This window comes from Heterodontus francisci, chromosome 45 (assembly GCF_036365525.1).
Source record: "Heterodontus francisci isolate sHetFra1 chromosome 45, sHetFra1.hap1, whole genome shotgun sequence".
NCBI classification, from domain to species: Eukaryota; Metazoa; Chordata; class Chondrichthyes; order Heterodontiformes; family Heterodontidae; genus Heterodontus; species Heterodontus francisci.
This window is the reverse complement of record NC_090415.1, coordinates 10,077,254-10,149,342: the sequence shown is the minus strand read 5'-3', so window position 1 is coordinate 10,149,342 and position 72,089 is coordinate 10,077,254. Positions and strand designations below refer to the sequence as shown.

General features: G+C 43.8%; 2 protein-coding genes and 1 long non-coding RNA gene across 3 annotated transcripts; 2 read left to right on the top strand and 1 right to left on the bottom strand.

Moving 5' to 3' along the window:
* Window positions 1-13,331: 13,331 nt before the first annotated feature.
* Window positions 13,332-14,123, top strand: LOC137356352 (histone H2A-like). Its single transcript, XM_068022234.1, has one exon. It carries the CDS (start codon window positions 13,332-13,334, stop codon window positions 13,770-13,772), a length of 441 nt encoding a protein of 146 aa, XP_067878335.1. The 3' UTR covers window positions 13,773-14,123.
* Window positions 14,124-15,534: 1,411 nt separating this feature from the next.
* On the bottom strand, window positions 15,535-36,870 carry LOC137356499 (uncharacterized). The gene is made up of 4 exons (XR_010971091.1): window positions 36,672-36,870; window positions 34,929-35,014; window positions 22,827-22,893; window positions 15,535-15,829 (listed from the first exon to the last, which is right to left on the bottom strand). It is a non-coding gene; the product is annotated as an uncharacterized lncRNA (long non-coding RNA).
* A 3,460-nt stretch (window positions 36,871-40,330) lies between these two features.
* LOC137356498 (histone H1-like) lies at window positions 40,331-59,642 on the top strand. The gene is made up of 2 exons (XM_068022386.1): window positions 40,331-41,031; window positions 59,491-59,642. The coding sequence occupies exons 1-2, from the start codon at window positions 40,370-40,372 to the stop codon at window positions 59,531-59,533; spliced, it is 705 nt and encodes a 234-aa protein (XP_067878487.1). The 5' UTR covers window positions 40,331-40,369; the 3' UTR covers window positions 59,534-59,642.
* Window positions 59,643-72,089: the final 12,447 nt, after the last annotated feature.

Sequence of the window (72,089 nt, the reverse complement as noted above, 5' to 3'; positions counted from 1 at the left end):
AATAGTGCAAAAAAAGGAGACTGTTAAAGTTTACCTGTTAAACTGAGCTGTGGGTAAAGATGGAACCCACAAACTTGGACTCACAGACCAGAAAGTGACAGGGACAGAGTACAAGCTACACAGAGATATATCTGAAGCTGAAAGATACACAATAGGATGTTTCTGACATAAAATAAACTGACAGGTGCAGATATATCTACACTCACAATCATAAACAGAGAGATAGAGACAGATTGCAGTTTATGGATTGAGATATATAGAGTGAAACTTACGCTTGCATACCAGAAACTGAATGATACAGCAAAACAGACAAGAAAACAAACCTCACCTACCAGATGAGAAGTAAACCATAAATACATACTAGAAACAGAGAAGCATGAAGCAAATCCCACATACACACTCCAGAACCTGACAGGTAAAAATCAATACTGCAAGACACAAAGGATAAAAGGTTCAAACACACACTCACATTTCAGTGGCAGACAGATACAGAGTAAAACCCATACTCCCATAGCAGAAACTGACAAACACGAAGTGAAAACTACACACATACCAGAAACTGACAGGTACAGAACAGAATACATATTTAAATACCAGAAAATAAAACCAATATTCACACACCACAGAATGACAGGTACAGTGCAAACCCCACATCATACTCCAAAAACTAACAGATACAGACTAAATCAATACTCCCGTACCAGAAACAGTCAGGTACAATGACGATCATTGGACGATATTTACTTTGTCGGGCAGGGAATTAATAAGTGACAGAATGATCAAAATGGCTGGTCAACGTTCTTGTTTGAGAACTCAAAGTTAACTTGGGCTGAAATTTGAACAGTTGGTATTGAAATCACTGCAGTAAATCGACTCTTTCAGAGAGGCTGTCAGTGGATCTTAAAAGAGCCTTTGTGCTTTATTTCTGTACATTGTGTGGATCCAGAAGGATCTGTTGGGCATGGTCACCTCCTTTGTCACTGGGCAGCAGCAGCCCCATCGCGGTAGAGATGTGCATACAAAAACCCTCGGTCCCAAATAATTGTAGGCTGGAGCCATTTCCTGGCTGAAAGTGAGTTGTGCAATGAGCGAATCATTCATTTGTAACTATTTTAATTAGAGGGAAATAACAGAGTGTTGTGGAGGCACATTCAATTGAGGCCTTCAAAAGAGAATTGGATAATTATATGAAGAGTAATGCAAAATTACCAAGCTATGGTGAAAAGGCAGGGGGGTGGGAGTAGGTGAGCTGTTCTTGCAGAAACCTGGCCTGGATACAATGGGCCGAATACCCTCTTTCTGTGATGTAACCATTCAATGATTCTATCCTTCGATGATAACATAAACATAGTAATGAAAGCAAAGTGCTGGAAATACCCATAATTTGTAATACCCAGGGCTGACAGGATCTGTGGAGAGAGGTCTGTGACCTTTACTCACAGTATTTCCAGCACATTCTGTTTTTATTTCATATTTCTGGCATCCACAGTATTTTGTTTTGATTAACATAAACTAAAAGGTTCAGAATAATATGCTTGCAAAGCATTTGATTAATCAAAAAGCTGTGGTGTTTAGTTGCTTTATAAATGAAGCCTGAGGGGCCTGTTTCAAAAAGCAATCTTGTTATAGTGGGAGGGGTGGAGGGAATATCTCCCCTCTACAGCTTCCAACCTCATAGTCCCGCAACCCTGGACAGCCTGCTTCTATCTCCTTCCCAAAATCCACAAACAGGACTGTCCCGGCAGACCCATTGTTTCAGCCTGTTCCTGCCCCACTGAACTTATTTCTTCCTACCTTGACTCTATCTGTTTTCCCCTGGTCCAGTCTCTTCCCACCTACATCCATGACTCTTCTGATGCCCTACATCATTTTGACAATTTGCAGTTTCCTTTCCCCAACCACCTCCTCCACTATGGATGTCAAATCTCTCTACACCTCCATCCTCCACTAGGATGGTTTGAGGGCTCTCTCTTTCCTTGAACAGAGGCGCAAGTAGTCTCCATCCACTGCCACCCTCCTCCACCTGGCTGAACTTATTCTCACATTGAACAACTTCTCCTTCAACTTCACTCACTTCCTTCAAGTAAAAGGTGTTGCTCTGGGTACCCACATGGGTCCTAGTTATGCCTGACTTTTTTGTGGGATATGTCGAACATTCCTTTTTCCAGTCCTACTCAGGCCCCATCTCCCAACTCTTTTTCCAGTACATTGATGACTGTATCGGTGCTGTTTCCTCCCTCCACCCTGAACTGGAAAACTTTATCAATTTTGTTTCTAATTTCCACTCTTCTCTCACCTTTACTTGCTCCATTTCCGACAACTTTCCTTTTTTTCCTCGACTTCTCTGCCTCCATCTGTGGGGATAGGCTGTCTACTAATATTCATTATAAGCCCGCTGACTCCCACAGCCAGCTCGACTACACTTCTTTACACCTTGCCTCCTGTAAGGACTCCATTCCATTCTCCCAGTTTTTCTGTCTCCAACGCATCTACTCTGATGATGCAACCTTCCACGACAGCGCTTCTGATATGTATTCCTTTTCCCTCAACCAGAGATTCCCCCCTCCCCCCCCCCACCCCACCCCCAACTGTGGTTGACAGGACCCTCAACCGTGTCCGGCCCATTTCCCGCACCTCTACCCTCACCCCTTCCCCTCCCTCCCAGAACACAAACAGGGTTCCTCTTGTCCTCACTTTCCACCCCACCAGCCTCCACATCTAAAGGATCATCCTCTGCCATTTCCACCACCTCCAGCGTGATGCCACTACCAAATGCATCTTCCTCTCCCCTCCCCTGTCAGCATTCCAAAGGGATCATTCCCTTCTCGACACCCTGGTCCACTCCTCCATTATCCCCACCACCTCATTCCCTTCCCATGGCACCTTCCCATGAAATCACAGGGGGTGTAATACCTGCACATTTACCTCCTCTCTCCTCACTAGCCAAGGCCCCAAACATTCCTTTCAGGTGAAACAGCGATTTAATTGACCTTCTTTCAATTAATATACTGTATTCCCTGCTCACAATGTGGTCTCCTCTACATTGGGGAGACCAAACACAGACTGGGTGACCACTTTGTGGAACACCTCTGCTCAGCTGGGAAGCAGGACCCTGAGCTTCCAGTTGCTTGCCATTTCAACGCACTCCCCTGCTCTCATGCTCACATTTCTGTCCTGGGATTGCTGCAGTGTTCCAGTGAACATCAACACAAGCTCGAGGAACAGCACCTGATTTACTGATTAGGCATGCTACTGCCTGCTGGACTGAACATTGAATTCAATCATTTCAGAGCATGACATGCCCCCCATTTTTATTTTTTATTTGTTTATTTTATTTCAGTTTGTTTAGTTTGTTGCTACTGTGCCTACCCACTTTTTTTTCATGTTTGTACTTTGGGCTAGAGCTGTTCATTTTTCTGACAATTAACACCCTCTCTGCACTAATGCTTTGTCTTTCACCACACCATTAACATGCCATTTTCCTTTGCTCCTTGACCTTCTGGTCAGTTGTTCTCTCTGACCTTGTCATGTCAATACCTTCTCTTTTGTAATCTCTTGCCCCACCCCATCTTAATTTGCTTAAAACCTATTATATTTCTAATATTTGCCAGTTCTGTTGAAGGGTCACTGACCTGAGATGTTAACTCTGCTTCTCTCTCCCTAGATGCTGCCAGACCTGCAGATTATTGCCAGCATTTCTTTTTTTTAATATCTTCTCTTAAATGTGGAGACCAAAACTGCACACAGTATTCCAGTTGTGGTCTCACCAAAGCCGTGTACAATTTTAGTAAGACTTCTTTCATTCCTGTACTGCAATCCCCTTGCAATAACGGCCAACATGCCATTTGCCTTCCTAATACCCTGCTGCACCTTTATGTTATCTTTGTGCCTTCCTTGTATGAGTACTCCGAAGTGTCTCTGAACATCAACACTTTACATTTTCACACCTTTTCAAAAATATTCTGCTTTACTATTTTTATGACCAAAGTGAACAACTTCACTCTTCTCTACATTATACTCTATTTGCCAGCGCGTTGCCCACTCACAACGTGTTTATATCTCTTTGCATCACTCTACATACTCCCTGCAGCTTACCTTTCCACCGAGCTTTGTATCATCAGCAAACTTAGATACATTACTCTCTCTCTCTCTTCATTCAAGTCATTAATATAGAGTGTAAATAGCTGAAGTCCCAGCACTGATCCTTGAGACACCCCACTAGTCACTGCCTGCCAACTTGAAAATGCCCCGTTTATGCCCACTCTCTGCTTCCTGTCCTCTTTCCACACTAATACATGACCCCCTAGCCCTTATCTTGCCTATTAATCTTTTATGTGGCACCTTATTGAATGCCTTTTGAAAATCCTGGTATACTATATCTACTGGTTCCCCTTTATCTACCCTACTAATTACGTCCTCAAAAAACTCTAATAAATTTGTCAAGCAGCATCTCCTTTTATTAAAATCATGTTGACTTGTTCTAATGCAACTTCTCCAAGTGCAATTTTAAGCTTCGTTAATAATAGTTTCCAGGATCTTCCCAGTGACTGATGTTCAGCTAATTGGCCTGTATGATGGAACCATAGAAACATTACGGCACAGAAGGAGGCCATTCAGCCCATCGTGTCCATGCCGGCCGAAAAAAACTAGCCCCCCCATCTAATCCCGCTTTCCATTACCTGCTCCCTAACTTAGTGGGTTACAGCACCTCAGATGCATGTACAAACAACGAGGATGGGATTCAAACCCACATGTGCAGAGTGCAATGGACTAACAGTCCGTCGCCTTAACCACTTGGTCACCTCATCCTGCTGTAGCCCTCAGTTTTCTCTGTCCTGGGCTTGCTGAGGTGTTCCAGTGAACATCAACGCAAGCTCGAGGACCAGCACCTCATTTACCAATTAGGCATGCTACAGCCTGCTGGACTGAACATTGAGTTCAATAATTTCGGAGCATGACGGGGCCCCCCATTTTATTTTAATTTATTTATTTTTTGATGTGTTTATTTTGTTCTGGTTTGTTTCTACTATGCCTACCCACTGTTTTTTTTTTCATGTTTGTGCTTGGGTCCAAGGCTATTAATTTTTCTGTCAATAAACACCCTCTCTGTACTAACACTTTGTCTTTCACCACACCATTAATATACCGTTTGCCTTTGTTCCATGACCTTCTGCTCAGTTATTCCATGAACTTGTCCTATCGACATGATAAATGTCAAGGAAACTTTTTTAAACAGTGGCTGTTGATTTCCGTTGTACAGTTAGTCCAATGGGAGCTGGAAATAGAAAACTGACCTGCACAAATATCCCTGCTCTATCGGCTAGTCCCATTTAGAAAGCAGTGCAAAAGTTGGATTGTTTCTGGACCTCACTAAATTGTTAGAAAAGCGCCAAAAGAAACAGCTGGTCGGCAGAAGCTGGGTGCTGCAATGGTCTACTGCCTTCCCATTAGTTTGGGTACCTCCTTCTAACAACCTTAGTTGGCATCATGGACCATGAAGAGGCCAAGCGAAAACACACAGGAGGAAAAATCCTAGGATTCTTTTTCTAAAATTTGTAACCAGCCTAAAATAAACCATTGAAACAAAAAGAAAAATGGATTCAGACACTGACATTTTACATTGTTGGTTAATATTTGCATTTGTTCGGAATGATGATTGACTGAAAAAATACATTCATCTCATTTCTATTTGCACTTCGCCTGATCTTTGATTTTCTTCCTTCCTGTAGGAAAATACTTGAAGGCACCAGAATGAATGTGGTAATTCCTCAGCACAAGGAGAAGCTCCTTGTCCAGAGACAAGTGGTAAGCTCCTTCTAACACACAGTAGGTACAGTATTACTGCCACAGTGCAGAGACACAGACAGGCCATGAGTTCCACAGTCACAGAGATCAGAAGTAGTCAGACTCACACTGAGCACAAGTTCCAGAGGCACATTCTCAATCCAGCAGTCAAAGAAACCAGCAGGGATAGAAGTTCTTTCCAATTCACCCAACTTAGTACTGCTGAAAGTTTGGCACATCAATCTCAGCTCAAAATCACACCCACTTTCAGAAAGGCACTGTATCAATCTCGCAAGAGTGCAGCTTTAGCTACAAATTAATTAACAGATGGAACAGCTCATTGAAAGGTACAGAATGAATCCTAAGAATTTAGCCCAGACTGCGGACTGAGTGGCAGATTACAATGCAGTACAAAGATCTCATGCAATGTCAAAAGGAAAGTTACAGCATTAAGTCAATTAGTGCATACTGCAGTACACATTAAGTGCCAATCCAATAATCTCACTAAGAGCCAGAATGAAAGATGCACTGTCAATTCCATTAATACAAACTGAATGACTCTGATCTTACTGACCAGACCATTTATCAGTTTGAAATATATATGATCATTCACAGATGTTTTAGATTTAGATTAGATTAGAGATACAGCACTGAAACAGGCCCTTCGGCCCACCGAGTCTGTGCCGACCAGCAACCACCCATTTATACTAATCCTACACTAATCCCATATTCCTACCAAACATCCCCATCTGTCCCTATATTTCCCTACCACCTACCTATACTAGTGACAATTTATAATGGCCAATTTACCTACCAACCTGCATGTCTTTTGGCAGGAAACCGGAGCACCCGGAGAAAACCCACGCAGACACAGGGAGAACTTGCAAACTCCACACAGGCAGTGCCCAGAATCGAACCCGGGTCCCTGGAGCTGTGAGGCTGCAGTGCTAACCACTGCGCCACTGTGCCGCCCTGTGTTTAAAGTTACAGACGAAATACTGGTCCAAAACACTCTCTCAACTTAATAAAATACAGTTAAAAGCTGAAGTGATCCATATTTTACATGAAAAGTGAGGGAAGCAAATAATGATAAAGTACGGTGTGAAACAAATAGATCTCAATAACATAACTGAGATACATATTATGTACAGAAACAGAAAAATCCTGCACTCATATACAGCAAAAGTGTCCCAAACATACTCTCAGTACCACACAGTGTCAGTAGCTGCGATATATGGAATTAATCCCACACTAACTGACTGACCCAGAGAGGTGGACACATAAAGAAAGAATTTCAAACACACATTCAGTATCAGAGACTACCATATACAATATTAGCCCTGCAAGTGCGCACACAGACTGTACCAGAGTCTGATAGATATCGTGACAGCCACACTCACATACCAAAACAAACACTGACAAATACCGAATGAATCACATGCTTGCAGTCAGTATCACAAACTGATGAAATGAGAATTAACCCCACACTTGCATTTAGTGTGAGAGACTGATAGCTAAATAAAGGATATCCACACTCACATAGTACCATAGACTGACATGCAGTGTAGAGGATTGAAAAATTAAAGGTGATAACACAATACAATGCCTGAGACTGACAGGCACAATAGAAATCTAATTATTTAACTCTGGCAGATATCGATTTTGTCTCACTCTCACAGAAAGAATTGAAGACCGAAAGATATTTATTGAGACCCAAGCTTGCACATGGTATCAGAAACTGACTGACCTGATAATTAAAATTACACACATACACAGTACCACAGACTGACATATAGAGAATGAATTATACAATCAAATTCTGACTCTAAGAGTGATGCTTGCACAATGAATCTCACAGTCACATTTAGTTCCAGAGACTGACAGATACGCAATGTTATACACATTCACACGGGTAGCAAACTGATACAGAATGAACCCCACGTTCACATACAATTCTCATGACTGACTTACAGAATTAATTATACAGCAGTCAAAGAAATCTCACTTCAAAATCACCCCCACTATCAGATTGAAAAGCACTATTTCAATCTCACAAGAGTGCAGCTTTAGCTAAAACTTTACTGACAGATGAAACAGCTAGTTGAAAGGTACAAAATGAATCCTAAGAACTTAGCCCTGACTGCAGACTGAGTGGCAGATTACAATGCAGTACAAAGTTCTCATACAGTGTCAGAAGGAAAGTTACAGTATTAAATCAATTAGTGCATACTGTAATACACAACTGTAACCTGGAATTCTCTTCCTAATAGCACTGTTGGTGTACCTAGACCGCAAGAAGTGCAGTGGTTCAAGAGGGCAGCTCACCACCACCTTTTCAAGGGCAATTGGGGATGTGCAATAAGTTCTGGCATAGCCAGCGATGTCCATATCCTCCGAACGAATGAAAAAACCTCCTTCATTATTCCTTAAAATTAATCGCATACATTCTCTCTTTGACCTCTCAAGGATATCATCCCTCTCTAGTGTTAAAATTATTTATTTAGAGTCAAAGAGTAGTTACAACACAGAAGGAGGTAATTTGACCCGTCGTGTCCATGCTAGCTCACTGCAAGCGCAACTTACCTCGACCTTTTACCTGTAGCTCTGCATTTTTTTTTCTCTTCAAAGAATTATCTGGTTCTATTCTGAAGCCCACGATTGAACCTGCCTCCACTGCACTCTCAGGCAGTGTATTCCAAATCTGAACCATTCGCTGTGTAACAAAAACATTTTTCCTCATGTCACTGTTGCTTATTTGCCAATTATCATAAATCAGTGTCCTCTGCTTCTGGATACTTCAGCGATGGCTGATTTCCCCCTCTATCAACATCCTGGGGGTTACCATTGACCATAAACTGAAGTGGACCAGCCACTTAAATACAGTGGCTATAATAACAGGTCAGAGGCTAGGAACTCTGCAGCACGTAACTCAGTTCTTGTCTCCCCAATGCCAGTCCACCATCCACAAGGCAAAAGTCAGGAGTGTGATGGAATACTCTCCACTTGCCTGGATGGGTGCAGCTCCAACAACACTCAAGAAGCTCGACGCCATCCAGGACCAAAGCAGCCCACTTAACTGGTACTCCATCCACCACCTTCAACATTCACTCCCTCCACTACCGGTGCACAGTGGCAGCAGTGTGTACCATCTACAAGATGCTCTGCAGCAACTCACCAAGACTCCTTCGACAGCACCTTCCAAACCCACGACCTCTACACTTAGAAGGACAAGGGCAGCAGATGCATGGGAGCACCATTACCTGCAAGTTCCCCTCCAAGCTACACACAATCCTCACGTGGAACTACAGCACTGTTGGTGTACTGGCCCCACGTGGACTGCAGTGGTTCAAGAAAGCAGCTCACCACCATCTACTCAACGGCAATCAGGGATGGGCAATAAATGCTGACCCACGTCCCATGAATGAATTAAAAAAGTGCCAATGGGAACAGTTCCTCCATATCTACTCTACTCAGCCCCTCATGATTTTGAAAACCTCAATCAAATCTTCTCTTAATATTCTCTGCTCTGGGTCTGGGTCCATTAAAATGGCGTGAGATTACATGAATCACAAGTTAGTATGCAACAACTGATTAAGAAGACAAATAGAATCTTGACAGTTATTGCAAGGGAAATCGAATATAAAAGTAGGGACGCTTTACTGCAGCTGTACAGGACCTTGGTGAGACCACATCTGGAGTCCTGAGTGCAGTTTTGGTCTCCTTATTTGAAAGAAAATGATATATTGTGTTTGAAGCAGTTCAGAGAAGGTTAACTCGACTAGTTATGGGGATGCATGACTTATCTTATGAAGAAAGGTTGAACAGGTTGAGTCTATACTCGTTGGATTTTAGAAGAATTAGAGGTGATCTTATTGAAACATAAATGATCCTGAGGGGACTTGACAGAGTGGATACCAGCAAGATGTTTCCTCTTGTGGGGGAGACTAGAATGAGGGGACGCAATTTAAGAATAAGAGGTCTTCCTTTTAGGACAGATATGAGTCATTTGTCTGTGGAATTCTCTTCCCCAGGAAGCAATTTATTGAAGACTGAGTTGGATCGATATTTTATAGACAAGGGAGCCAAGGGTTATGGGGCGCAGACAGGAAAGTGGAGTTGAGACCACAGCCAGATTAGCCATGATCTTATTGAATGGCGGAGCAGGCTTGAAGAGCTGAATAGCCTACTCCTGTATCTAAGTACTATGTTCCTATGTTCCCCAACCTATCCACACAACTGAAGTTCCTCATCCCTGGAACCATTCTCGTGAATCTTCTGCACCCTCTCTAATGCAATAATATCCTTCTGAATGTGTGGCACCCAGAACTGGACACAATACCCCAGTTGAGGCCGAAACAGTATTTTATACAGGTTTAACATAACCTTCATGTTTTTTATACACTAAGTCCCTATTTGTAAATCTTGGAATCTCATATGCTTTCTTAACTGCTTTCTCAACCTACCTTACAGACTTCAACGATTTGAGCACATTGCATGAATACTTTCCCCTCCCCCACTTTCCGGTTTTGCTTTCCAGAATGCCTTGTAGCCAATAATATTATGTTCCCATTCCTCCCCTTCTTTCTGCCAGGTTTCTATTTTAGCTGTATGGCGACATATAACTGCAGCTCATCGAACCTATTTACCTTGCTACCCTCATTTAAACACATATAACAAAAATCCATCTGAGACAGTCTCCCATTTGCCCCTGTCTGCTCCCTCCTATTTCTGAACTATTCAGAACTGCTAAGTTCTGATGATGGATAAAAATGCATAGGTGGTCTGAGGTACGGAATATAAGAGCAGGGGGGTTATGTCGGAACTGTATGAATAATTAGTTAGGCCACAACTTGGGTACTGTGTGCAGTTCTGGTCACCTCATTACAGAAAGGATGTAAATGCACCAGAGAGGATACTGAGGAAATTTACGAAGATGTGGCTGGGACTGGAAAATTGCAGCTACAAGGAAAGATTGGATAGGTTGGAGTTATTCTCCTTGGAACACAGGAGGCAGAGGGCAGATTTGATTGAGATGTACAAAGTTGTGAGGGGCCTGGACAGAGTGGATGGGAAGGGCCAATTTCTTAGCAGAGAGGTTAACGACTAGGTAGAATAGATTTAAAGTGGATATAGAAAAAGTAGAGCGGAGATGAGGAAAAGCTGTTCTCTCCCAAAGGGTGGTGGTGGGTCTGGAACTCACTGCCTGCAACAGTATTAGAGAAGGAGCGAGTAACCAGGGTACAACATAAGCTGAGCATGTGGGATCAGTGATCTGTCTCCATTGTGGGTAAGAACCTGGTCATCAGGTGCAAGGCGTTCATGTTGTTGCTGTACGTGGTGCAGGTCTGGCCCATACCCCACTCCTGCACTGTGGCAGTCACCCGAGCCATTTTCCGCTTCATCTGGGGATTCAAAATGGACCGGGTCCGGAGGGACACGATGTTCAAACCTCTGGATAAGAGCGGGATAAATGTACCCTATATCACCCTCATCCTGATGACTACCTTCGTATGCGGCTGCATCAAGCTGTGTGTAGACCTCCAGTACGCAAACTCCAAGTGTCACTACGTGCTGAGGTTTTCTCTGTCCCCAGTGTTGCGAAGGATGGGCCTGGTCACATTGCCATGGAACACTCCATCCAGTTGGACTGTGCCGTACCACCTATCCTTCATGGAAAAATTTCTGTGGAAAAACACCATTGACCACCAATCCATCAAGCAGTAGTCTGCACGGAATGTCCTCAAGGCCCTACGGGAAAAGGAGATGGTGGATCCTGTCAAATGGTTCCCCGAGTTGACTGCCAATGTCATTTGACGGAATGCCTCATCACCAGACCTTTCAAACAAGCACCAAGATGTAGCTTGGCTAGTGGTGAGAAGAGCCCCTCCCCGTAAAGATTATTCCTGCATGCGCAACGTCTAACTCCTTCTGCACAATGCCCTCGAAGTGGCTGTGGTGGGGAAGAGACGGTTGCCCACCTCCTTCTGGAATGTGTCTTTGCAAAGCTGGTGTGGAAAGAGATTTAGATTAGAGATACAGCACTGAAACAGGTCATTCGGCCCACCGAGTCAGTGCCGACCATCAACCACCCATTTATACTAATCCTACACTAATCCCATATTCCTACCAAACATCCCCACCTGTCCCTATATTTCCCTACCACCTACCTATACTAGTGACAATTTATAATGGCCAATTTACCTACCAACCTGCAAGTCTTTTGGCTTGTGGGAGGAAACCGGAGAAAACCCGCGCAGACACAGCGAGAACTTGCAAACTCCACACAGGCAGTACCCAGAATCGAACCCGGGTCCCTGGAGCTGTGAGGCTGCAGTGCTAACCACTGTGCCGCCCCAGATGCAGTGGTTTTAGTCGAGGTTCATCCCAAGCAGCTCTGTAACACAGGAGTCTGTGCTCTACGGGCTGTTCCCAGGGACGCACACTGAGATAAACATCAACTGCTGCTGGAAGACGATCAATTCGGTGAAAGACACCCTTTGGTCTGCCCGAAACTTGCTGGTCTTCCAGTGCAAAGTGTTGTCCAGGACTGATTGTTGCAGACTGGCACATTCCAAGGTCCAAGTCTACGTGCTGAGGGATGCACTAAAGATTGGGGCAGCCGCAGCAAAGGCTCAATGGGGAAAGACCACAGTGTAAGGACCCCCCACCAAGCTGAACTGAGGGGCTGGATCCATGGAAAACCCCTCAAACTGTATCGGGAAAATTTTTGTTTGCTGTAAAATGTATATGGCATGAAAAATGAAATGGAAGGGTTGTGAGGCAACACACTCCTGTATTGTAGGAAACTGACCTCCTTTGCACTGTTTGTACTTTTTTGACTTGGCGCTGTTTGGAACTGTTTTGCAATGTATTTTTTTACAGATTTTTATGAACAAAGTATATTTTGGAAATTTTAAAAAAAGTAACGGTATTCGAGGTAGAAACCCTCAACTCATTTAAAAAGTGTCTGGATATGTAGCTCAAGTGCGGTCTGCAGGGCTCCTGGGCGCCAAATGACATCTTTCTGTGCTGTAAACTTTATATGAAACGGTCCGGGTAAAGAGGGAATGGCGGGGGCCACAAAGCTGGAGACAGAGTCGCAGAATTGTTACAGACCCAAAAAAGGCCATTCGGCCCATCCTGCCTCCACCCGCTGTCCGAATGGGCACCTCACCTAGGGGTGCCGGTGAAGTGGGCAGATGGCGGCAGAAAATCCCAGTTACGCGAGGATAATGAAGAGCAGAGGCTGGGGAGGTCCCAACTGCTACGAGAGATTGCGGCTGTGAGGAGCACGAAATCGAATTGGTTGTCCAACGTAACCAACCAGAAAGATACACCGCATCAGGAAATGACATCCTGGTTGATCAGCCAATCAGGAACATGGCCTTCTCCCATCCTTCATTAGCATAGGGCTGCTCTCACCTCCTCGGCGTCTCCTGATTGGTCAAATAAGCAGCTCTCTGGATTGGTAGAAATGAGATTCAGTGCCGAGTGACCAATCAGCAGTGCCCCCAACACCATTCCTCCCGAAGGTATAAGAAGGAGGAATGTGGGCGGAGCACATCATTCTTCGTGAAAGTGTTTGTGAGATTGTGGCAATGTCTGGAAGAGGGAAGACCGGTGGTAAAGCTCGGGCCAAACCCAAGTCTCGCTCCTCCCGAGCTGGATTGCAGTTCCCGGTGGGCCGTGTTCACCGCCACCTCAGAAAGGGAAACTATGCCGCACGGGTGGGTGGCGGAGCCCCGGTTTATCTGGCTGCTGTGCTCGAGTATCTGACAGCTGAAATCCTCGAGCTGGCCGGCAACGCGGCCCGGGACAACAAGAAGAGCCGTATCATCCCCAGACACCTGCAACTGGCCGTCCGCAACGACGAGGAGCTAAACAAGCTGCTGGGAGGGGTGACCATCGCTCAGGGCGGGGTGCTGCCTAATATCCAGGCCGTGCTGCTGCCCAAGAAAACCAGCGCTCCGAGCACGAAGGGCAAGTGAAGCGGCCTGACTTGAATCTGTGAACCCAAAGGCTCTTTTCAGAGCCACCCACTTAATCTGTGAAAGGGCTGCTTCTGACCTGAGGGTTGTTAACTTCATGCTAGCAGTGTGGCTTGATATTAAGCAGATTGGAGGCGGGCGATTTAGCCGGTTTCTTGGTGTCCTATATCATTAGAATTCTGACTGCGCGGGCCCATCGTGTCCGCACTGACTCTCCGAATGAGGAATTCACCTTGTAACATTTCCCCGCCTTCTTCCCGTAACCTGCACATTTTTTTAATACTGCTGTCTAATTCCCTTTTGCATGCATTGATTGAGTCTGCCTCTACCAAACTCTCAGGCAGTGCATTCCAGACCGTAACCACTCCCTGCATGAAAAAAAAAGGTACGGCTCATGTCGCTTTTCCTTCTCGCCAATTATCTTAATTCTATGCCCTCTCGTTCTCGATGCTTTCACGAGTGGGAAGGTTTTCTCCCTATCTACTCTGTCCAAACCCCTCATAATTTTGAATACTTCTATCAAGTCTCGGCCTTCTCTGAGGAACACATTCCCACCTTCTCCAATCTATCTTAATAACTGAAGTCCCTCATGCACGTGAATCATTCTCGTGAATCTTTTCTGTACTCTCTCCAATGCCCTCACATCTTTCCTAAATTGTGGCGCCCAGAACTGGTTGCAATACTCCAGCTGAGGCCGAATTAGTGTCTTATACAAGTTCCACATAACCTCCTTGCTCTTGTACTCTGTACTCCTATTGATAAAGCCTAGGGTCCTGTATGCTTTATTAACCACTCTCTCAACCTGTCCTGCAGCCTTCAATGACTTATGTATATGTACACCCATGCCCCTTTTGCACCCCTTTAGAATTGTACCCGTTTATAGTCTCTCCATGTTCTTTCCATCAAATTGTTTTTGTTTAAAACTGCCACCGCTAAAGAGACTGGAAATTATCAATGTTCTAAAAATGAGCTCCACACACCAGTATATCTGCTCCAAAATGTATAACATCACCATCCCCAACATCCACCATTGCCAAAAAGTGGTAGGGAGATTAGACATCAGTGTCTTTCAACTTTCCAAAGAGCACCAAGACGTAGCTTGGCTGGAGGTGAGAAGGGCCCTCCCTGTCAGATCCTTCCTGCACACTCGGAATCTCTCCGCCTCCACACGCTGCCCTCGAGGTGGCTGTGGTGAGGAAGAGACTGTTGCCCACCTCCTTCTGGAATGTGCCTTTGCAAAACAGGTCTGGAAACAGGCAGCATTCTTTTTTTGTCGAGGTTCGTCCCGAGCAGCTCTGTAACACAGGACTCTGCTCTATGGGTAATTGATGGGGACGCACACTGAGATAAGCATCACCTGCTACTGGAGGACCATGAATTCAGTGAAAGACGCTCTCTGGTCTGCCCAAAACTTGCTGGTCTTCCAGAGCAAAGAGTTGTCCACAACCGAGTGTTGCAGACTGGGAACATTCCAAGGTCTAGGACTATGTGCTGAGGGACACACTAAAGCTTGGGGCAGCTGCCGCAAAGGCTCAATGAGGACAGGCCACTGTGTAAGGTCCTCCCGCTATTGTACACCGAGGGTCTGGAACCCATGTAAAACCCTTCGGGCTGGATGCACCAACAATGATTTTTGCTGTGCAATGCATTACATATGGAATGACAAGAGTTGTGAGGCATCATGTTCTGTATCGAAGGAATCTGATCTCTATTGCACTTTCTGAAATATCAAATTTGAACTGTTTTGATATTTATTTGCATTTTTTTATGAATAAACTATATTTTTGGAAAAAGAAAAGAGATTATAAATCAGTGTCTTTCTCTTTCCAGAAAAGATACAGGGGAGAGTAAACATCTGAAAATTATGAGACATTTATGCGGTGCGGTTGGTCACACAAAATCGTAGCTCTTTCCCTCGCTGATTTAGTGGCTCTTAAAAGAGCCGTTCTTGCGTTTCTTGCTGAGGCAGCTTTTAGGCACTCAAGGAATGTCGCCGCCCCCACCTCCCCAAGCTGTGATTGGATGCAGTCTGTCCCTCTGTCAGTTCGAATGGAGCTCTGAGGGTTTAAAAGGATGGCTGGGGTGAGGTAGTGCTAACTAAACTGTAACTGTATCAACTTCAATAAAAGCCTGCCAATTTCACATTAGCAAATAACGGCAATTAATATAAACCCAATTATAAAATCTCACTCTTTATCAATTCCCTTTCTGCCATATGTCCCAATCTCTATTTTACATCCCGATTTGAATTCCAGTTAATTCTCTAATCAGGGATATATCCTCGGTCATCATTTCCTGGAAGCTTACAGCACTGCATGGAGGACCATCTCCATCCTGTTGGCAATTGCCACCTTAATCAAGTCCCAGTCATGGAATCATGGAACCACTGAAGCTTAGGGGTGCTATTTGTCCCTTCGTGTCACTGCTAGCTTTTTGAACGAGCATTTGTTCATATTCTACATCCCTGCCTTTAACATAAGAACATAAGAAATTAGTAGGAGTAGGCCATCTGGCCCCTCGAATCTGCACCGCCATTTAATAAGATCATGGCTGATTTGATTGTGGCCTTAACTCCACTTTCCTGCCTGCGCCTCTAATGGAGAATTCCCTTTAGTCCATAACCTTGTAGGTTTCCCATCTATATGTTTCTCTTCACTCTTTTAGAAAATTATTTATGGAATCAGCTGCTACCAACTTTTGTAATACAGTATTGCACATTGTAACATGAGATACAATTTCTCCTCACCTCCCTTCTCTATGTTTTCAAAGATTTAGAATCAATGACATCCAGTTATGGACCCACTCTCCAGAATAAATCATTTCCCCTACCTACTCTACCAAAATCCTATCATCTTAAAACCTCTATGAGGTCGCTTTGTAACCTTCTCTGCTCCAACATTCCTAACTTTTCCAACCTCTCCTCATAACTGAAGTCCCTCATCGCTTTTAAACTCCACATATACATCTACTATTGCCTTTTTAAGCCCATGCATATTTCCAGACTTCTGGTGCTCAGAATTGTCTACACTACTCCAGCTGAGGCCTAACCAGTGATTTGTAAATTTTGAGTATTAATTATTTGCTTTTATATCCCTTTTTTCTCTATTTATAAACCAAGTAATGCATTTGTTCTTTGAACCAACTCATCTCTTGCCTATAACTTTTCAGGCTTTAGGTTAATAGACACTAAGGTCTCTCTGTTCACCTACACTTTTGAACATCGTGTCACTAATAACATATTGTCTTTCCATATCTGTTGAAGGGAGGCTGTAGCGTAGTCACAGAGTCAGAGAGTTATACAGCACAGAAGCAGGCCCACAACTATTCTAATCCCATATTCCTGCACTTGGCCCGTAGCCCTAGTGTTTGTGTTTGCTCTGGGCTTGAATCCCACCATGGCAGATGGTGAAATTTGAACTCAATTAATAAATCTGGAATTAAAAACTAGTCGAATAGCTACTATTGTCGATTGTTGTAAAAACCCATCTGGTTCACTAATGTCCTTCAGGGAAGGAAGTCTGCCATCCTCACTTGGTTTGGTCTACATGTGACTGCAGAAGCACAACAATGGCCTCTGAAATAGCCCAGTAAACCAATCAGTTCAAGGGCAGTTAGGGATGGGCAACAAATGAACATCCCATGAACGAATAAAAAAACTGTCCTCCCAAACTGCATCATTTTCACACTTCCCAGCATTAAACTCCATCTGCTATGCTTCTGGCCATTTTCCATCTGGTTTATGTCATTCTACAGACTGCAATATACTATTTTACTTGCACTAGTTTCCAAGTTTCATATCACTTGAAAACGTTCTAAAGTTCCTCCTCACACCCTTATCTAGTCCCTTCATAAAAGTTGTAAAGACTAATTCAAAGTGTCATTGGGCAGTTAATTTCTGGATCCCACTCTGACCTCTGTCTGAGGCCTTAAATGAACGAAGCTCTCATCGCAGGTATTGAACGTGAGTGTGAGACTCGTTCTGAGTTTCACTTTATGTGTGCACTTTAAGTGAGTGTGTGATTTATTTTATGTATGCCAGTCTCTGGTAACTTACGTCCCTGAAATTAATTATGTATCTATAACCCTCTGATACTGTATCTGAGTTTGGCATGTATGCTGCAATTGTCAGTCTCTGGTGTTGTGTGTGAGCTTGGAATTAACTCTGTATCTGTCAGTCTCTGGTATTATATGTGAGCATTGCATTCATTGTCCATCTATTGGCCTGTGGTATGGTATGTGAATTTGTGACTGATTGTACATCTTTCACTCTCTAATATTGTGTTTGAGTGTATGTTTAATTCAAATTGTGTCAGCCTTAGAGTATTTCTCAGTATCTTCTATGGTGCTGGTATTTTGTTTGATTCTGAGACTAATATTGTTGCTGTCAGACATCGGCACCATATATAAGGCCCAAAAACATTCTGAACCTTTCACTCTGATACTCTATGTGAACTAGGATTTCATTCTGAATCTGACACTCACTGGTACTGTACGTAAGCGTGAGATAAATTCAGTATCTGTATATGAATGGAAATCATTCTGTATTACTTGGTCTCTGGTGATTTATGTCAAAGTGGGATTTATTCATTTTCATTCAGATTCTCGGAGTGTTTGTGAATGTGGGATTCATTCTGTTTCCCAATCTTTGGGGTGTGTTTTAATTCTCAATAACAGTTTATGGGATGGTGTGCAATTTAAAGATTCATTCTTAATGTGCTCGAGTCATAGAGTCACAGAATTATACAGCACAGAAAGAGGCCCTTCGGCCCATCATGTCTGTGCCGGCTATCAAGCATCTACCTATTCTAATCCCATTTTCCAGCACATGGCCCATAGCCTTGTATGTTATGGCGTTTCAAGAGCTCATCTAAATACTTGTTAAATGTAGTGAGGGTTCCTGCCTCTGCCACCTCTTCAGGTAGTGTGTTCCAGATTTCAGCCACCCTCTGTCATATATATTAATGAGTTGGATGTGAGTGTAAGGGGCATGATTAGTAAGTTTGCAGATGACACCAAAATTGGTGATATAGTGGACAGTGAAAAAGGTTGTCTCAGGTTACAACAGGATATGGATCAACTGGGAAAGTGGGTAAGGGAGTGGCAAATGGAATTTAATGCAGACAAGTGTGAAGTGATGCATTTTGTGAAGTTAAACCAGGGCAGGACATAGAACATAGAACATTACAGCGCAGTACAGGCCCTTCGGCCCTCGATGAATGGCAGGGTCCTGGGGACTGTTGTTGAGCAGAGAGATCTTGGGGTGCAGGTACATAGTTCCCTGAAAGTTGCAACACAGGTAGACAGGGTGGTGAAGAAGGTGTATGGCATGCTTGCCTTCCTCAGCCAAGGCATTGAGTACAAGAGTTGGCACGTCATGTTACAGTTGGACATAACGTTGGTTAGGCCACATTTGGAGTACTATGTGCAGTTCTGGTTGAAACACTACAGGAAAGATGTGATTAAGCTAGAGAGGGTGCAGAAAAGATTCACAAGGATGTTGCCTGGTTTGGAGGGCTCGAGTTATAAAGAGAGATTGGATAGGCTGGGTCTATTTTCCCTGGAGCAAAGGAGGCTGAGAGGGGACATAATAGAGGTATATAAAATTATGAGAGGCATAGATAGGGTAATTAGACAGAGTCTGTTTCCCATGGTATGGGTGACTTAAACTGGAGGGCATAGATTTAAGATGAGAGGGAAGAGGTTTAAAGGGGATCAAAGGGGTAAATTTTTCACACAAAGAATAGTGGGTAACTGGAATGAGCTGCCTGAGGAGGTGGTGGAGGCAGGAACAGTAGCGACATTTAAGAGGCATCTGGACAGCTAGTTGAATGAGCAAAGCATAGAGGGATATGGAATTAATACAGGCAGGTGGGATTAGTATAGATAGGCATTATGGTCAGCATGGACGCAGTGGGCCAAAGGGCCTGTTTCTATGCTGTATGACTCTATGACTCTGGGTGAAAAAAATTTCCTCAAATCCCCTCTAAACCTCCTGCACCTTACCTGAAATCTTTGCCCCCTGGCTATTGACCCCTCCGTTAAGGGACAATGTGTCTTCCTATCTAACCTATCAATGCCCCGCCAAATTGTGTATACTTCAATCTTTTCTCCCCTCCGCCTTCTCTGCTCTAAGGAAAACAACTCCAGCCTTTTCAGTCTCTCTTCATAGCTGAAATGCTCCAGCCCAGGCAACAACCTGGTGAATCTCCTCTGCACCCACTCCAGTGCAATCACATCCTTCCTCCAGTGTGGTGACCAGAACTGTACACAGTACTCCAGCTGTGGCCTAACCAGCGTTTTATACAGCTCCATCATAACCTCCCTGTTCTTATATTCTATGCCTTGGCTAATAAAGGCAAGTATCCCACATACCTTCCTAACCACCTTATCTACCTGTGCTGCTGCCTTCAGTGATCTGTGGACAAGTACACCAAGGTCCCTCTGACCCACTGTACTTCCTAAGGTCCTACCATCCATTGAACATTCCCTTGCCTTGTTACTCCTCCCAAAATGCCTCACCTCACACTTCTCCGGACTAAATTCCATTTTCCACAACTCAGCCCATCTTACCAGCCTATCTATATTGTCCTGTAATCGAAGGCTTTCCTCCTCACTATTTACAACAGCACCAATGTTCATGTCATCTGCGAACTTACTGATCATACCTCCTATATTCACGTCTAAATCATGAATGTAAATTGAATTGCTAATGTTGTTCTCTTGTTTAGGAAGGGTAGCAGGGATAATCCAGGTAATTATAGACCAGTGAGCCTGACGTCAGTGGTAGGGAAGCTGCTGGAGAAGATACTGAGGGATAGGATCTATTCCCATTTGAAAGAAAATGGGCTTATCAGTGATAGGCAACATGGTTTTGTGCAGGGAAGGTCATGTCTTACCAACTTAATAGAATTCTTTGAGGAAGTAACAACGTTGATTGATGAGGGAAGGGCTGTAGATGTCATATACATGGACTTCAGTAAGGTGTTTGATAAGGTTCACCATGGTAGGCTGATGGAGAAAGTGAAGTCGCATGGGATCCAGGGTGTACTAGCTAGATGGATAAAGAACTGGCTGGGCAACAGGAGACAGAGAGTAGCAGTGGAAGGGAGTTTCTCAAAATGGAGATGTGTGACCAGTGGTGTTCCACAGGGATCCGTGCTGGAACCACTGTTGTTTGTGATATACATTAATGATTTGGAGGAAAGTATAGGTGGTCTGATTAGCAAGTTTGCAGACGACACTAAGATTGGTGGAGTAGCAGATAGTGAAGGGGACTGTCAGAGAATACAGCAGAATATAAATAGATTGGAGAGTTGGGCAGAGAAATGGCAGGTGGAGTTCCATCAGGGCAAATGCGAGGTGATGCATTTTGGAAGATCCAATTCAAGAGTGAACTATACAGTAAATGGAAAAGTCCTGGGGAAAATTGATGTACAGAGAGATTTGGGTGTTCAGGTCCATTGTTCCCTGAAGGTGGCAACGCAGGTCAATAGAGTGGTCAAGAAGGCATACGGCATGCTTTCCTTCATCGGACGAGGTATTGAGTACAAGAGTTGGCAGGTCATGTTACAGTTGTATAGGACTTTGGTTCGGCCACATTTGGAATACTGCGCGCAGTTCTGGTCGCCACATTACCAAAAGGATGTAGATGCTTTGGAGAGGGTGCAGAGGAGGTTCACCAGGATGTTGCCTGGTATGGAGGGTGCTAGCTATGAAGAGAGGTTGAGCAGATTAGGATTATTTTCATTAGAAAGACGGAGGTTGAGGGGGGACCTGATTGAGGTGTACAAAATCATGAGAGGTATAGACAGGGTGGATAGCAAGAAGCTTTTTCCCAGAGTGGGGGATTTAATTACTAGGAGTCACGAGTTCCAAGTGAGAGGAGAAAAGTTTAGGGGGGATATGCGTGGAAAGTTCTTTACGCAGAGGGTGGTGTGTGCCTGGAACGTGTTGCCAGCGGAGGTGGTAGACGCGGGCACGATAGCGTCTTTTAAGATGTATCTAGACAGATACATGAATGGGCAGGAAGCAAAGAGATACAGACCCTTAGAAAATAGGCGACATGTTTAGATAGAGGATCTGGATCGGTGCAGGCTTGGAGGGCCGAAGGTCCTGTTCCTGTGCTGTAATTTTCTTTGTTCTTTTCTTTGTTCTTTGTACTACAAACACTATGGGTCTGACTGCATCTTTCCTGTGACAGTAGATGTGATAGGAGGCCTGTGTCTGTCCACTTTGTGAAGAATGATGTGCCGACTGTGTGTGAGGAGCTGGTTGCAGTTCCTTGTGGCTTGGGAGAAGGAATTCTCCCATTTATTCTCCTCAAAGTTTTTTTTTGCTCTGAGAATAACAAAAAAAACAGCATTTGGTATAAGATAAGGACAGGTGCGGAGTAGAATATGTCAGTAAAAGTACAATTAATGTGTGTGTACATTATATATATATATATATATGGAAAGCAGCAACGGAGATAGAAAATTGCTATTGTCTGACCACACTACAGTAGCGGAGCAGTCAAGTTTTGCATTCTAGGTGAGCATTCTCGGTGAGTAGAATGGTTATATAGTAAGTTACCAGCATCCAGACACAACACAAACCCTGACCTAGTCCTTGAATGGAACAACGCGATGGAGCAGTGAAATTGGCCGGCCTGGTTTATATCTGCAACTCCCATGTGACTACCTATACAGTTCTAGATTATTTCCTGGCACATACCTACCGGCGCATGGGCTGTACAACAATTGATCTTCGTCTTCAAGGTCTGGGCAGTTAACAGAATAGGACAGAGTCCAGCTCTGACTGTTGCCTGGTGCTTGGAATAGGTGTAATCTGAGTAAAGCTCCCTGCATCCTGTTTGTCAGCCATCTTTCCCATTTTTCACTGCCCAGTAACAACAAGCACAGTAATATTAAAACTAACTCAGTAAAAGTAACCAATGATTTGGGAAAAGAAAGCTGGAAGGGTTTTTTTTTAAATGCAAAACCATTTTCTCTTCCATGTTAACCCACATTTTAAACAGACACAGCCTGAGAATGGCGCCTCCCCTCCCCCACTTACCCTTTGTTGCAGAACCAGTTCATTATCGCCTGACAATCAGCCTTTGACTTCGCTGTAACTCTGCTTCCTGTTAGACAAGCGAAATACAATCACGTTTAGCGCCTTTAAACTATGTGAGGATGAGATAAATGCTGTAAATAAAAACAAGAAATGCTAGAAGCACTCGGCAGGTCTGGCAGCATCTGTGGAAAATTTAAATGCTGTAAATGTCCGTCTCTTGTAATGTATCGGAATGAGTGATGCATTCAATCTCTATCAGAGGACACAGATTCAAACGAATTGGCACAAGATTCAAAGACAAAATGGGACAACAAATATGTAGCTAATTGGTATGGAATACACCGCTTGATGGAGCAGAAGCAGATTCAGGAAACTGCTTTCAAAAAGGATTTCGATAAATACATCAAGGGAGGGACATGTGCAGGGTTATGGGGGAAAATGCACGAATGGATGAATTAGATAACATTTTCAAAGAGCCTCTGCATCCGTATATGTGTCTGAGAAAGGAGGGGTGCCTGAATAAGTAACTGGAATTAATTATTGCATTAATGTAGCAGTTCCATCAGAGAGACTGTTGGCTTTTAACAGGACTATAACGTTCTACGTTTTCTTTCTGTATGTTGTTAATTTATTTGATCACCGTCCTTGTCCCTTCTGAGGCAACATGATTGGCCAGCTTCCAAGCAGCAGCAGGGACACAGTAGTCTGCATATGTGTACACAATTCACAAGAACCAAACTATTGGAGGTTGGTGCCATCTTCTGGATGAAAGCGAGTGGTGCCTCGAGATAACCATTTATGAGCAACTATTTTAATCTGGGGAGAAAGATCCTCAGCAGTTTGTTCCCATTCAGATTAAAATGATTGCAAATTGTTTTATTAATCTGGTTTGCATCTGCAAATACCTATGAGTAGTGAGTTGTATGACGTGCGATAGTGAGGGTGACCATAGCTGCCTTCGAAGCAGTTCAATTTCTGGTGATCACAAGAACTGTTTTTTTTCCCCAACATACTTTGTCAGCCTGTGGCAGTTTAAGACCGGATCCAATGCCTTCCGGCAGGATTTTATGTCTACGGATAGCCATTTCTAACTTAAAATTGACAAATTTCTTTCACCATCCATTTGGTTTCCTGTGAAATTGAGTTTCAGTTAGTTTTTGTTGAGTTTTTAATAAGATCAAGCTTTAACTTAATCAATGGATCTGGGACTCATCTGGAAGAATATTAAAGATGATTATTTAAATGTTGTTTTTTTAAAGGGTGAAGGTCAGGTCACAGACAGTAATATGGATACTCCCGGTGAAGGGAATGTTCAAATAATTAATACAGTTACAGCAGGAGAGATACAGGAGAAAAATGTTAAGTTAAATGTTGTGGGAAAGATAGCATCAGGTAACAAACACAGTTAAGTCTATTGCCTAAACCAGAGTTCTATATACTAATGCATGGAGTTTTATAAATGAACTGAGTGAACTGGAGGTGCAAATTCACCTTAGAAGGTGGGACATGGTGGCCATTACAGACACGTGGTGTCACGATTGGGAGTTAAATGTTCCTGTTTATAAAGTCCTTAGATAGATTGGAAAAGTAAGCGAGTAGTCTCATTGAGTAAAGATACCGTAAATACATCTATGCTATTTGGTGATTCTATGTTTCTATGATTCTATACTGTTACAACATTACTCATGGAAGACATCGATAAGGGGAACCTATCAGTGGCTACCCCATGGTTAGAACTGAGAAATAAGACAGGATATAATACTGTACTTGGACTTGTCTACAGATTTTTTTAAAAAGGACTGAATTAATTCGGAGGTTACAGATGTTTGCAGAAAAAAACAACGTTTTCTTTTTTATGGAAGACTTCAATTCTCATGCAAATTAGGAAGAATAAAGTAGCTTATGTCAGAAAGCGCATTTCAGACGGATTTCTGGAGCAATATGTTCTAAAATGAAAAAGGGGACAGGCCATAGTAGATCTGGTAATAAGCCAGACTTAGTTAATAATCTAACAGTAAGGGAACATTTATCCAACATGATCAAATTCAGTGTTAGGTTTGAAAAGGAAAAACTTAACATAACCACTGAGAGTTTAGGGTTTGGTCGGGCTAACTTCAATGGGTTGAGACAGTAAAATGATCACAACTATTATTAAGGACAGCTACAGACGAACAGTGAGAGGTGTTCAAAAATTATTTTCCTAATACAGGACCAATATATATTCCTAAGGGCAAATGTTCTGCTTACCAACAAGAAAAATCATATACAAGGTGAAAAAGTAGTGGAAATCCAAGGGTCGGGGGGGAAGACAAAAAATACATTAAGAGCTGCAAAATAAACGAATATGAAAAGAAATGTATGAGGGACAACATAATTAAGACTAAGGTTTTTACAATTACATTAGAGGGAAAATGGTAGCCAAGGGTAGATTTAGAAACAGATGGGGGTAACATTGCAAATGAAAACACAGAAATGGCAGGCTTGTGGAATAATTACTTTGTTTCAATATTCACAGTAAAGGAAGAGGATAATGTATATGACATTCCAGGGAAATTAATAACGATTCATGGATTAAAACTCACTAAGCTTATTGCAACCAAGAAAAGAGTATTTAAAATAATAATAATGGCACTAAGGACTGATAAATGCCCTGGACCTGATGATTTCCAAAATAAGGTTTTAAAAAATGTGGGTGGGAAAATTGCAGTTGCTTTGTCATAATCTTCCAAAGATCTCTCAATTCATGAATTGTGCTTCTAGATTGGAGAATTGCAAATGTAACTCCACATTTTTTTTTTAAACAGGTGAGAGAACAAAACCAGGATATGATACAACTGTTGGGCTCACATCTGTTGTGGGAAAGTTATTAGAATGCATAATGAAGACAAAGTGGTTGAGCCGTTCGAGAAATTTAAGCTAATTAAGGGAGCCAACATGCATTTATAAAGGGTCGGTCATATCTCATGAACCTAATTGAAGAATCGGAGGAAATAACTAAAGTGGTGAATAGGGGAACATCAATGGTTACAGTTTATATGAAATTCCAGAAGATAGTCAATGAGATTCTACTTATGGGATTGTAAGCTAACATTAAAGTTCCTGGAACAGAAGGCAAATTATTTACCTTATTTACAAGCTGCTTGTTTAGGCAGGAGAATACAGGCTGGAGATAATCAGTCTGTACTCAAATTGGAACAAACTGACTAATGGTGACCTACAAGAATCTGTGATGGGGTCTCACATATTAATGACTTGGGTATTACAATAATGAGCCATATATCAAAGTTTGCCAATGAAACAAAGAATGGTGGTAAAACAAATAAAGTAGATGTGAGCATAAAAATTGGTGAGATATTGATTGAATAAGAGAATGTGGCATTTGGATTTCAACAAAGGAAAATGAGAGGTCATCTAATTTGGACCAAAAAAACCCCAATAGATTCAACTATTATTTAAATGTCAAAAAGCTAGTACCTATGGGGGTTGAAGGAGATTCTGCAGTCCATGTGCACAGATCACTAAATTGTAGTAGTCACACACAAAGATAATAAATGTGCATCCTGTGCATTGTCAGGAGACATAGTGAATTAAAAATGTTGTTGGAACATTAGTCTTTAGAATTAGAGGGCTAGGTATAAAGTGGAGGAAGTTTTCCTACAACTATAGAAAACCCTGGTGAGACCACATCTGGAGTAATGTGTACAGTTATGGACACAGCACCTTAGAAATAATTCTTAGCCCTGGGAGGAGTGCAACACTAACTCAGCAGAATGTTGCCAGGGCTGCAAGGGATAGACTATAAGGAGACATTATATAAACTAGATTTTCATTCCTTGGAATACATAAGGTTGAGGTATGATTGTTTAAAGTTTACACGAATTTAAAAGTAATTCAAAGGTTAGATCGACAATTTTCTAGCTGTTGCGGGGAAGTCTAGGACCAGGGGCGATGCCACATTGGATTTGGTACTGGGTAATGAACCCGGCCAGGTGTTAGATTTAGATGTAGGTGAGCACTTTGGTGATAGTGATCACAATTCGGTTAGCTTTACCTTAGCGATGGGCAGGGAAAGGTATATACCACAGGGTAAAAATTATAGCTGGGGGAAAGGAAATTATGATGCGATTAGGCAAGATTTAGGATGCGTAGGATGGGGAAGGAAACTGCAGGGGATGGGAACAATCGAAATGTGGAGCTTATTCAAGGAGCAGCTACTGCGTGTCCTTGATAAGTATGTACCTGTGAGGCAGGGAGGAAGTTGTCGAGCGAGGGAGCCGTGGTTTACGAAAGAAGTTGAAGCGCTTGTCAAGAGAAAGAAGAAGGTTTATGTTAGGATGAGACGTGAAGGCTCAGTTAGGGCGCTTGAGAGTTACAAGCTAGCCAGGAAGGATCTAAAGGGAGAGCTAAGAAGAGCAAGGAGAGGACACGAGAAGTCATTGGCGGATAGGATCAGGGAAAAGCCGAAGGCTTTCTATAGGTATATCAGGAATAAAAGAATGACTAGAGTTAGATTAGGGCCAATCAAGGATAGTAGTGGGAAGTTGTGTGTGGAATCAGAGGAGGTAGGGGAAGCGTTAAATTAATATTTTGCGTCAGTATTTACAGTAGAGAAAGAAAATGTTGTCGAGGAGAATACTGAGATTCAGGCTACGAGGCTAGATGGGATTGAGGTTTACAAGGAGGAGGTGTTATCAATTTTGGAAAGTGTGAAAATAGATAAGTCCCCTGGGCCTGATGGGATTTATCCTAGGATTCTCTGGGAAGCTAGGGAGGAGATTGCAGAGCCTTTGTCCTTGATCTTTATGTCGTCATTGTCGACAGGAATAGTGCCGGAAGACTGGAGGATAGCAAATGTTGTCCTCTTGTTCAAGAAGGGGAGTAGAGACAGCCCTGGTAATTATAGACCTGTGAGCCTTACTTCGGTTGTGGGTAAAATGTTGGAAAAGGTTATAAGAGACAGGATTTATAATCATCTTGAAAAGAATAAGTTCATTAGCGATAGTCATCACGGTTTTGTGACGGGTAGGTCGTGCCTCACAAACCTTATTGAGTTTTGCGAGAAGGTGACCAAACAGGTGGATGAGGGTAAAGCAGTGGATGTGGTGTATATGGATTTCAGTAAGGCGTTTGATAAGGTTCCCCATGGTAGGCTATTGCAGAAAATACGGAAGTATGGAGTTGAAGGTGATTTAGAGCTTTGGATCAGAAATTGGCTAGCTGAGAGAGGACAGAGGGTGGTGGTTGATGGCAAATGTTCATCCTGGAGTTTAGTTACTAGTGGTGTACCGCAAGGATCTGTTTTGGGGCCACTGCTGTTTGTCATTTTTATAAATGACCTGGAAGAGGGTGTAGAAGGGTGGGTTAGTAAATTTGCGGATGACACTAAGGTCGGTGGAGTTGTGGATAGTGCCTAAGGATGTTGTAGGGTTCAGAGGGACATAGATAGGCTGCAGAGCTGGGCTGAGAGATGGCAAATGGAGTTTAATGTGGAAAAGTGCGAGGTGATTCACTTTGGAAGGAGTAACAGGAATGCAGAGTACTGGGCTAATGGGAAGATTCTTGGTAGTGTAGATGAACAGAGAGATCTTGGTGTCCAGGTGCATAAATCCCTGAAGGTTGCTACCCAGGTTAATAGGGCTGTTAAGAAGGCATATGGTGTGTTAGCTTTTATTAGTAGAGGGATCGAGTTTCGGAGCCACGAGGTCATGCTGCAGCTGTACAAAACTCTGGTGAGACCGCACCTGGAGTATTGCGTGCAGTTCTGGTCACCGCATTATAGGAAGGATGTGGAAGCTATGGAAAGGGTGCAGAGGAGATTTACTAGGATGTTGCCTGGGATGGAGGGAAGGTCTTACGAGGAAAGGCTGAGGGACTTGAGGTTGTTTTCGTTGGAGAGAAGGAGGAGGAGAGGTGACTTAATAGAGACATATAAGATAATCAGAGGGTTAGATAGGGTGGATAGTGAGAGTCTTTTTCCTCGGATGGTGATGGCAAACACGAGGGGACATAGCTTTAAGTTGAGGGGTGATAGATATAGGACAGATGTCAGAGGTAGTTTCTTTACTCAGAGAGTAGTAGGGGCGTGGAACGCCCTGCCTGCAACAGTAGTAGACTCGCCAACTTTCGAGGGATTTAAGTGGTCATTGGATAGACATATGGATGAAAATGAATAGTGTAGGTCAGATGGTTTCACAGGTCAGCGCAACATCGAGGGCCGAAGGGCCTGTACTGCGCTGTAATGTTCTAATTCTAATTCTAAATGGGACAGCACCTTAATAGCAGAGGCAGGCCATTCAGGAGAGAAGTAATGCCATATTTATTCACACAATGTGTGGTAGATGTGAGGAAATCTCCCCCACAAATGAAACAATGACTCCTAGATCAAATATTCATTTTAAATCTGAGATTTATATATATTTTTTTTATTTGTGACTTCAGTATCTAAATGGATATGGAGTCAAAGTGAATGGATGGATTTAGTGCACAGATCAGCTATAAGCTTAAGGGGCTGAATGGCTTACTCCTGCTCATATCATCCATTCCTATATACTGAATGTGAATGTGGGATTTGTTCTGTAACTGTGCATCTCTGGTACTGTATGTGAGCGAGATTAGTTTTGTATCTCTCAATGCCTATTCTGTGTATGAGCTTGGGATTCATTTCAAATCCATCTGTGTCTGCTCCTACATGAAAGTGTGTGAGATTCATTCTGTATTGGGCTGTCTCTGGTATTATATATGTCTTTGTGAAAGTAATTCTGTACCTGTCATTCTGTGTTGCTGAATGGGAATGTGCCATTAATTATGTATACAAAGTTCTCTGATATGGTCTGTGCAATTCTGTATGTACCAGTCTCTGAAAATTTATGTTGCTGTGAGATTAATTGTTTCTTTTATTATTCGTTCATGGTATGTGGATGTCACTGGCTATGACAGCACTTATTGCTTACCCCTAATTAGAGTCATGGAGTCATCGAGTTATACAGCACAGAAACAGGCACATTGGCCCATCGTGTCCACGCTGACCATCAAGTACCTAACTATTCTAATCCTATTGTCCTGCACTTGACCCGGAACCTTGTATGCTATGGCGTTTCAAGTGCTCATCTAAATAGTCCATAAATGTTGTGAGGGTTCCTGCCTCTACCACCCCTTCAGGCAGTGTGTTCCAGATTCCAACCACCCTCTGGGTGATTTTTTTCTCCTCAAATCACCCCTAAACCTCCTGCCTCATTAACTAAAATCTATATCCCCCTGGTTATTAACACCTCCGCTAAGAGAAAAAGTTTCTTCCTATTTACCCTATATATGCGCCTCATAATTTTCTGTATCTCAATCATCCTTCCTCAGATAAGGAGACCAAAACTGCACACAATATTCCAGGTGTGGCATCACCAAGGTCCTGTATAATTGCAGCAAGACATCCCTGCTCCTGTACTCGAATCCTCTCGCTATGAAGGCCAACATACCATTTGCCTTTTTTACCGCCTGTTGCACCTGCAGGCTTACCTTCAGCGACTGGTATACGAGAACACCCAGGTCTCGCTGCATATTCCCCTCTCTCAGTTTATAGTCGTTCAGATAATAATCTGCCTTCCTGTTTTTGCTACCAAAGTGGATAACCTAAAATTTATCCACATTATACTGCATCTGCCATGCATTAGCCCACTCACTCAACTTGTTCAAATCACCCTGAAGCCTCTCTACATCCTCCTCACAACTCACCCTCCCACCCAGTTTTGTGTCATCTGCAAATTTGGAGATATTACATTTTGTTCCCTCATCTAAATCATTAATATATATTGTGAATAGCTGGGGCCCTAGCACCAATCCCTGCTGTACCCCACTAGTCACTGCCTGCCATTCAGAAAAAGAGACCCATTTATCCATGACTTTGCTTCCTGTCTGCCAACCAATTTTCTATCCATCACACTACACTCCCCCAATCACGTGCACTTTAATCTTACATGCTAATTTCTGATGTGGGACTTTGTCAAAAGCCTTCTGAAAGTCCAAATAAACCACATCCACTGGTTCCCCCTCATCAACTCTACTAGTCACATCCTCGAAGAATTCTAGTAGATTTGTCAAGCATGATTTCCCTTTCGTAAATCCATGCTGATTCTGCCCAATTCTACCACTGTTCACTAAGTGTTCTGTTATAACATCTTTGAGAATGGACTCTAGAACTACCCCCCACCGACGTCAGGCTGAATGGTCTATAATTCCCTGCTTTCTCTCTACCTTCCTTTTTTGAAATAGTGGAGTTACATTAGGTACCCTTCAATCTGTAGGAACTGTTCCAGAATCTACAGAATCTTGGAAAATGACCACCAATGCATCCAATATTTCTAGGGCCACTTCCTTAAGTACTCTGGGATGCAGACCATCAGGCCCTGGGGATTTATCAGCCTTCAATCCCATCAATTTCCCCAACACCATTTCTCGACTAATACTGATTTCCTTCAGTTTCTCTCTCTCACTGAGCCCTGTTTTCTCCAACATTTCTGGTATGATAGAACTGTACACAGCACTCCAGCTGTGACCTAACTAGCATTTTATACAGCTCTGTCATAGCCTCCCTGCTCTTATATTCTATGCCTCGGCTAATAAAGGCAAGTAATCCATATGCCTTCCTAATCAGCTTATCTACCTGTGCTACTGCCTTCAGTGATCTATGGACAAGTACACCAAGGTCCCTCTGACCCTCTAGGGTACTACCATCCATTATATATTCCCTTACCTTGTTAGTCCTCCCAAAATGCATGACCTTACACTTCTAAGGATTAAATTCCATTTTCCACTCCTCTGCCCATCTTAGCAGCCCATCCATATCATCCTGTTATCTAAGGCTTTCCTCCGCACTATTTATGACACCACCAATTTTGTGTCATCTGCGAACATACTTATCATACCCCCTATATTCCTTACAGTCAGAAATGGGGCAAATGTTAATGGGGAACAAAGAAATGGCAGAACAATTAAACACATACTTTGGTTCTGTCTTCACAAAGGAGGACACAAATAACCTCCTCGACAGGTTAGGGAACCAAGGGCAAATGAGAGGGAGAAACTGAAGGAAATCAGTATTAGTTAAAAAAAATAGTGCCAGGGAAATTAATGGAATTAAAGGCTGACAAATCCCAGGGCCAGATAATCTACATCCCAGAATACTAAAGGAAGTGGCCCTGGAAATTGTGGATGCATTGGTGGTCATCTTCCAAAATTCTATAGACTCTGGAGCAGTTCCTACAGATTGGAGGGTGGCAAATGTAACGCCATTATTTAAAAAATGAGGGAGAGATAAAAACACAGAGAACTGCAGAGCAGTTAGCCTTACATCAATAGTGGGGAAAATTCTAGAGTCTGTTATAAAGAATGTGATAGCAGAACACCTGGAAAGTCTAAACGGGATTGAGGAAAGTCAGCATGGATTTAAGAAAGGGAAATCATGCTTAACAAATCTGCTGGAGTTTTTTGAGGATGTAATTAGTAGAATAGATAAGGGGGAACCAGTGGATGTGGTGTATTTGGATTTTCAGAAGGCATTTGATAAGGTCCACATAAGAGGTTAGTGTGCAAAATTAAAGCACATGAGATTGGGAGTAATATACTGGCATGGATTGAGAATTGGTTGACAGACAGAAAAGAGGGCATTGGAATAAATGGGTCTTTTTTCTGGGTGGCAGGCAGTGACTAGTGGGGTACTGCAGGGATCAGTGCTTGGGCCCCAACTATTCACAATATATATTAATACTTGGTGAGGGAACTAAATGCAACATTTCCAAGTTTGCAGATGACACAAAGCTGGGGGGATGGAAATGTGATCTGTAAGGAGGATGAAAAGAGGCTCCAATGTGATTTGGACAAGTTGGGTTAATGGGCAAATGCATGGCAAATGCAGTATAACGTGGATAAATGTGAGGTTATCCACTTTGGTTGTAAAAACAGAAAAGCAGAATATTATCGGAATGGTGATAGATTGGGAAAGGGGGAGGTGCAACGAGACCTGTGTGTCCTTGTACACCAGCTGCTGAAAGCAAGCATTCAGGTGCAGCAAGCAATTAGGAAGGTGAATGGTATTTTGGCCTTCTTTGCAAGATTTGAAGACAGGAGCAAGGATGTCTTACTGCAGTTATACAGGGCCTTGGTAAGACCACATCTGGAGTATTGTGTGCAGTTTTGGTCTCCTTATCAGAGGAAGGATGCTCTTGTCATGGACGGTGTTCAAAGAAGCTTTACTGGGCCGATTCCTAGGATGGTAGGATTGTTGTATGAGGAGAGATTGGGTCGGCTAGACCTATATTCACTAGAGTTTAGAAGAATGAGAGGGGATCTCATAGAAACCTGTAAAATTCTAACAGGACTAGATAGGCTAGATGCAGAGAGGATGTTCCCAATGGCTGGGGAATCCAGAACTGGGGTCATAGTCTCAGGATATGGGGTATGCCATTTAGAACCAAGGAGAAATTACTTCACTGAGAGGGTGGTGAACCTGTGGAATTCTCTACCGCAGAAGGCATTGGAGGCCCAGTCATTAAATATATTCAATGAGATAGATATATTTCTTAATGCTGAATGGATCAAGGGATATGAGGAGAAAGTGGGAACAGGGTACTGAATTAGAGGAACCGCCATGATCTTTTTTGAATGGCGGAGCAGGCCCGAAGGGCCGAATGGCCTACTCCTGCTCCTATTTCCTATGTTGCACGTCTAAATCATTAATGTATACTACAAACAGCAAGGGTCCCAGAACTGATCCCTGCGGTATGCCACTGGTCACTGGCTTAAAATCACAAAAGCAACTGTCGACCATCACCCTCTGCCTCTTGCCACTAAGCCAATTTTGGATCCAATTTGCCCAATTGTCTTGGATCTTATGGGCTCTTACCTCCTTGACCAATCTCCCAAGCGGGACCCTATAAAAAGCCTTACTGAAGTCCATGTAGACTACATAAACTGTTTTAGCCTCATCGACATGCCCAGCCACCATCGCGAAAAATTCAGTCAAATTTGCAATACACGATCTCCCCATGACAAAGCCATGCTGACTATTTTTGATTGATCCCTGTCTCTCCAACTGGAGATTAATCCTGTCCCTCAGAATGTTTTCCAAATGTTTACCTACCACTGATGCCTTTGAGAAGGTTGTGGTCAGCTGCCTTTTGAACTGCTGCAGTCCATGTAGGGTTGATACACCCACAGTCTTGACAGGAAGGGAGTTAAAGGACTTTGACCCAGTGCCAGTGAAGGGACAGCGATATAGTTCCAAATGAGGATGATGTATAGCTTGGAGGGGAACTTGCATGTTGTAATGTTCCCATGCATCTGCTCATTCTGTACCAGATATTCAAGGTGAATGTGAAATTGGTTCTGAATCTATCCAGCTATGATGATGTGAGTGTGTTGTTAATTCTATCTCTCAGTCTCTGTTATTTCATATGCCTGTAACATCTGTTAGACTCTGTTACCGATGTGAGTTTGAGATTAATTATGGAACTGTTAGTCATGGCGTCTGAGCATCCTGCAGCTACCAGTCTCTATTCCTGTGTATGAGTTTGGGATTCATGTTGCATCTATCATGCTCTTGTATTATATGTCAGTCATAGGATCAGCAAGTGATTGTGATTGTTTCTCAATCTATCATTCACTGTTTCTGAGCATATGTATTATTCTGTACTTCAGCCTGTGCTGCATTTCGTGACTATGGGACTGATTATTCATCTGTTAGACTAGAAATGTATGTGAGTGTGAGTGTCATTTTGAATTGTCAGTGTCTTGTACTATTCTTTCTCTGTGTCACAGTTGATTCAGTTCTCTAGGCAGTGCCAGATGAGGTTATCTGTGACTGTTACAAGAGTAGGTTGGTTCAGTCCACGACTGCCATTTGTTTTCTGGTATTGTATGTTAGCTGTTGGGCTTAATCATTTGCCACCAGTGTTGACGGCCACTGTATCAGTTTGTGTGTGTGCGTGTCTGTGTGCTTGAAAACAAGATCTGATTCTACTGCTCAATGTGACTGTGGAACACTGGAACTTCAGATCAATGTGGGACTGACTACTTCTGCTGTCTGTGACGTTCTGTGAGAGATAATGTACTTACTCTGTGTAAGAAGGAGCTGTCCACACTCTTCCTTGTGATCTGGGAGGGGAAAAGGCACACCTACTCGAAATCATGGAAGTATTCTGCTACAAGAATAGTCATACAAGAACAATATTAGCTATAACATATGGACAGATTGGGGGAGAGCATAGCAAAATTATAATTTATTGTATTTGTTTCTAATAAATATCTGGAGAGGTGAAACCACGATATACCAAGTGTGTGCAGGATAGTTCTTAGTAAAGTTATCACCAGACAAAACCCAAACCCGGGACTTATGAATGGGACTACCTGATGGAACAATGAGCCAGGTTTACATTTCTCACTCCCCAGTGACTATCTGTAAAATTCTGAATTGCTTCCTCAGGTAACCCGGTCTGTACAACAATTCTTGTCAGCTAATTGACCCCGAGTTGAGGGCCTGTGTGTCACAGAAGCAGGAAATTGATGCATTTGAGAGAGCAACAATGTACCTCGCACTCACCAACAAGATGGTTCTGGAGAACTCAGCGCACGGAACCAAAATAACCATATCTTTGAAATGAGTTGATTCACACTCTTCGCCTGGAACGCTCCATGCAGTTGGGCGGCGCCGTACCACCTATCCTTCGTGGAGCAGTTTCTGCGGAAAAACACCTTTGACCACCGGTCCATCAGGCAGTGGTCTGCACGGAATGTCCTCAAGGCCCTACGGGAAAAGGAAACGGTGGATCCTGTCGGATGGTTCCCCGAGCAGACCGTCAAAGTCATTTGGCGGAATGCCTCATCACCAGAACTTTCAAACAAGCACCAAGACGTAGCTTGGCTGGTGGTGAGAAGGGCCCTCCCCGTCAGATCCTTCATGCACACCCGAAGTCTTGCCCCCTCCGCACAGTGCCCCCGGGTTGGCTGTGGTGGGGAAGAGACGGTCGCCCACCTCCTCCTGGAATGTGCCTTTGCAAAGCAGGTGTGGAAAGAGATGCAGTGGTTTTTGAAAAGGTTCATCCCAAGCAGCTCTGTAACACAGGAGTCTGTGCTCTACGGGCTGTTCCCAGGGACGCACACCGAGACAAACATCAACTGCTGCTGGAGGACTATCAATTCGGTGAAAGACGCCCTTTGGTCTGCCCGAAACTTGCTGGTCTTCCAGCGCAAAGAGTTGTCCACCACCGAATGTTGCAGACTGGCACATTCCAAGGTCCAGGACTACGTGCTGAGGGACGCACTAAAGCTTGGGGCAGCCGCAGCAAAGGCTCAATGGGGAAAGACCACAGTGTAAGGTTCCCCCACCAAGCTGGACTGAGGGGCTAGATCAATGGGAAACCCCTCGAACTGTATCGTTAATATTCTCAATTGCTGTAAATGTAAAACTGTAATTGACATGACAATTGTGAAACGGAAGGGTTGGGAAGAAACACATGACAGTATTGAAGGAAACTGATCTCCCTTGCAATGTTTGTATTTTTTGGTGCTGTTTGGAAACTGTTTGGCAATGTAATTTTTACAGATTTTTATGAATAAAGTATATTTTGGAAAAAAAAATCTGCAAGAGAGACTCTGTGTGAAACTCCCCAGATCCTGCTCGCTTTCAACAATGGTCTGTCCAGCAACAAACAAGGTGAGCGGGGGACTGAACTCGGAATATTCATCAGTGATTGAGGCAAGAATGCAAACAATGATTTGAAAGATCGAGGTGATTTACCGTCTATGTTACCCAACAATGTACACGCAGCCCGAGTATGACCTCGCCCTTCCCCCACTCACTCCATGTTCCGGAACCAGATCATGCTCCACTCCGCCTCTTAAAACAGCCGCTGGCTTTAACCTGATCCAAAGGCCATCTGCGGGCACAGGCGCAAAACGATGTGCTGCTCTCCAGGAAGCTGCTTTTGCTCCCCCCGCTTAAGCCTGTGGTCTCTCCGCTCCCTGATGCCTTCAAACCATGATCAGCCGAGCACAGAAGAAGGGACATCCTTTGGCAGAGCAGGGGGTAGGGGGTGGGTGGGGGGGAGCCGAACGCGCATGCGCATTTCCCATCACTTTAAAACTGCGGGCAGACCTCTCTTCCTGACAAACTAAATGAAATAGTGGCAGCAACGGAATTTATATGGGCTTATTAAAGGGATAAATCGACCCAAAGTCCTTCACGGGAGTGTTATCGAACAAAAATTGACATGCCTGAACACAGAATCAAAGAATGGTCACAGCAAAGGAGGCCATTCGGCCCGTCGTCTCCGTGTCGGCTCTCTGCAACAGCAACTCACCCAGTCCCACTCGCCCCACCCTTTCCCCTTTAGTCCTGCAACATTTTGTTCTCTCTCTCTCTTCAGATAATTATCCAACACACTTTTGAAAACCACAATGGAATTTGCCTCCACCACAGTTTCATACCGTGCACAGACACGATGGGCCAAAGGGCCTGTTTCTGTGCCGTGTAACTCTATGACTCTTTGCATTCCAAATCCTAACCACTCACTGCATTTTTTTTCTTTATGTCGCCTCTGTTTCATTTGCCATTCATCTAAATTCGATGTGCTCCGGTTCTGGACACTTCTGCTAATGGGAACAGTTTCTCCCCTTCAGCTCTATTCAAATCCCTCATGATTTTGAACACCTCCATCAAATATCCTCTCAATCTCTTCTCCTCTAAGGAAAACAGCCCCAGTTTCTCCAATCCATCCTCGTCAATATACACCCTTATCCCTGGAACCAATCTCATAAATCTATTCTGCATGCTCTCTAATGCCTTCACATCCCTCCTAAAGTGTCGTGCCCGGAGTTGGACAGAGTACTCCAGTTCAAGCCAAGCCATAGTTTTATAAAGGTACAGATCATATCATACCACATGTCCCTTCCACTGTTCGCAATGGGCAAGGTACAGACGTACGCAACAAGCCCTTGCTTGCAAAACTCAAATCAGAGTGTCCAACATTAAATGTAATTCTGTGATTAGATATTTGCTGAATAATCCCCAGTGCACTAAGAATTATACTGATGACCAATTTACGATTGTCAGTAGGGCTCACAGTGTGGCACACTTGCGTGTACTGGTAGCTGCATATATTAATACACATGGCCCTGTTCTTTGCAGTCAGAAAGAACATCCAGTTCCGATGAAGGGTCACTGAGCCGAAACGTTAACTCTGCTTCTCTTTCCACAGATGCTGCCAGACCTGCTGAGTGGTTCCAGCATTTCTTGTTTTTATTTATTATACAAACATTGCACCGGTTTCAGCTAAACAAAATAAGTGACAGCCATTCACGGGTTCGCTCCTCAGGGTTGTGACTTGACCAATCAGAGTCAAGCTGCCTGGTTTAAATTTCAAACAAAGCTTGGCAGTTAACTGCTTGTCAATGTAAAGTGGTGCATTCTCCATGGCAACGCCTCTACCAATCAGAGTTCACTTGCCAACTAATCACTCTCTTTTCATGCAGAATAAATTAGTTGTTTTCCCTTACATTGGTATTCTTGCACATTGCCCTGATGAGTGCAAGACGGAAATCTTCAACAGCGTGTTTCTATTTCCAGCCAGTCTCACGATAAGGGGCCAGTCGTTTAGGACTGAAATGAAGAGAAAGTACTTCACGCAATGTGTTGTGAATCTTTGGAATTATCTTAGCTTTGTGAATGCTCCATTATTGAATACATGTAAGGCTGAGAGAGACAGATTTTCAGTCTCAGAGGTCGAGAGGGTGGTAAAGTGGAGTTGAAGCCGAGATCTGCCATGATCATATTGAATGGTGGAGCTGGTTCGATGGGCCATCTGGTCTACTCCTGTTACTGTTTCTTGTGTTCGTGTCTCAATACAAGAGAGAATCTAATCATCTCCCCTTGACATTCAATGGCATTACCATCGCTGAATCCCCCACTATCAACATCCTGGGGATTACCATTGACCAGAAACTGAACTGGACCAGCCACATAAATGCTGTGGTTACAGAAGCAGATCAGAGGTTAGGAATTCTGGGGCGAGTAACTCACCTCCTGTCTCCACAAAGGCACAAGTCAGGAGTGTGATGGAATACTCTCCACTTGCCTGGATGGGCACAGTTCCAACAGCACTCAAGCCGTTCGACACCATCCAGGACAAAAGAGCCCATTTGATTGGCACCCCACCTACCACCTTCAACGTTTACTCCCTCCACCACCGATGCAGAGTGGCAGCAGTGTGTACCATCTACAAGATGCACTGCAGCAACTTGCCAAGGTTCCTTCCAGAGAACCTCTCAAACCAGCGACCTTTACCTCCTACAAGGGCAAGGGTAGCACATACATGGGAAAACCACCAGCTGCAAGTTCCCCTCCAAGCTCACACCATCCTGACTTGGAACTATATTGACGTTCCTTCACTGTCGTTGGGCCAAAATCCTGGAACTCCCTTCCTAACAGCATGTGGGAGCACCTGCACCCCAAAGACTGCAGTTGTTCAAGAAGTCATCTCACCACCACCTTTCTCAAGGGCAATTAGGGATGGCTGATAAATGCTGGCCTAGCCAGCAACACATCCCACGAACGAATAAAACAATATTAGGCGCAAAGACTCCCTCCTGTGTGATTTTGTCTCTCTCTATGCTTTGTGTATAGGATTATTTCTCAGTTCCTCTATTCCCCAGCACTGCGTTTTTTTTCTGGGTAGATGCTGAACCTCTCGGTTCTTTTTTGCCTATTGGATTCGACCTCAAGACATGCATGATTAACAGAATAACTCATTATTTCTGGGAATAACCCTACCATCTGAAAACAGGCCATCATCAACATAGCCAAAGCTATGACACGTTACTGCCTATAAATCTGGGCAACCAAAGGTGCGTGGATTGCCTGGATCTGAGGAATGAACAGATACAGGCCTCGGAATGTAAAACTAACCTCTGCGGGATCCACAGACTGGTACGGGAGGTGACCCACCTCCGGAAGCTGGAACACTGGGGCGGGCGAGAGACACTGTCCACTGTGTTTGTGTGCTCGGTTTCAAAGCAGTATTTCCGTGTCTCCTCTCTCCAAAATAAGTAGGTTTTCCTGCCGCAGGAGAGCACTGATGTTCTGCTGAATCTCCAAGTGGGAATTTGAGGGAAAATGTGCATTTCGATGACAGATTTTGATCAAAAAGCGGAGAAAACGTCAGCGAGCTGCTGAGGGAGGGCGAGCGGTGCGGCAATGGAACGGGTTTAACTCGCAAAAAGTCCTTTTAATTCGGGTGAAACTTTGCTCGCGGCAAGTGTTCCGATCATGGAGACAGGACGGGCCTCTTCTGGGGCTTTGGAATGTCCGATTGTCATCGGGATTGAAGAGTTTAGGAGGCAAGAGAAACACAGAACAGCCACACAGGCAGGGAGCTGAGAGCAGGCGGTCTCCGCCCACGTCCGCTCCAGGCCTTTAAATTGCGCTGTGTCGCCGCCTCTTGCTTCATTTCAGATCTAGCTCTGACAGTAAAGAGAGAGAGAGAGAGATATTTTCGGACAGTATGGATACCGCAGTCAGCGAAACGGCTCCGCCTGCCGCTCCTGCCGCTCAAGTCAAGGCCGCCAAAAAGAAGAAGACAGCATCCCGGTCTAAGGCAACCGGACCCACGCTGGCCGAGGTGATCTGCCAGGTTGTGGCGGCTAACCGCGATAGCAAGGGGATGTCCGCGCCCGCCATAAAGAAGGTTCTGGGCAGCAAAGGCTTCGATGGGAAGAAGTTCGGCCGTCGGATCAATGTATTGATCAGGAGGCACGTGGATAAAGGCACCCTGGTGCAGACCAAGGGTAAAGGGGCTTCGGGCTCCTTTAAACTGCCGAAGGAGAAAGCTGGGGGAAAAGTGACCAAGGCGGGAAAGAAGCCAATAGCCAAAAAACCGGCAGTTAAGAAGCCGGCAGCTGCCAAGAAACCGGCCAGGAATTCTCCCGCCAAGAAACCGGCCAGGAATTCTCCCGCCAAGAAACTGGTCGGGAAGTCTCCCGCCAAGAAATTGAAGGGCTCAGCTGGCCCCAAAAAAGCCGGTCAGAAAAAGGCTCCTGCCAAGAAGGCTCGGAGCCTCAAGAAGACGAAAGCTGTCGTGGTGAAATCGGGGGCGGGGAAAGCGAAAGGGCCTCGCCAGCTGAAAACTCCCAAGGCAAAGAAAGCATTCAAGAAATCCCAGAAGAAGTAAATCAAAGGCGCACCTTGAAAACATCCGAACCCAAAGGCTCTTCTCAGAGCCACCCACCTTTCTCTTTAAAAAAAGAGCTGAGACCGCAACTAAATGTCGCGTCCCGGTTATAATCTCATAGAAACCTATTGGGGTAAACACTCGCTATACCCGCGTTGTTTTTCATATAATGAAGTGGTCCCTGTCGGACTCGGGCCCCTTCTGCCAAATACAAAATGGCTCTTTTCAGGACAACCCTTAGTGAGGGGGCAGGGTCTGGATAGCGGTTCGATGTTAGTGTTCGGTTGTTTTAGTACACAATTGTACTGAGTCCTGAGCAGAGAGCGCCGGTGGTTGAATTGAGTGCAGTGTGCATGTACAGAGTATTGAAGTAGAAGGGATGACCTAATGGACGGTTTGACGATATCAAAGGCCATTGATACATTGGATAGAGAAACAATTTCCTCTGCTTTTGGAGTCCAGCAATCCATTTACGACCCGGTTGATGACGTGAGAGGGGGTGCTCGGGTTTTCTGTTGGGAGGATGTATGAGATGGGCAGAATGGCCTTTTTTTAATTTTACATTGTGAAAAGCACCCAATTTAGAGGTTTTTTTTGCCAGATCCGTTAGGTTGGCACAGAAATCGGCGGGCTTTTTTGAAAATGAAGCGCCATCCCAGCTCAGCCAATCGTGGTTTCCACCCTTTCGTTCAACCGTCAGTGATTGGCTGGCACCCAGTCCCCCAACCAATCGCTGCTTGGGGCGGTCCCTGACGCAGTTCAAAACGGCGAACCCAACAGCTGCGTTCGCATTCAGAGTTCCTGCGGCACGGATTCGTTCCGAAGATGGCCAGAACCAAGCAGACAGCGCGCAAATCGACCGGAGGGAAAGCTCCCCGCAAGCAGTTGGCCACCAAAGCGGCCCGCAAGAGCGCTCCAGCCACGGGCGGAGTGAAGAAGCCTCACCGTTACAGACCCGGCACTGTGGCTCTGAGGGAGATCCGCCGCTACCAGAAATCCACCGAGCTGCTCATCCGCAAACTGCCCTTCCAGCGCCTGGTGCGGGAGATCGCACAGGACTTCAAGACAGACCTGCGCTTCCAGAGCTCTGCCGTCATGGCCCTGCAGGAGGCCAGCGAGGCTTACCTGGTGGGGCTCTTTGAGGACACCAACCTGTGCGCCATCCACGCCAAGCGAGTCACCATCATGCCCAAAGACATCCAGCTGGCACGCCGCATCCGCGGGGAACGAGCCTAAACTGACCCTGCCCTGAACTGAGTTCGGCATCAAATACCACAACGGCTCTTTTAAGAGCCACCAAAACATCCAGGGAAAGAACTGTAAGTTGCCCCATACATTGCAGATCCTGTTTTTAGTATAGTTGAGGATTGGGGTCTGTATTCTCCAGCGTTTCAAAGAATGAGAGGCGATCTCATTGAAACTTCCAAAATTCTTACATGGCTGCACAGTGTAGATGCGGTAAGGATGTTTCCCCTGGCTGTGGAATCTGGAACCGGGAGACAGTCTCAGAATAAGCGGTAGGCCATTTAAGGCTTCGATGAGGAGGGATTTCTTCACTCAGGGTGGTGAATCTTTGGAATTCCCTACGCTAGAGGGCTGGGGAAGCTCAATCATTGAGCAAGTTCAAGACAGAAATCGGTAGATATCTGGATACTAGTGACATCTCGAGATATGGCAATAGCACAGGGAAGTGGCGTTGAGATATGATCAGCCATGATCTAATGGAATGGCGGAGCAGGCTCGGCGGGCTTAATGGTCTACTGCTGCTCCAATATTACTCGTGGTGGCAGCAGGATTTGATCTCGGTTTGAATTTAAGTGAACTCCCACCTTGATTCATAGCGGGTGGGGTACTGGGACTTCTACTAAATTCATCGTAGTGCACTTACCATCATATATTCTCGAAACAAAGAGCTGACAGGAGTCTTGCCATCAAAAATAGCTCTTAATGAGCAACGAAATTAGGAGCAGGAGTAGGCCACTGCCTGAGTGTGAACTATTTTTATTTTTGCAGGATGATGGGGAAAAAGGCAGAAGAGTGGCATTAGCTGAGTAGCTCTTAGACAGCCAGCATGAACAGATAAGTCAAATGGCCGCCTCCTGTGCAGTAACCATTCTATGAGCACAGGCGTGGGTTTTGTACTGTACCTTTCAGTTTCTGGAATCAGAAAGCAGGTTTTATACTGTACCTGTCAGTGTCTGATAAAGGAGGGTCTCTTTCTTTTGTCTTCACCAGCAGGACAAGGTGACCAAGAGGTTAAGGTAATAGATTGATGATCCCTAATCTGCATGCATGGGTTCGACTCCCATCCCCCTCTCAATTGTATATTTGGGGGAGATGGTGGTGTTGTGGTAAAGTCACTGAATTAATAATCTAGAGGCCCAGGCTGGTGGTGGAATTTAAATTGAAGTAATTGATAATCTAGAATTGAAAGCCAGTCTCAGTCATAGTGTCATGAAGGCATCATTGATTGTTGCAAAACAACATCTGGTTTGCTAATGTCCTTTAGGGAAGGAAATTTGCTGTCCTTATCTGGTCTGGCCTACATCTGGCTCCAGACCCACAGCAGTGTGGTTGACCCTTAACTGCCCTCGGAAATGGCCATGCAGGTCAAGCAGTTGGCAACAAATGCTGGCGTTGCCAGTGATGCCCACATCCCATGAAAGAATAAAAAAACATCATGGCCTGTGGTTGTGTGTTTCAGCCTGTATCTGTCAGTCTCCAGTATGGGAAGGTGGCCCTCAGTCTCTGGTAGGGACTGTGGGTTTTATATTGCGTTTTTGTCAGTATAGGGCCCTTTTTCTTTGTATCTGTCTATTTCTCTCATGTGAGTGTGGCATTTAATCTGAACCTACTTATTTCTGGATTATGATTGTATGTTTTATGCAGTATTTGCCACTCTCTGGTCAGTGAGCATCAGGTTTACTCTGTTCCTGTCAGACTCTTGGTATGTGATTGTGAATGTTACTCTGTAACTAATTTCCAGATACTGTGTCTCTTTATGTTGTGCCTGTCGGTCTCTGGATATAGGAGTGTGGGTTTTATTCCATACCTTTCAAATTCTGGTGACTGGGTTTTCCTCTCTACCTGTCTCTATTGTCGAGAGTGTGCTTTTTTAGGATAGCAGTCACTCTCTGGTTATAGGTAGATTTTGTTTTCTCAGTTTCTACTAGTTTTTCGTGAGTCATTTTCTCTCTGCCTCTTTCACTTTCTCATATGTGAATGTATGTATATTTTACTCTGCCTCTGGAATGTGATGGTGTATTTTACTCACTCCCTGTCAATTCCTGTTAAGAGTGTAGATTTTATATTGTACCTCATTCTCTGGTATGTGTTAGTGGATTTTATTCTAACACGCGGGGGGGGGGGGTGGGGAGGGGGTTGTGGTTGCTGTGTGTGTGGGATGGGGGGGTGGGGCAGTTCTGTGGCCCTTCAACACACCATGTCTGTGCCTGCCATCAAGCACCAACACCTGGCTCGTAGCTGTGTATGCTATACCATTTCAAGTGCTCATCTAAATACTACTTAAATTTTGTAAGGATTCCTGCCTCTACCTCCCCTTCAGGCAGTACATTCCAGTTTCCATCAACCCTCTGGGTGATCTTTTTTTCCTGAAATCTCCTATAAAACTCCTGCCCCTTACCTTCAATCTATGCCCCCTGGTTATTGACCCCTCTACTAAGGGAAAAAGTTTCTTCCTATCTAACCTGCCTCTCATAATTTTGTACACCTCAATGAGGTCCTCCCTCAGCCCTCTCTGCTCTAAGGAAAGCAACTGTAGCCTTTCCAGTTTTGTAGCTGAAATGCTCCAGCCCAGGCAACATCCTGGTGAATCTCCTCTGCACCCTCTCCAGTGCAATCACATCCTTCCTAGAGTGGTGCCCAGAACGGTACTCGGGTCCAAGTCCTTCCATTTTTTCCCCCACACCCAACTCGACTTGACCATCAGTTAACCTACCTTCCATTTTACACTGCTGTGTCCTAACTGGTGTTTTATACAGCTCCATCATAACCTCCCTTCTCTTATGTTCCATGCCTCAGCTTATAAAGGCAGGTATCCCATTTGCCTTCCTAACCACCTTATCTACCTGTGTTGCTGCCTTGAGTGATCTATGGACAAGTATGCCAAGGTCCCTCTGACTAAAGGCCTGCTCGGGTCAGCAAATGAGACCCGACCCGAGCCCAACAGAACCCCATCTGAGCCCGACCTGGTCCGAGTCCTTCCATTTTTCCCATGCCAACCTGATCTGACTCTACAATCAGTTAACCTACCTTCCATTTGTCACTTTGTTCCTTATCTCCACAAGCTTAAAATAATTAACAAAACCATCTTTAAAGTGCAAAATTAACATGAAAGTCACTTACCTGAGGTGGTGATAGTGTGTTTGATCTGGCCCAACCTGACCTGAGCCCGAATGCTGGACCCAGAAGTATGACCCAACCTGACCCAAACCCGACACATGTCATTGAGTCCCATTGGGTAGCAGGCCTTTGCCTGTGACCCTCTGTACTTCCTTGGGTCCTAACATCCATTGTATATACCCTTGCTTTATTAATTCTCCCGAAATGCATCACCTCACACTTCTCAGGATTAAATTCCATTTGCCACTGCTCCACCCATCTGACCAGCCCATCTATATTGTCCTGTAATCTAAGGCTTTCCTCCTCCAACACCACCAATTTCCGTGTCATCTGTGAACTTACTTATCATACCTCCTATCTTCACGTCTAAATCATTAATGAGCACTACAAACAGCAAGGGTCCCAGCACCGATCCCTGTGGTACACCACTTGTTACAGGCTTCCACTCGCAAAAACGACCCTTGACCATCACCCTCTGCCTCCTGCCACTAAGCCAATTTTCGATCCAATTTGCCAAATTGCCCTGGATCCTATGGGCTCTGACCTTCTTAACCAACTCTCATGTGGGACCTTATCAAAAGCCTTAATGAAGTCCGTGTAGACAACATCAACTGCTTTATCCTCATCTACAGATCTAGTCACCTGCTCGAAAAATTCAGTCAAGTTTGTTAGACACTATCTCCCCCTAACAAAGCATGTGTGTCTGTGTGTTGTATTTTTCAGTAGGTGAGTGCATGTTTTTAAGCTGTGTCCGTCTGGTTCTTGACCAAGTGCAGATTTTATTCAGCATCTGTCAGTCTGTGCTCCTTGAGAGTTGTTTTTTACACAGTGCTTTTTAGTGCCTAATATGTAATAGTGGATTTTAATTTGTAATTTCAGGTTTTTGGTTTGCAAGTGTGCATTTTAATCAGTATCTGTCAGCATCTGGAATGTGCATGTCACTATTTTTCACTGAATCTGTCAAGTTTTATTTAGAGATACAGCACTGAAACAAGCCCTTTGGCCCACTGAGTCTGTGCAGACCATCGACCACCCATTTATACTAATCCTACATTAATCCCATATTCCTACCAGATCCCCACCTTCCCTCAATTCCCCTACCACCTACCTATACTAAGGGCAATTTATAATGGCCATTTACCTATCAACTTGCAAGTCTTTGGCTGTGGAAGGAAACCAAAGCACCCGGCGAAAACCCACACAGTCACTGTGGGTACTTGCCGCCCATTTGATGTGTGCCTGGAGCTTTATTCTGTACTTCTCAATCTGTGGTAGGTGAGTATCAGATTTATTCTGTACCTGTCAGTTTCTGCTATATGATTTTGTTTTTCTTTCTCTGTCCCTGACAGTCTCAGGCATAGGAGTGTGATTTTTCTCTGTATCCCTCAGCTTCTGGTATGTAAGTGTGGGCTTTCTTTAACAGTCTCTGCTATGTGTATGTATATTCTACTCTGTCCTAATTCTCTAGTAAGAGCATGCAGGTTTTATGCAGCGCCTGTCATTTTTTTTTTTAGTAGCTGTATTAATCATACCACTCAGTTTTTGGCATACAAGTGTGGTTTTACTCAAACTGCCAAGTTCTGATGTTGGCTCTAGGTTATTCCGTGCATCTGTCAGTCTTTGCTATGTGTGTGTTCATTTTGTTTCTGTCAGTCTCTCATGTGAGAGTCTGGCTTTTAACCTATTCCTGTCAGTTTCTGGTTTGTGATTGGGTGATTTTATTCAGTACCTTTCAGTTTCTGAAAATTGAATGTGGGGTTTTCTCTCTATCTGTCAGTTTCCAATTTGAGTGTTTATTTTTCGGAATCTTTCAGTCTCTGAGAGTCTGGGTTTCACCTTTTTTTACTATCAGTCTCTAGTATTTGATTGTGGGTTTCAATCTGGAGCTGTTAATTTCAGGTTTGAGTGAGTGGATTTTGTTCCATTTGTGTCAATCTCTGCGATTGAAATGCTGGTTCATTCAGTACCGGTCTGTTTCATATTTTTATGTCTAATACTGCTCCTGTTGGTTTCAGGTATATAGATGTGAGCTTTACTCAGTACCTCTGTGTCTGTGCCCCTGGTAATTTCTGTTATGCGAGTGTATGTCTTACTCTGTATCGGGTAGTCTCTGCTATTGTATTTAGCACTCTCCCTGTCAGTCTATGCTATATGTATGTTGGATTTAATCTGTTCCCCTCAATTTCTTGTTTTTGACTGTGCAATTTTTTTTTCCAGTATCTGTCAATTTCTGGTATGTGATATTTTGACACTGTCCCTGTCAGTCTTGAAGTGAGTGTGGGTTTTAATCTGTGCCACTCATTCTCTGGTTGAGTGAGAAGTGTATTCGTATCAGTATCTAGTATGCATGAGTGTGTTTTATTAAATACCTGTATATCTCTGGTATGAGAGTAAGTTTTACTTATATCTGTTAGTTTCTGATGTGTGAGTGCCTATTATACTCAGTCTCTGCTATATGATTATGGTTAATTCTGCCAGTCTCCAACATGGAATTGTATTTTTTCTAATTCTGTTCAAGCATGGGAGCATGGATTTACTCTGCATCTGTCAGTTTCTGCGCTCTGTCCCTGTCAGACTCTTGTATGTGGTTTTTTTTCCACTTGTTCCTGTTAGTCCCTGATCCCCAGTTAGGAAGGCAAATGGTATGTTGGCATTCATTGCAAGAGGATTTGAGTACAGGAGCATGGATGTCTTACTGCAGTTATATATGGCCCTGGTGAGACTACATCTGGAGTACTGTGCGCACTTTTCACCTCATTACCTATCTGAGGAAGGATGTTCTTACCATGGAGGGAGTGCAAAGAAGATTTACTGGGCTGATTCCTGGGATGGCAGAATTGATGTATGAGGAAAGATTGGGTCGACTAGGCCTGTATTCACTCGAGTTTAGAAGAATGACAGTGGATCTCATAGAAACCTATAAAATTCTAACAGGACTGGACAGGCTAGATGCAGGGAGGATGTTCCCAATGGCTGGGGAATCCAGAACCAGGGGTCACAGTCTCAGGATATGGGGTATGCCATTTAGAACCGAGATGAGGAGAAATTTCTTCAGAGGGTGGTGAACCTGTAGAATTCTCTACCACAGAAGGCAGTGGAGGCCCAGTCATTAAATATATTCAAGAAGGAGCTAGATATATTTCTTAATGCCAAAGGGATCAAGAGATATGGGAAGAAAGTGGCAACAGGGTACTGAATTAGACCATCAGCCATGATCCCTATTTGAATGGCAGAGCAGGCACAAAGGGCCAAATGGCCTACCCCTGCTCCTATTTTCTATGTCTATGTTTCTATGTTAGCATGGGTTTGTAATGCACTGCTCAGACTTTGGTGTGCAATAGTGGATTTCACTCTGCACCTGTCAGTTTCTGGTATATGATGTTTTTTTCACTCTGTCCCCAACAATCTCAGTCTCATGTATAGGAGTTTGATTTTACACTGCACCTCTCAGCTTCTGGTATGTAAGTGTGGGTTTTACTCCGCATCCATCAGTCTCTGCTATGTGCATATATATTCTACTCCATCTTTGTTAGTCTGTGGTAAGAGAGTGCGGGTTTTTACTCGGTGTCTGTCATGTTTTTGGTAGGTGTGAGAGTGTTAATCAGTAACAGCCAGTTTTTGGCTTGCACGTGTGACTTTACTTTCAAACTGCCAACTCCTTGTGTGTGTGCTTGTGTTTATGCTCATGCATGTGTGGGTGTGTGACTGTTTTATTCTGCACCTGCTAGTTCTTGGTATGTGAGCGTGGGTTTTACTCTGTATTTGGCAGTCTGCTACATTACTGTGTTTTGCTCTATCCCTGTCTATCTATAATGTGCGAGTGTGGGTTTTAATCTGTTCCACTCTTTCTCTGGTTGGTGGGTGAGGAGTTTATTCAGTATCTCAGTTTCTAGTATGTGACAGTAAGTTTTAGTCTGTGCATGCCAGTCTGTCATTTGAATGTGTGTTTTCCTCTATACCTGTCAGTCTCTAGTATGAGTGTTTTATTCAACACCTGTAAGTTTCTACTATGAGAATAGGTTTTACTGTTATTTTCTAATGTGAGTGGATGTTTTACTTAGTATCTGTCAGTCTCTGATATATACTCCTGCTCCTATGTTCTATGTTTCTATATGATCCACTGTTTAAATCTCTGTTTCCTGCATTTTCTCTTGTTCCTGCAAGTTTCAGGTATGGGACAGTGGGTCTTATGCTTTACCTCTGATTCTGTTATGGGATGGTGTGTTTTTCTATGTGGTTTTTTTTCCAGATTCTGGGACTTTATTGTGGATTCCAATAGGTATCTGTCTGCCACCTTTATGCAGCTGTGTTCAGCATATATCTGGCAGTCTGAGTGTTGGTATTCCTTTGCCTCTTTCAGTTGCTGGTATGTGAGTGTGAGGTACTGAGTTGTACCTGTCAGTTTCTAGTATATAGGTGAGGCTTTTTTTCTGTACATGTCTCTGCTCTGCTGTGAGTTTGTGATTTACTCTGTACCTATGGTATGTACCTGTGTGCTTCGTTCATTTACTGCCTCTCTTCGAGACTGTACGTGCATGGAAGATTCATACTGTACCTATCTGTCTCTGATACTGCTTGTGAAAGTGGAATTCGGTGTGTGTCTGTTGGGCTCTGTTACTGTGTGTGAGTGTTGAATTCTCTCTGTTCAGTCTCTGGTGCTGTGTGTGCATGTGTAGTGAATCAATTTTATATTCATCACTGTCTGTTACTGTATGTGTTTAACTCTGCATCTGTCAGTCTCCTGTGCTGTGTGTAAGTGTGAAATGTATACTATATCTCCCAGTCCCTGGTACTTGAGTGATGAATCCTTTATGCATGTGTCAGTCTTTAGAACTGTCCTCAGATTGGGATTTGATTAGTATCAGTCAGTCCTTGGTGTTCTCCATGTGCTTAATTGACTCGATGCTGGTACGGAATGTGTGAGGAATTCATTTTTCAATCTTCAGTCTGCGTGATTGTGACAATGTGAGTTTTATTCATTCTGTATCTCAATTTATGGTGTTTGCTCTAAATATTTAGTTTAGTTTAGTTTAGAGATACAGCACTGAAACAGGCCCTTCGGCCCACTGAGTCTGTGCCGATCATCAACCACCCATTTATACTAATCCTACAATAATTCCATATTCCTACCACATCCCCACCTGTCCCTATGTTTCCCTACCACCTACCTATACTAGGGGCAATTTATAATGGCCAATTAACCTATCAACCAGCAAATCTTTGACATGTGGGAGGAAACCGGAGCACCCGGAGGAAACCAACGCAGACACAGGGAAAACTTGCAAACTCAACAGAGGCAATACCAAGAATTGAACCGGGGTCACTGGAGCTGTGAGGCTGTGGTGCTAACCATTGGTTATTGGCTAAATATTCGATTGATCGGGCACCAGTGTTGCTTTTATGTGTATGATAAATTTTGTTCAGTCTCTGGCACTGTGTGAGATTGTAAATTAATTCCACAGATGTAATTCACTGTCAATATGTGTTAATTCTTTCTGCATCTCTCTGCCCTCAAGAAGTTTCTGAATTAATCAAGGGATGGATTTCCAGGGATATGGTTAAATGAAATTGAGGTATATAACAATCATGATCTATCTTGAATGGCAGAACAGATTAGAGGGCTGAATGGCCTCCTCCTGTTCATTTCTATGTTGCTATGATACCCTGGTAGTTTGATGTCTGAACCTGTCTATTGAACAGATGACATCAATGATACAATAATGCACTGTAAGAACATTACTGTTCTTGGTCTACATAACTGTTCAATTCATTTCCCAATCCCCCTTCTGTACATTCATGCTGGTTTGAGATTGTCTGTTTCCGTCTCGAGCAATTTTGGTTCAGGCCATTACCTCGGTTTGTCTGGGGTGTGTTGGTTGATAAGTTTAATGGTCCATGCACAATCACCAGTGTGAATTGAGATTGTATTGGCGTGCATTTCTTCATAATGCATGAGTGAGGGAGTGGAAATGGAACTGAATGATCTGTTACAAAGGTGAAACCCCATCTGATTCTGCTGCTCTGTGTGATGGTAGGATTCACAATGTGATTCTGGAACTTCACATCACTGTGAGACTGACTGCTTCAGTTTCATGACAGTAGAAGTGAAGCCAGTTCTGTGTTTGTGTGTGCTTTTGAGAAATAATGCACCTACTTTTTGTCAGAAGGAGTTGGCTGCTGTGTCCTTTGCGTCCCGGGTGGAGGAATGATCACATTTCATTCTGGCCCCTTGAAGGACGTTGCTATGAGATTAGAAACAAAAATGTTACTCCTGAAGGACAGGTGCAGAGAATAGCAAAATAAGGTTATTAATCTTGTTTATAATTTGTGCTATTTTGGAGAGAAGCAGAGATACAAACTCTGTCAATATCTGACGCTACTGCAGCAATTCTGCACTCAAACTAGGTCTGTCAGACAGTTTTACCATACATTATCAGCATCCACTCACAAACATAAATGCTGCACTGCTCCACGTCTGAGGTGGAGCAGTAACTATGGAACATTCAATGTTCATGTCCCCCACTCCTAAGGTACTACCTGTAAAATTCATACTCACTACTTGTGATTTATAAGCACGGGTACTTGGGTTAGGCATCCATTGTGTTCTATTGGAACTGAGTTGAAGGCCTTTGTTTTTCACAGAATGCCATAGTGCCCAGCACCTTCTGTAGTGACAATGAGTATCTCAATCACTGGCCACACAGTTCTGGGGAATTGAGTGCTGGAGCAGGAGTGGAGGGACCTGGGTATATATGTGCATACATCATTACAGATGGCAGGACAATTTGAGAGAGTGGTTAATAAAGCATACAGTACCCTAGGCATTATTAATAGGGGTATGGAGTACAAAAGCAAGGAAGTTTTATGTTAAACTTGTATAAACACTGGTTTGCCCTCAAATGGAGTATAGTGCTGCACTTTTGGAAAGATGTGAAGACATTAGGGAGGGTGCAGAAAAGATTCACGAGAATGTTTCAAGGGATGAGGAACTTCAGTTACATGGATGGATTGCAGAAGTTGGGACTCTCTTCCTTCGAGAAGAGAAGGGCGAGAGGAGACTCGATAGAGATCTTCAAGGTTACAATATGTCTGGACAGAGATCGGGAAAAGCTGTTCCCATTGGCAGAAGGATCGAGAACAAGAGGGCACAGAGTTAAGGCAATTGGCAGCAGGTGACATACGGAAAATCTTTTTTTTCATGCAGCGATTGGTTCTGATCGAGAATACACTGCCAACTGAGTCATTTAGAGGGAATTAAACTGTAATCTGAAAAGAATGAGGGTGCAGAGCTACTGCGGGAGGGGGAGGGGGGTTGGTGGCTGGCACTAGGTGAATTGCTTCTTCGGAGAGCCAGCATAGCGAACAAGGGCCGAATGGCCTCCTTCTGTGCTATTACAATTCTGTGTAAATGAAGCAGAACAACTATTTTTTCCCCCTCAATGCATCCTTTAACACTTCCAACCTACTTCCTGACTGGCTCTGTTATCACGGTCTGCTGTCCAATCATAACACACACGGTGAGATTGAAAACAGAATTCACCACTGACTTGGGAAATGAAGGAAGAATGAGTTCTCCAGCAAGATGAGCTACTTTCTCAGTTACCTTACGCTGCACACACTGCCCAAGCACCGCCTCCCGCATTCCTGCTACACTCCGCCTTTCACAGTCTGACCCCCACTGTGTCTGACGTTGCTCCGTTTGAATTCCAATCTGTTTAATAACCATCTGCGGATGCAGTCCCAAGGCGAAACACTGCTGCAAAGATGCTGCTGTTTATTTCCCTCACTCAGGGCTTGACATCTATGCTCCCGAATGCGTTCAAAGATGCAGCACTCCAGAAATGGCACTGGGGGAGAGGAGGAGCGCACAGGCGCCGTTCCTGTCCGTTTCAGAGCTGTGTGTGAGGGGGGAGGGAGAAGTAGCCTGTGTTTAGCGCACGCTCAGTCTTATTGTCACGTTCAAGCCAGCCAAAATCAGCTCGTTTCACAAATCTCTTTGATCATCAATGGGCGACAATAAGAGGAGGCTGACAGGCTATTAATTAACTTGTAACTTCCTTTTCAATGTACGAGGCCCAGGCAATGGAGTGGGAGTTTTGAAAACAGACAGAACAAAAGAACACGTACATGCAAATGTTTTAGCTTAACAAAATAAGTGACAGCCATTCGCTGCATCATTCCTCCGGGCAATGCCTTCACCAATCAGAGCCAAGCTGTCTGGTTTCCATTTCAAACAAAGCTTGGCAGTTAACTGTCAATCCCCACAAACTGGTACATTCCACATGGCAACGTCTCTACCAATCAGAGTCAACTTGCCAACCAATCAGCACTCTTCTCACACAGTATTAATCTGTTGCTTTGCCTTACATTGGTATTCTTTCGATTTATACTGATGAATGCAAGATGAAAAACATCTCGGTTTTTAGCGATTAACAAGGTCGACACTACCAAACGATTATTTTAATAAACAAAATCTGGAATTGAAAGCTAGTCTCAGTCATGGCGCCATTAAACTGTCCATAAAAATTGTCCTAAAACCTCATCTGGTTCATTCCTGCCCTTTCGGGATGGAAATCTGCCGTGCTTACCTGGTCTAGCCGATATGTGACTCCAGACCCACTGCAATGTGGTTGACTCTTAACTGTCCTCTGAAATGACCGAGAAAGCCACTTAGTTGCGAAGTGACCAATAAATGCTGGACTTGCCAGCGACGCCCAAATCACATGAAATAATTTTAAGAAAAGGTGGTAATTGCAGTGTTTAAGGTCTAGGCAGCTGAGGGCACGGATGCCACTGCTCGGGCGATTAAAGTAGCAATATGGAAACATTGACGGAAGAGAAGGAGGCCATTCTGGACATTGTGTTCTTGCTGGCTGAGAAATTGCTATCAAGTCTAATCCCACTTTCCAGCTCTTAGTCCCTGGTGCTGTGGGAAATGGCATCTCAAGTGCAGAGCTATTTTTTTTAATGTGAGAAGGCTTTCTGCATCTACCACCCTTTCAGTCAATGTGCACCAGTCCCTCCCCATCCCAGGGAGAAACTATGCTCATCAACTCCCCCTCTAATCCTTCTACTAATTGCTTTTAATCTATGCCCCCTGGTGACTGATCTCCCTGCTAATGGAAATGAATCGTATTCGCGCTAGCGAGGCCGCTTATAATTTTATACACCTCAATTAAATTGCCCCTCAGATGATCCAATCTTTCCTCATGGCTAAAATTCTTCATTCCTGGCAAATCTCCTCTCCATACAAGGCTGCAGGCTAAGTGTTGGAAAATGGGATTGCAATAGTTAGGTGCTTGATAACCGGCACAGACACAATGGGTGGCAGGGCCTGTTTCTGTGCTGTGTAACTCAATGACTCTATGACTTAGTGCAATCACACCTTTACTGTAATGCGGTGACCAGAACTAAACTCAGTCCACTTGTAAATGGTTTATACAGTTCTAGCAGAACCTCCCTACTCTTAGACGCTGTGCCTCGATCAATAAAGGGAAGTATCCCATATGCTTTTGTAAGCAACTTCCCTCCCTGTCCTGTTTCCTTTGGGGATGTGTGGACATGCACTCCAAGTCCCCCTGTTCCTCTACACTTCACAGAACCCTTCCATTTATTATCTATTCCGTTGCCATGTTTGCTCTCCCCAAATGCATTATCTCACACTTCTCAGGATTGAATTCCGTTTGCCACTTCTCTGCCCACTTGACCAGTTCATTGGTGCCTTCCTGCAGTCTACAGCTTTCTTCCTCAGTGTCAACTATAGGGCCAATTTCAGCATCTTCTGCAAAATTCTTAATCATGTCCCCTACATTTAAGTGAAATATTTAGCAAGACCTGGATAATATCCAGGCTTGGGCTAAGTGGTAAGTAACATTCGCAACACACAAATGCCAGACATTGACCATCTCAAACTAGAAACAATCGAACCATCTCCGCTTGACATTCAAAGGCATTACCATTACTGAATCCTCCACTACCAACATCTTGGGGGTCACCATTGACCAGAAACTGAACTGGACCAGCCTCATAAATAGTGTGGCGACAAGAACAGGTTAGAGGCTGGGAATTCTGGGGCGTGTATCTCACCTCCTGTCTCTCCAAAGCCTGTCCATCATCTATAAGGCACATGTCAGGAGTGTGATGGGATATCCTCCACTTGCCTGGTTGGGTGAAGCTCCAACAACACACAAGAAGCTCGACACCATCCAGGACAAAGCAGCCCGCTTGATTGGCACCCCATCCACCACCTTCAACATTCACTCCATCCACCACCGACTCACAGTGGCAGCAGTGTGTACTATCTACAAGATGCACTGCAGCAACTCGCCAAAGCTCCTTCGACAGCATCTTCCAATACCGTGACCTCTACCATCTAGAAGGACAAGGGCAGCTGATGCACGGGAACACCACCACCTGCAAAGTCTCTGCAAGCCACACACCATCCTGACTTGCAACAATATCGCCAATTCTTCACTGTCACTGGGTCAAAATCCTGGAACCCCCCTTCCTGTAGGTGTACCTACATCTCAGATGGACTGCTGCGTTTCAAGAACGCAATTCACCTTCTGAAGGGCAATTAGGGTTGGGCAATAAATGCTGGCCTAACCAGTGATGCCCATATCCTCCGAATGAATAAAAAAAAGTAGTTATTGATATATATCAGATACAACAAGGGATCCAGTACTGATCCCTGCAGAACCCCACTGGAAACAATATTTCAGTCACAAAAATACTTGTCGAACTTTACCCTTTTCTTACTGCGACTGAGCCAATTTTGGATCCAACTTGCCACTTTCCCTTTGATCCAATAAGCCTTTAATTTTCTAACCAGTCTGCCATGTGCGACCATATCAAAAGCCTTAGGAACGTAGGAGCAGGAGTAGGCCACTCAGCCCATCGAACCTGCCCTGCCATTCATTACGCTCATGGCATTTATATGTTAGATTCGTTATCCCCTTAGTGGAAGGGTCAATAAACAGGGGGCATGGATTTAAGGTAAGGGGCAGGAGGTTTAGAGGAGATTTGTGCTGGGGTGGGGGGGGCGGGTGGTGGGGTGGGTGCAATCACTCAGATGGTGGTTGGAATCTGTAAAACACTTCCTGAAATGATGGTAGAGGCAGGAACCCTCACAATATTTGAGAAGTATTTCGATGAGCACTTGAAACGCAATAGCATACAAGGCTACGGCCAAGTGCTAGAAAATGGCGTTACAACAGTTAGGTTCTTGATGGCCGCCACCGACACGATGGGCCGAAGGGCCTGCTACTGTGCTGTATAGCTCTCTCAGTAAATTGCCCATTTGTTGCATCTTTTATTGCTTCATTTCCTAAAAAACTAAACCTAGAACTGCCGCTTCTCTTCCTGGGCTTGCTACGTAGCTGTATAAAAAGTTCTCCTGGACGTGGTTTAAGAATTCTGCGCCCTCTATACATTGCAAAACCATTTTATCTCGGCTAATATTAAGGGTACTTCAAATCTATTGCTATTGTTCCTGCACTTCTCTGAAATTTTCCAAAAATTTGCTTTTCTATCTATCACTGAAGCTTTGGTCATTTCTAACCTACTCAACTATAGTCCCACGATCGAATTGTCCCTTTTCGGTTCATCAGTTCAAAAAACATTGCTTCATTTAGCGATTCTTCCCATCATCTCAAACCTCCTCAGAGCTGAAATTGTTTCTTGAACTAATATTGCGACCTGCTCCCTTTCTACCCCCTCTCTTTCCGATCTGAAAACCTTTTAACCATTCGTTATTCCTACCCTTTAAGCCACGTTTGAGTAATAGCTGTACGATGATACTTCTAAATGTTCATCTGTGTACTTAGTTCATCTACATTATACACCAGACAACTTGCATTGAATTACATAGCACTAATCACTGAACAACTCCTTCGTTGTAGATTTTATAAGCCTTGTTTCCTCTGCCTTCCATACTTGCTTACTGATTTCATGCCTCCCCTTTCCAGCTCTGCCTTTCACACTTCTACATCTATGCTCTGGCTCTCATTCTGCTGCAGAGAAGATTAAAGTGATACAGCTTGGTTGGAAGAAAGAGAGGAAAGATCCACTAAATAGTACAATTTTAAAGATGGTCCAAAACAGAAATATAGAGACGTATGAATTGACCGGATATGTAGAGAAGGTCGTTAAAATGTATGCAATCCTTGACTTTATTATTCTAGATCTCGAGGTTTAAAAGAGAGCGAGTTATGCTAAACCCTTATAAATGATTGTCAGTCTTCAGCTGGAGAACTTCCTTTCAATTCTAAGCACCACACTTTAAGAAGAATGTCAATTTTTCGAGAGGGTTCAGAAGAGGTAAACAGGGTACCATGGATCAAGGACTTTCTGTCGGTGGAGGGAGTGGAGAAGCTGGGATTGTTGTCCTTAGCGCAACGAGGCTGAAGAGGAGCTACAATACGCGTATTCAAAATTACCAGGGATTTGGTCGAGCGTGGAAGGAGAAACAGTTTCCAGTGGCAATCGGAATCGGCAATCGGAGGACAGAGATTTAAGTTGACAAGCAAAAGAGACGACATAAGCTTTGTTTTATTTTTTAACTGTGGACTGCATTCCCTGAAAGGATATGAAAGCAGTTTAAGACCCGAGTGGACAATATAAGACCAGGGAGGTTATGATGCAACTGTATAAAATGCTATTTAGGCCACAGCTGGAGTACTGTGTACAGTTCTGGGCACCACACTATTGGAAGGATGTGATTGCACTGGAGAGGGTGCAGAGGAGAATCACCAGGATGTCGCCTGGGCTGGAGCAACTCAGCTATGAAGAGAGACTGAAAAAGCTCGGGTTGTTTTCCTTAGTGCAGAAAAGGCTGAGGGGAGAAATGATTGAGGTATACAAAATTATGATGGGCATTGATAGGTTAGAAATTGTTTCCCTTAGTGGAGGGGTCAATAAACAGGGGGCATAGATTTAAGGTAAGGATTTAGAGGGGATTTGTTTGGGGGTGGGGGGGGTGGGGTGTGGAAACCACGCAGAGGGTAGTTGGAATCTGGAATGCACTGGCTGAAGAGGTGGTAGAGGCAGGAAGCCTCACAACATTGAAGAAGTATTTAGATGAGCACTTGTAAACGCCATAGCATAGAAGGCTACGGGCCAACTGCTGGAAAATGACGATAGAACAGTTAGGTGCTTGATGGCCGGCACAGACACGATGGGCCGAAGGGTCTGTTACTGTGCTGTGTCGCTCTATCAGAAACGTTCCCATTTGTGACATCTTCCATTGCTCAGACACTTGAACTAGGAGCAGAACTCGGCCAATCGGCCCCGCTCCGCCATTCAATAAGTTGATGGCTGGACTGCTGTCTCTACATTGCCACCGCGCCCCGATACAATTCCTCTTTCACCCACCAACCACTGATCGATTGTGAATTATGGATTTCAACCCGTTTCCCCATCGTCTTGGCTTTTGATTTGTTCATTCAGTGACGCTGCCGCTGCAGCAACCGCTTTTGTTTAAATAAAGGCAGCGGCCGGATTTGTACACACGCCTCTACCGAGACTGGAGCCTAAATCCAGCGCCTTAGACAACTCGGTCACGCTACCACCCGTTGGGTGCTAAAGTTGCTATAAGGCATTCATCGGAGTTTTCCATTCGGAGTCACAGTTGTCACGTCCAGAGACTCCCTCGCCCAAATGCACTTTTTTCCATTGTTGAATTTCGCAATGTATTGTCATACCAATTGGCAATTGATACACGTTTGATTCTGCCGTGATATAGAAACAGATATACATAACATGAGGAACTGATTCGCTTTTTATTATTGAGACTTGGGCTGTTTGAGTTACAGCTGCAGCACACCCACACACTGTCCATCACACAGTAACTAGAGACCATAGGTCAGTCCAATCTAGCTAATGCAAATAACGAAGTAAAGCCATTTTTTTCAAGAATAATTTTTCAATTATTAAGATATGAAATATATTAAATAATATGCAACTGTTTCCTATCAAAATGTGTATGAGGATTAAACTGAATGCTAATTTAGCTGAATGAATTGTTAGAATCGCAGTAAAACGTCTTACATAATGAACTGCATATTTGGAAAACAGCAAAATCTCTTGTCTTGCAGCTCAGATGCAAAAATAGACAGAATTGCATGCGAGAGGAAGTAAATGCATCTAATATTGGAGACAAGTATGAAAATAAAGATCAGCCTTAACAAGCGGAGCAAACGCCTCTCAAATGCCTCAGCAACGTCTTATATGAGGAAAGGGTGTAGTGTAGTGGTGATTGTATTCGACTCCCAGCACGGCAAATCAGAAATTTTGTGTTCAATTAATAAATGTGGAATTAAAGGCTTAATTATGATGTTGAAACCAATGTTGATTGTACTTTTAAAAAAAACAACTAGTTCATTGATCTCGTTGAGAGATGTAAATCTGCCTCTGTGTGACTCCAAACCCACAGCAATGCTGTGCCAACTTAAAATGTCCTCTGAAATAACCACACAGTGCAAGGGCAAATTAGAGATAATCAACAAACGCTGGCCCAGCCACTGATGCCCAGAATCCACAAACCGAATAAAAGAAAAACATACGTGGCTTATCTTAAAGTGTACCGATTCTCATGCAGATCTAAACTAATGTTCAATTTGGCTTTTGTTTTGCTTGAAATCATGTGGTGCTCCTTGGGATTCAGCAGGTCCTTTCCCAAATCTTGGTCCAAAAGCTGCGTCTTTTTCATTAGAAATGTTAATTTTGTCCTGCCAACAAACCGATTAGGTTAAAATGTGATTTATTTTTATTCGTTCATGGGTCAGCATGTGTTGCCCATTTCTAGTGGTGCTTGAGAAGGTGGTGATGAGCTGTTAGGATTTTGATCCAGTGACTGGGAGGGTACGTCAATACTCTTCCAAGTTGGAATGGAGTGTGGCTTGGAGGGGAACTTGCAGGTGGTGTTCCCATGAGTCTGCTGCCCTTATCCTCCCAAATGTCAGAGGTCGTGTGTTTGGAAGGTGATGTCGAAGGAGGCTTGATGAGTTGCTGCAGTGCACCTTGTATATGGTACACACTGCTGCGACTGTGCATCAGTGGTGGAGGGAGTGAATGTAGAATTGCTGGATGGGGTACTGATCCAGTGGGCTGCTTTGCTCTGGATGGTGTCGAGCTTCTTGAGTGTTGTTGGAGCTGCACTCACCCAGGCAAGTGGAGAGTATTCCATCACACTCCTGAATTGTGTCTTATCCAGGGTGTACAGGTTTTGGGGGAGCCAGGAGCTGATATTTGCACTCGCCTCAGAATTCATAGTCTCTGACTTGCTCTTGTAGCCACAGTATTTAGATGGCTGGTCCAGTTTTGTTTCTGTTGAATGGTAAGCCCCCGGGATGTTGTTAGTGGGAGATTCAGTGATGGAAATGCCATTGAATGTCAAGGATAGTGGTTAGATTCTCACTTGTTTGTAATAGTCATTGTCTGGCACTTGTGCGGTGCGAATATTGCTTGCCACTTATCAGCCCAATCCTGGATGTTGTCCACGTCTAACTGCATATGGACGTGGACTGCTTCAGTATCTGAGGACTTGTGAATGGTACTGAATATTGAGCAACTATCAGTGAACATCCACACTTCTAAGCTAATGATGGAGGGAAGGTCATTGATGAAGCAGCTGAAGATGGTTGGGCCTAGGACACTACCCTAACTAACTCCTGCAGCAATGTCCTTGGACAGCGATGATTGGCCTCCAACAACCACAAGCATCTAACTTTGCACCAGGTATGACTCGCACCAGCGGAGAGTTTCCACGCTTATTCCCACTGACACCAGTTTTGCTCGGGCTCCTTGATGCCCTACTCAGTCAAATGTTGCCTTGATGTCAAAGGGAGTCACTCTCACCTCCCCTCTTGAGTCCAGCTCTTTTGTCCATGTTTGGACCAAGGCTATCATGAGGTCAGGAGCTGAGTCGCCGAGGCGGAACCCGGGCTGAGCGTTGACCAGCAGGTTACTGCTTTTAAACTGCCGCTTGATGGCGCTGTCAATGGCACTTTCCATCACCTTGAATGATTGAGAGAAGACTGATGGGCTGATATTTTGCCAGATTGAATTTGCCCTGTTTTTTTTGCGTATAGGTCATACCTATGCAATTTACCACATTGTCGGGAGATTTCAGTGACATTACCTCTATGGTAACATCTCTCCTCACAGCCAGAAATAACAAAAAATTGTTACACCTCAATAGTGAAATCATTGCTAGATACAACGATGGAAATAACCACTCCACTGCACCCAAGCATGGCACACGCCTTTTTATGAAAGAATGGTTAATAACAGGCAAATTCAGGCCATTTCCTTGTTGCTTTCAGTAGCGAAATAATAATTGACCACAGTTTATTTTCACTAGCATGTTGGTGCTTTTCATCATAGAAGTCTATGTGCTATTACCTTCAAGGAACGGGCATCGTGGCTTTGTCATCTTCAGAAATGGTAGACTGGTGAATCACTTCCCAATGACATGATACATATATTTGGTTCATGTAAGTATTTAGCAATTGGTTTATTTGTTTACAGTTCTTTTAAAATAGGGTAAATGATTTTATTTACAAAAGTACCAGCTCATGATCAAGTAAATACATTTAAAACAGCTAATATCTTACTGCTAAATGATGTTCTGAACAGTTGTTACCTGGTAGAGGATTTTATATTTTTATTCAGGAGTATATGTTCGATGTATTTCTCAAACTCAGTAAGGTTCTTAAAGCGTTGAGATCAAAGCCACTTCCATTATAACACCCTTCCCCGACCCCTTGTCCAAATCCAAAATGGAGACTGCTTATGTCAACTTGTAACGCTGCAACTCCACCCCCCACCACCCCCACCACCCGCCCCCCCCCCCCCCCCCCCCACCTCCCCACAGCAAAGCGCTGTCACTCTTTTTGGTATCGTCAGCTCCTCAGACATTATTGCCGGAAACAAAAGTCATTTAAATTGTCACAAATTATGGTTTGCTGATCTGCCTTTAAATGAACGCCCTATAAACAATATTAGAGATGCGGTCTTTTGGATGAGGCTGAGATTGAGGTCGACCTGCTCCCTCAGATGGGATAAAAAATATACCATGATACTAGTCGAAGAAGAGCAGGGAAGTTCGTCCCGATGTCCAGGCCAATATATCGCCGAGTTCCCTGCATTCCAACAGTGGGGACATTTCAAGAGTGCTTAATTGGCTGTGAAAAGCTCTAGGGGTTTCCTGAGGCCCGGATAGGTTCTATGTCTTTTTAATGGTATGAGATGCCAAGCAGCATTTTCTGAAGATGCGCTGCTGTGTGAGTTATGCCTGTTTAGGCTCGTATCAACCTCCACTTCCGTACGAGTTACATAGTTTAGACCATCCATGGTGCAAATTAATTGTAATCCCTTTTGGCTGTGGGCACTGTACTTCAGGAAGGATATGTTGGCCTTGGAAGCGTGCAGAGCACGTTCACCTGATTAATATAAGGGATAGTTTTTGAACCCAAAGCATAGTCGAAATTTCAAACTTTCCCCCTCTATAAAAGCTGTTTACGGTCGATCAATCGAAAATTTCAAAGCTGCGATGGATAACGTTTTTGTTAGGGCATTATGCAACAGGAATACACATTAAACATGATTTAATTGAATGACAGAATTAGGTCGAGGGGCTGAATGGTGTAAATCTGATACTATATTCCTAAACAGCAAAAAGGCGGCATTAAAAGATTCAAATTACACCAGTGAATTTGTTCTGATCAATTTAATTAGGTCTGATTAGCCACAGATTTCCAATCTCTGTAATTCTTCACATTCGACTGCAGAATAAATACTTTCTATTTATCTGTGACCCTTCACACTCTTAGGACTTTCCAAAGTACCTTAGAGTCAATGAAATTCTGTTCAAGATATTGACTCTATCAAAACCCTGCATAGCTTTCTGCTGTAGTCTCTCCACACTTATAACATTCTATTTCCAAGCACCATGAGATGCATTCAAGAAAGGGAAGAGTACTTGGATTGGAAGCTGGGTGGAGGATGGGTTAGGGGGCGTTCCCTGTCGGTGGAAGCAGAACACTTGCTGAAGGAACCATTAGCTGCCTTGTCACACAAAATGGACTTTACCAACAGCAACAATCTGCATTTGTATAGCGTACAGCATCATACAGCATCCCAAGTCACTGCTCTGAAGCGTAACCAGACAATATTTATCACCCAGGTACAAAGGGAGATATTAGATCTTAGTGACAGAAAGCTTCATCAAAGATCTAATTTTCTGAGAGCTGAGCCACTTCCCTCTTCTCGGCCACTCGCTCCAACATTCAATCGCTCCCCACCGCGCCGCCCTAAGAAGGAAGGCGGGCCACCAGGGGTGACGGGGCAACGTGGGAGCGAGTGGCCGAGAGTAGGGAAGTGGCAATGCCTGGATCGAACAGCTGGAGTGGTGGTGGTGCTGGGGGGGGGGCGGGAGTGTGCGACTGATGGAAGGCAGCGGCCTGATAGTGAGCGAGCTGTCAAGCGGGGTAAAGCAGAGATTGAAGCAGGGATGGTGGGAGGGAGCTGGGAACTGCTCGAGTGAATGGAGATGGCTATTGAGGTGTGAGGACGTCACTGCGCGGCGACGTCATCCGCGCACATTCAAAGTGATGATGTCCGCGATCGCGCTGCGCATGCGTTGCGTTGTCAGGAGTCGCTGTTCATTAAAAGAAAACATTGATTTCAATGGAGAGAGTGAAGTCGAAAGGAACATGAAACAGACGATAGAGCCGAATCTGCCCCGCAGCTATAGGATCGAATCAGGGCTAAGGGTACACTGTTCACAGTGAGAGTGGAATAAAGATCTTGATCCAGGCCCTATTTTATATTGTCATAAATGGGCTCTTCTCTCCCCAGACGCTCCTGACACTCTGCGTTTAAATCCGTCAAATCGATCATGCGGTATGTACGATCAAACTGGAAGAAAAAATAATCAATCAGTTCTGTTTTCTACAACGATGCAATTGTGATAAGTTGCTTATTTTGTTTTAGTCTCTATTTTTGTTCATCTCTGCCAATACCAGTGTTTCTTGTCCCTTGCTAGTTGCCTTGCTGGAGAGGTGGGGGGAGCGGGGGGTTGGGGGGAGGGGGTGGGTGGTGGTAATGAAGTCATTAGGAGAGCGAAGAGCCGGCATGATAAAACATTGGTGGGCAAGATAAAAGAAAATCCCAAGGCGCTTACCAGGGTAAGAGTAGGGCCTATTAGGGACCAAAGTGGTAATCTGTGTGTGGAGCCAGAGGATGTAGGTGAGGTTTTAAATGATTACTTTTCATCTGTGTTCATTATGGAGAAGGACGATGCAGGTGTAGAGATCAGGGAGGGGGATTGTGATATACTCGAACAAATTAGCCTTGAAAGGGAGGAGGTATTAGCGGTTTTAGTGGGCTTAAAAGTCGACAAATCCTCAGGCCCAGATGAGATGTATCCCAGGTTGTTATGTGAGGCAAGGGAAGAGATAGAAGGGGCTCTACCACAAATTTTCAAATCCTCTCTGGCCACGGGAGAGGTGCCAGAGGATTGGAGGACAGCGAATGTGGAGCCATTATTTAAGAAGGGTAGCAGGGATAAACCAGGTAAGTACAGGCCGGTGAGTCTAACATCAGTGGTAGGGAAACTATTGGAAAGCATTCTGAGGGGCAGGATTAATCTCCACTTACAGAGGCCGGGATTAATAAAGGATAGTCAGCATGGCTTTCTCAGGGGGAGATCATGTGTAACAAATTTGATTCAATTTTTCGAGGAGGTGACTAGATGTGTAGATAAGGATAAAGCAGTTTATGTTGGCTACATGGACTTCAGTAAGGCTTTTGATAAGGTCCCGCATGGGAGATTGGTTCAGAAGGTAAGAGCCCATGCGATCCAGGGAAATTTGGTAAATTGGATGCAAAATTGGCTTAATGGCAAGAGGCAGAGAGTGGAGGTCGAGGGTTGCGTTTGAGACTGGAAGCCTGTGACCAGTGTTATACCACTGGGATCGGTTCTGGGACCCTTGCTGTTTGTAGTGTACATTAATGATTTCGACGTGAATAAAGGAGGTATGATCAGTAAGCTCGCAGATGACACGAACATTGGTGGTGTTGTAAACAGTGAAGAGGAAACCTCTTAGATTACAGGACTATATACATGCGCTGGTAAGATGGACAGAGCAGTGGCAAATGGAATTTAATCCTGAGAAGTGTGAGGTGATGCATTTTGGGAGGAGTAACAAGACAAGGGAATATACAATGGGTGGTTGGACCCTAGGAAGTACAGAGTCTCAGAGGGACTTTGGTGTACCTACACAGAGATCACTGAAGGCAGCAGCACAGTTAGATATGTTTTTTTAGGAAGGCATATTTGCCTTTAATAGCCAAGGAATAGAATATAACAGCAGGGTGGTTATGATGATGCTGCATAAAGCGCTAGTTAGTCCATAGCTAGAGTACTGTATACAGTTCTGGTCGCCACACGATGGGAAGGATATGATTGCATTGGAGAGGGTGCAGAGGAGATTCACCAGGAAGTTGCCTGGGCTGGAGCCTGTCAGATATGAAGAGACTGGGTATGCTAGGGTTGTTTTCCTTACAGCAGAGAAGGCTGAGGGGAGACTTGATAGAGGTATACAAAATTATGAGGGGCATGGATAGGGTGGATAGGAAGAAACTTTTTCTCTTAGTGAAGGTGTCAATAACCAGGGGGCATAGATTTACGGTATGGGACAGGAGGTTTAGAGGGAATTTGAGGGGGGGAAAATCAGCCCTAGGGTGGTTGGAATCTGGAACACTCTGCCTGAATGGATGGTAGAGGCAGGAACCCTCACAACATTTAAGTAGTATTTAGATGAGCACTTGAAACGCCATGGCATACAAGGCTGCTGGCCAAGTGCTGGAAAACGGGATTAGAATAGGTAGGTGTTTGATGGCCGGCATAGACACGATGGGCCGAAGTGCCTCTTTCTGTGCTGTATAACTCTATGACTCTATGACGCTAAATGCAGTGAGGTTTTCTGATGTCACCGCCCTTTCAGGCAATGAGTTCCAATCCCGAAGCACCGTCTGTGGAAAAATAATTACTTCTCATATGCATTGTAATTTTATATATATATAGATGCATATAATGTAAATACATACTTTCATAAAACATCTTGTAATATGTCCCTCGCTATTTTCTAAATTGAATCCCAATACAGCAGCAGACGTTTAGGAAACTATTTCAATCATTGCAAGGGAACAGTTAATGTCGGTCATAATAGTCAGAGGACAGCATTAAAGAAACTAATTGGCATTTCATCTTTCGGTATTATTATGTTGCCAATGAGCACCTTTAACATGAGTAGGTATTTGCCCCACAATGGAAAGTCCAGGCAGGTATTAAGTATCCCGAGGTCACTATAGACAGGAATGAAGGACCTAAAACACCGGCTGTTCCAGTTCAACCAAAATAGCCTGGAGCCACTTGTTAAAATTACCCTCGCCAATATTGCCCTGTGTTTTTTTTTCTTTTCCTTTTGTTCGAATACCACAGTTTTGGTCAAATGCTCGGAGTAATTGTTAATGTCATTGAAAGGATAAGGCGCATTTGTCAGGTGCTGCACATTTTTGTCTTACATCTTTGGAATATACATTGTTAAGAAATGCGAAATAAAGTATTGCTTAGATTAACAAACTTACATTATCCGGGATTGTGTTGACCTGATCCCTGGTGATCAATGTATCTGCAAAATGTACGTAGGTATTTAAGCAAGTAATATACAACTATATACATAGTGACCATATTCCATGGGTCATACACATCCAGCCCATGGGCTCCTACCTATTGCCTAGTGTTTAAAGTTGATCTTTATTCTCTGAATTTACAATTTCAACTCGATTGGGGTAAATTTGACCTTTTTGAGCTGGTGTTAAACTGGTGCTAGAAACTTGGCCTCCCATCACATTTTGCGAAATAAAATCCATTCTAAAAGATGAAATTTGGGATATATATCTGAACTTTTCCTTGCTGTGTTATTTGGTTCCAACATTGGATAAAAGACAAGATGGACATTAGCAAATTCTGAGACGTTATTTTTCAGACACATCTGTTTATCTATTGATGAGAATTGGTTATTATTAGCAAATATTTCGTAAAACGATATCGGATTGAACAGTGCATAGGAAAGGTAATGAAAAAGTATTCATTGTTTCTTGTTAGACATGTAACAAAAGCTGCCGACATATATCGTGTAGTCTGCCACCTGCTGGAACTTACTATGGGTCATAGATTTCGAAGTTTTGTTCCCCAGGGATACATTTTGGGGACAAACACAGGTAACGCGAGTGGTCAAAACAACGGCAATTGCAGTTCATTGTGGATAAGGGTGAGATCATTCATTCTGGATTTAAGAACGATAAATCTGAGTGTTGTCTAAATGGGGAGACACCATGAATGTTAAAGGAGCAAATAGATCTCAGAGTCAAAGTACAGACAGTAACAATAACTGTAGACAGAAGAAAAGCAATGCAAAGGTTAATGGAATTTTGCCCTTTTCCTCAAGGCAGCTGAAATACAAAGGGAAGCAAGCTGTGCTTCAGTTATATAGTTCTTGGTTCAGAACACATTTGCAGGACTGCGTTCAGTTTTAGCCACCACATCTCAGCAAGCATATTGGCCTTGAGGGTCGGGGGGGAGAGGGGGAATTGCCGTGCCGATTCATCAGAAGTATGCTGAGACTTCGAGGGTTAAATTGTGGGGAATGATTGCATAATGATGACTTTTAGGCCAATGAGTGTGGGATATTGAGCTGTGTTCTAATCAAGGAGCTTCAAAGGTTAAAAGAATTGGATAGCCTAGGTGTGGGAAACAAGAAGAAAGAAAATGATACTAAAATTAGAAATCGCCATCCAGTATCGAAAGCAGGAAGCGCTCGTTCATAAAGACAGCAGTAAACCTTTGGAACTCTATTCCTAAAGTCTGCAGACGCAGTCAATGAATCAAAATTGATATTTTTGATGAAGTAACAGAAGGTTGATGAAGGGGAAGTGGTGGATTTTGCTTCGATGAATTTTAGGTTAGACTCCGCTAAGGTTAAAAAAAAAACCGAGGCTCATGGAGTTGGAAAGTCAGTGTCCAATTGGATTTTTTTAATGGCTTAAGGAGAGATAACAGCGAGGCATGGTAAATGGATGCTTTTCAGACTGGAGGATGGTAGATAATGATGTTCCCCAAGGGTCAGTGCTGCGATCTCTGCTGTTTTCCCTCTATATAAATGACTTGGATCTTGGAATACAGAGTAGAATCTCAAAATTTGCCGATTACACCAAATTTGGACGTGTGGCAAACAGTGAGGATGATATGAACCGCCTGCAACAGGGCATGGATAGGCTAGCAGAATAGGCAGAGTGGTGGCGAATGGAATTTAATACTGACAAGTGTGAGGGGATGCATTTTGACAGAAGGAATTAGGGAGAGGCAATATTTACTTAATGGCACAGTTCAGGAACAGAGGGGTCTGGAGGTGCATGCGCATGTATCTTTGAAGGTGGCAGAGCATACTGAGAGAGTGGTTAATACAGCCTATGGGATATTAGGCTTCACCAAGAGGCACTGAGTACAAAAGCAGGGAGGTTATTCTGAACTTTCATAAAGCTCTGGTTAGGGCCCGACTGGAGTATTGCATTCAGTTCTGGTCACCACACTTTCGGAAGGATGAGAGGGTCCTTGAGCAGCAGCAGAGCAGATTTACAAGAATGATTCCAGGGATGGTAGATTTTAGCTTCAAGGTTAAGTTTGCAAAAACTGGGGTTGTTCTCCTTAGATGAAATGAGATTGAGGGGAGATTTATTGGAAATGTACAAGATTATTATAGACATAGATAAATTTGACAAGGAAAAATTGTTCCTATAACTAATGGTAACTAATCTGTTGACACAGATTGAAGTCTTTGGGTAAGAGATGCAGGGGGAATATGAGGAATAACTCTTTTATGCAAGGGTAGTAATGACCTGGAACTTGCTGCCCACAAAAGTGGTAGAAGCAGAGACATTCAACGATTCCATAAGGAAATTCGATGGCCAGATGAAGGAAATAGTCTTGCAGGGCTTCGGGGCTTGAGCGGGTGTGTGGGTCTGATTGAAAAGCTTCGTGAAGAGCAAGCATGGACTCGATGGGCCGAATGGCTCCTTAATGTGCCGCATATGATGCTATGACTCAAGACTCACATTAATAGATTAGCTGTAATGTAAGGGTATCAGCCCTTATGGAACAAAGGGTGCAAATGGATTTGTGATGTGATAGTTGAGTGATACACCAAGCCCGAGAGGTTCAATGCCCTACTTCTATGAAGTGCTCAATGCACATTCAGCATTTGTCAAAGGTTCTTCTTTCCCAACATGTCTATTCCCGAAACAATCAGAGTAGCTACTTCAGTTATTTAAGGTAAATAAATTGGGTCTAACGCTCTTTTAAAACGAATGTAACGAGTGGGTGCCACAGGGATCAATGCTGGGGCCCTCAGCTACTTACAATCTATATTAAGGGCTGGGATGAAGGGACGGAGTGTATCGTAGCTAAATTCGCTGATGATACAAAGATAGGTGGGAAATCAAGTTGTGAGGAGGACACAAATAAGTTAAGTGAGTTTTAATTATTATTTCATGGGATGTGGGCGTCACTGTCGTTGCCAGCATCTATTCCCCATCCCTAACTTTTCCTGAGAAAGTGGTGGTGAGCTGCCTTCTACAACTTGATGCAGTTCATGTGGGATAGGTAAACCCACAGTGCTGTTAGGAAGGGAGTTCCAGGATTTTGACACAGTGACAGTGAAGGAGTGGCGGTGTAGATCAAGTCAGGATGGTGTGTGGCTTTGAGGGGTACTTGCAGGTGGCGAAGCTCCCATGCATTTGCTGTCCTTGTCCTTCTAGGTGGTAGAGGTCGCGGGTTGGGAAAGAGCTGCCAAAGGAGCCTTGGTGTGGATGGTACACATTGCTGCCACTGTGCGTCAGTGGTGGAGGGAGTGAATGTTTTTGAATGGGGTGACAATCAAGTGGGCTGCTTTGTCCTGGATGGTGTCGAGCTTCTTGAGTGTTGTTGGAGCTGCACCCGTCCAGGCAAGCGGAAGGTATTTGATCACACTCCTGACTTGTGCTTTGTAGATGATGGACAGGATTTGGGGAGTCAGGAGGTGAGTTATTCGCCGCAGGATTCCTCGCCTCTGACATGCTCTTGTAGCCATGGTATTTATATGGCTACTTCCGTTCACTTTCTTGTCAACGGTAACTCCTAAAATGTTGATAGTGGGGGATTCAGCTATGGTAATGACATTGAATGTCAAGGGGAGATGATTAGATTCTCGCTTCTTGGAGCTGGTCATTGCAGAATTTGTGTGGCGTGAATGTTATTTGCACCAGTAGACAAATATTTGGCAGATGGACTATAATTTGGGAAAATGTGAGATTATCCACTTTGGTAGGCAGAAAGAAAAGCAGAATATTATTTAAGTGGAGAGAGACGACAGAATTCATTAGTACAGAGAGATCTGGGTATCCTCGTACATTAATCACAAAAGGTTAGCATGCAGATACAGCAAGTATTAGGAAGGCAAACAGAATATTGGCCTTTATTGCAAAGGGGATGGACTATATGTAGGGAAGGCTTGCTACGACTGTACAGGGCGTTGGTGAGACTGCACCTAAACGACTGCGGGCAGGTTTGGTCTCCTTACTTAAGGAGGGCTATACTCGCATTGGAGACAGTTCAGAGAAGCCTCACCAGGTCGATTCTCGGGATGAAGGGATTTTCTGATGAGGAAAGGTTGTACAGGTTTGGCCTATAATCATTGAAGTTTAGAAGAATGAGAAGTGGCCTGAATGAGACATACAAGACAGGTAGATTCTGGATCGATGTTTCTCCTCGTGGGGGAATCAGGTACAAGGGAGCACCGCTTCAGAATTAGGTGTACCCCATTTGAGACGGACGCGAGGAGGAACTTCTTATCTCTGTGGTTCATTAACCCTTCGAAATCACTAACTCAGAGAGCACTGGAGGCTGGATCAATGAACATCTTCTAGGCTGAGGTAGACAGATTTTTTTGTATCTACAAGGGAGTCATGGCTCATGGGGGCAGGCAGGAAAGCAGAGTTCAGGCCACGAATTGATCTGCCATTATCTTATTGAATGGCCTAACAGGCTCGAGGGGCCAAATGGCCTACTCTTGCTCCTATTTCTTTATCTTATTTTTGATTTCAAGGAAAATATAAGTACAGAATGTGTGCTCTGAGTAGTTTAATGTTTCCACCAGCAATTAATCTCATTCGGGGCCAAATGGCCCCCCTGATTGTTAAACACACTAATAGCCGAGAGCTTGTTTTCTTTGGGAATATTGAACTGGTTTGAAATTTCATGGTATTATCAATAAAACTGAAGATCCAAATAAGGCAAGGGACGTCTTTGCATGTATGTTTCATCTGTTGACACATAAAATAGATAGGAAACTGTTTTCTTCTTTCGGCAGAAATTAACAACAAGATGAAAAGATCACAAATGATGAATACGTCACTTCTTCTCTCAAAGCTCGTTGAAGCTAATGACAGAGAATATTTTAGACATGTGAAAATTGGACATGTACTGAGTGTCATATACCAGCAGTAAAGATGTTAGGCGGTATGTTTGCTGACAATAAAAATCAGTAATATAACAATGAATATATATATATATATTTGTAAATATAAATACCAA

Coding starts and splice junctions, on each gene's coding strand:
- LOC137356352 (XM_068022234.1), top strand. CDS start 13,332: ATGTGGGCGGAGCACATCATTCTTCGTGAAAGTGTTTGTGAGATTGTG.
- LOC137356498 (XM_068022386.1), top strand. CDS start 40,370: ATGGATACCGCAGTCAGCGAAACGGCTCCGCCTGCCGCTCCTGCCGCT. Junction 41,032..59,490: donor TTCAAGAAATCCCAGAAGAA/GTAAATCAAAGG, acceptor CTTGTCTTGCAG/CTCAGATGCAAAAATAGACA.